This window comes from Mytilus galloprovincialis, chromosome 11 (assembly GCF_965363235.1).
Source record: "Mytilus galloprovincialis chromosome 11, xbMytGall1.hap1.1, whole genome shotgun sequence".
Taxonomy (NCBI): domain Eukaryota; kingdom Metazoa; phylum Mollusca; class Bivalvia; order Mytilida; family Mytilidae; genus Mytilus; species Mytilus galloprovincialis.
Window position 1 is genome coordinate 39,674,181 of NC_134848.1, and position 54,824 is coordinate 39,729,004.

Consider the following 54,824-nt stretch of genomic DNA (forward strand, 5'->3'; position numbering starts at 1 on the left):
ACGATATGTCGTCCGTCGTTTTACATTTGGCGATGGTAGTATTTGTTGATTTATAGTTTCGAAGACGAAATAGAGTTCATAAGAAATGATACACGTGCGCTTCGGGAATAACTTGAACGTTTAGACCGAAGAATTCATTTTTTGAAGTAAGAGATGAGAAATTGCACAATCATAAGCTTTCTGTTGTTTATCAAAATATCAACGCTATTGAAAGTAGACATGGTCAACGTAAATTTGCTTGTTGTCTGTGATAGATAATATCTAGATTACAGGTACATTATATCTAGAATTACTTAACGCATTTAAAACATAGGTCAACACATGTTATCTGTATAGCTTGTGCCTTGAACGGGAAAAGATGGAAGCGTCTTATTTTCTCAGATGTAAGTGGGATTATTAATAATAGAATTCGACGTTGAAAGTTTTATATTCAAAAGTTTAATGATATTTTGTATATCACAAAGTCAACACAACAGCACATCAGACATGCAGAAGTCGGTTTACGACCCTCAATAACACACTAGTGGTTGAAGGCTATCTTAATCTTAATATCTTATTAAGTTTACAGAAGTCCGGTATAAATCTAACAAAGATTCTAATGCAACAACGTTTGTAACGTTCATTTTGATTGGATAACGTCACTTTCTTACATGGTATCAATTGACAATTTATGCTATGGGACGTACGCGCAAGCGCAGACGGCATATGACAGATTTTAAATGCATGTTTTAACGTTATTTTCTGTCAGTTTCATTAGAATGGAGATAACAATATTGTATTTTAAGCTCCGACGGCATCAATTGGGGATTTGATGGTCGCAAATATCCGTTTACTGTCTCCGCTAACGCGTCGCCAGTAAACTTAATTTGCGACCATCAAATCCCCAATTGATGCCGTCGGAGCTTAAAATACATTACAGTTATCTCCTAACTATACAACACATATAATAACTATTTAATTCAATCAAACAGAACTATAAACAACTGTTATACCTGTCCAGTAGAAGATTTAGGGAAATATAAAACCAGGTTCAATCAAGCATAAAATACCTATACCTATACATTTCTTTTCACCCATACCTTTTATTGATAATATTTGATTTTTTTACAGTTTTGTTAACTTTCTTTTTACCTTTGAAGTTCGGCACTTTTCTCCATAACGGACAAAAGAAACACTTAAGGTCGTATGGGTGTCTAAAATCAAAATGATAGAATTTGTCCATACTTTGCCAAAACGTGTTATCCCCGGCTTAGTATATATCTAGGATTTTGATTGGTTAAGGCACGTCGTTACAAAACCCATAGACCCTGGCTGTTTCTAACCCATATCCCCGGACGTTTCTAACCATTATCCCGGGGAACTTCACGCAAGTTTTCCTTAGTTCCATGCTTGTTCCTTGTGAAACATTGACTTCTTTAGATTATCCATGATGTTTGTTATTAAATATTTAATTCATTAACGATTTTGTCCTATCTTGCCGATTATTTACACTCATTTCATTAAATGCATCACTTGACTGCCACATTTTCAAGGAATGGGACTACTGACCTAGCCATGCAAATGATCCACGTTGACGTCACACCATCTATGACGTAACTCTCACAACATTGAGCGCCAAATTTGACTCAATCCAGTTTCTCTGTCTCTGTATTAAAAACGTCTTATATTTGACTACCTACCCCGTAAAAATATGCAAATTTCCAAATTTCAATAAAACCTTTTGAGATAATGAAAAAAACGTTGTTTTCACGTTACACTTTGTACCCGAATTTCCATAAAACTCGCCCGATTCGGACTAAGACCGGGGATAAATTCGTTATCTACGTTCATATCCGTAGATATGGATATTTTAATACACTTAAGTACCCTGTACACCCTTCGGGTACGCCTCATGGTGTACTTTGGTACTTCAGGGAGTTAAAATATCCATATCTACGGATATGAACGTAAATAACATATAGTATAATAAAAATGATAGGTCACCGTGCATTTTCGCAAGCTACAGCTTGTGGCAAAATGATACATTTCGTATGGATTATACAGGAAAAAACACGATTTTGTGATTAGAAACTAAACAAAATGATAGAATTGTACAATAAATTAGGAAAAGATAGCTTTCAGACAATGCTTTGAGAATATCAAAAGAAACGATAGGATCACCGTACGTTTTTTTCCGGCCAAAATATAAAATAGGAAAATTCCATGTAGATTCTGTCAGAAAATGCTCTGATTTAGAGTTACCTCCCCTTAAAATGCCAATTTAAAAAACATGTAAAAACAACCAACAATCAACACTTGTAAAAATATTAATATTTATAAGTTATATTCTTATAAATTGGTTCTTTTAAATGAAAATTTACATTAGATATCTACATTCCTGCATCAAATTTTGCTAACTTGATAGAAAATCTGGACCTTAGGTTCTCTGTATTTTACAATCCAAGATGGTGGAAGACACCATACTACCTTAACTAGAAGACAACGACTGACAATGATACTGTTATTAACAAAGAACTTTACTATACTTTACTGTTTTGACAGACTCAGTGTTTGAAATGTATATAATTACATTAGATGTATGTGTCATTGTAGCACGTTATTCTGATTGGCTAACATTATTCTCGCGTCCATCTGAATTCAACCTTCATTTCAACATGAGATATAAAATTCATGATGATACGAGTTCGTACAATAAAGTGCACTGGTAAATAAACGAAAAACTTGACAGTAAAAGTGTTTTCATGATAGAAGAGAAAAAGTGCATTTTTATAAGTATTGAATGCTTCATTTCGTAATTTCAAAGGGTTGTTAAATCGTTGAAAGTTTGCACATTTTAAGCATGAATTGCTTCTGCGCTTCATACAAAATGTATTTAGGACAACACCTCTAAATCCAATGAATTTACAAAAAGAATCATTCAATTCTTAAATACAACTTATATATTGCTAAGATATGTCAAGATGGTCGAATACATCTACTTGAATAGAAAATCACATACCATCGTGTGTGGTTTAAAAGACTCGTGAATAGTTCAAAGCAGACTTTTCTGGTTCTGCAATTTTTTGTTATTCAAGGTTTTTCATGCTAGACTCTAATACATCGCTATATAGAGGCAATAGTAGTATACTGCTGTTCAAAATTCATAAATCGATAGAGAAAAAACTAATCCGGGTTACAAACTAAAACTGAGGGAAACGTATCAAAAATAAGATAACAACGACACAACAGAGACACAACACCGAAATGTAACACACACAAAAACGAACTATAATGTAACATGTGTAACAATGGCCATTTTCCCGACTTGGTACAGGGCATTTTATGAAAAATGGTGGGTTGAACCTGGTTTTGTGGCATACCAAATTGTCAGCATTCATTCTGTTATAATTTGTTATCTTTTGGCTGTGCAAACAAAATATTTTTTTTCATAAATCCTTCATTGCTCATTACGATTACATTAGTTACCATTTAGTTTAAATAAAAAAAATCCCAAACTGTTTTGTGCATTTCAGGTTTCTGGCTATCAGCAGTATTTATATCGCTCCAATCAGGTACATGCTATACATATTTTACGTTCATTATTTTATAAATAGATAAAGCGATAATTATGTTGTTTGAATTGGTTTAAATTTGTCATTTATGGTCCATTTATATCTGACTATGTGGTATGGGTTTTAGTCATTGTTGAAGGCCGTACGATGACATGTAGTTGTTGATTTATGTGCCATTATGTCTCATTGGCATCAAAGTTTGAGAATGTAAATAGGGAATGTGTCAAAGAGACAACCACCCAACCAAAGAACAGGAATTACAGCGAGAAAATACCGCACACGAAGGCGGGCTTTAACTTGTCCCCAAAGAAAAAGGTGTACTAGTGTTAAAGAAAAGAACATTTTAATCGTTTGGATTCCAGTATTATTCTTTATACAACATGTGGTAGCAATCTTTTTTCGAATGTATTTAACAAAAATGTTTTATTTATTCGATTCAGTTGTAAATGGCGGACAGCTTTGTATGAAGTGTTCACACGTTGTCAACCCTTGGGACTGTGGCGTTGTACTGACATGTGGCCCCCATGAAGTAAGTAATGATTTTTTTTAAGTGGCAAGAAACTGTATAACTATAACTAATATTGGTATGCCTACTTCAGAAAAAGGTGATTTACTTATTCTAACTGGGTTTTCATATTAAACGCCTCCTAGTTATATTTTGAACCGCTTCTGTAATTGGATTGCATTCCAACTTGATTTTGTGAAACAATTCCTTTTTTGGATTGAATTCTAACTTGACTTGGTGAAACAAGCCAAATACAATGAAAGTCCCAACTATGTATTGGCTTCCGCAGCTACACAAAACCCCTTACAAATATAGATTTATTTCGTCTTCAAGCCATTGTTCAACTACTAAATTGTCTATTCTTCTTACCAGCACACTTGGTACAATTAAAAACCTGATAATAAATTGTTCAAATAAGGCCTTCGAAAATAGTGGAATAAATTACTTTTGGAGTGTCAAGAACTCGTTGGAAGAACTTGATAAATTGCATGTTTATATTGGTGATTTTGAATCTGTTCAAAGTTTTGATTTTTCTACCCTGTATACCACATTGCCTCACATTCTCATTAAGAAAAAATTCACACACCTAATTAAATGGGCATTCAAAAAATCAGAATGTGAATATATATGTTCAAACTCTTTTAGGTCATTATTTAGTAGCAATAAACAAAAAAACTATGTTAATTGGACATGCTTTGATACTATATATGCCCTTGAATTTTTACTAGATAACATTTTTGTTCGCTTTGGGGATTCCGTATATCGTCAGACGACTTCAGTATGTATATTAATGAAATTTATCCTGTTGAACTTACTTTAAATAAAGCTGATACTTACAATGACCACTGCCCTTTTCTCGATCTTGATATCTATATCACTAATGGAAAGCTGAATACTAAAATTTATGATAAAAGGGATGATTTTTCATTTCCTATCGTTAATTATCCGTTTTTAGATGGTGACGTTCCCTTGTCACCATCTTACGGTGTTTATATATCTCAACTTGTACGATTCGCTCGTGTATGTAACAATGTTTTAGATATTAACGAGAGAAATTTATGTATTACTGAAAAATTATTACACCAGGGTTTTCGATATCACAAACTAGTCAAAACATTTACTAAATTTTATCATCGGTATAAAGACATCATTCGTAAATATAGCTTAACATGCAGACTTCTAATACGTTCAGGTATTTCACATCCAATTTTTTATGGAAATATTCTTTATAAAGCACAAAGGTGTCAGTATTCACCTCAAAAACTTACAAAACCTTTGAATAGACTTATTAAGAAGGGATATAATTACGATACTGTTGTCAAGTCATTGAAGATTGCATATTTTGGCGTTAATATTGAGTCACTGATAAGGTCTTTGCATCGGAACTAAACACATTTATTCTAAAAACAGTTGTTGGCATGACACGGGTTATGTTCTTCTCATATATGTTATGATGGTATGATACTAAACCCCTAACGGGAAGGATTGTGCCTGATATTCATATGATGAAATCATAATCTTTCAGTCAGTTTAATTGAAGTCTGGAGCTGGCATGTCAGTTAACTGCTAGTAGTCTGTTGTTATTTATGTATTATTGTCATTTTGTTTATTTTCTTTGGTTACATCTTCTGACATCAGACTCGGACTTCTCTTGAACTGAATTTTAATGTGCGTATTGTTATGCGTTTACTTTTCTACATTGGTTAGAGGTATAGGGGGAGGGTTGAGATCTCACAAACATGTTTAACCCCACCGCATTTTTGCGCCTGTCCCAAGTCAGGAGCCTCTGGCCTTTGTTAGTCTTGTATTATTTTATTTTTAGTTTCTTGTGTACAATTTGGAAATTAGTATGGCGTTCATTATCACTGGACTAGTATATATTTGTTTAGGGGCCAGCTGAAGGACGCCTCCGGTTGCGGGAATTTCTCGCTACATTGAAGACCTGTTGGTGACCTTCTGCTGTTGTTTTTTATTTGGTCGGGTTGTTGTCTCTTTGAAACATTCCCCATTTCCATTCTCAATTTTATTTGGTTAGATAGAATTCTTAGATCAATCTATTTATCATGATCTATTATACAAATGATGGTATGAAAATTGTAGTTTGGTATGCTCCCTTATGATTATACATTTTCTGTTATATCAACTAGAAAATGTACTTTTGTATCATAAAATCTATTAAAGGTCTTTGATAAAACATAAGGTATTGTCTATTCTAAGCGTTATAATATTTTATATTCTGGTACATATACTTGAGCTAAAATGAAAAAAAAATACAATCATTGTTCTGCTGTATTAATATAAAGAGTACTGAAAAACTGGAGGAATGTTCATGCACAAACAGGAACTTAATTTGTCTTTTTTTTAAATGAAAGAAAATATTTAAATGCTTACTTGTTGTTTTTTCCTGATTAACACATATGTTGATTAATAATGAGCTTCAAATACAAAACCACGTGAATTAAAAGTCGCAAGCACGTAGCACGAAAGCTATCCTCTGCTACTAGACTGATTGTTACTTCTTGTTTTTTTTTCAAAAATATACATTGTTCATTGATATATCAAAATCATAATACAAACAAGTTTGCCTAATACAGCATTAATATATTCATATGATAATAGTAAAAACTTTTAAAGATGATGATGATGATGATGATGATGATGATGATGATGATGATGATGATGATGATGATGATGATGATGATGATGATGATGATGATGATGATGATGATGATGATGATGATGATGATGACGACGACGACGACGACGACGTCGACGATGACGATGACGATGACGATGACGATGACGAGATGATGATGATGATGATGATGATGATGATGATGATGATGATGATGATGATGATGATGATGATGATGATGATGATGATGATGATGATGATGATGATGATGATGATGATGATGATGATGATGATGATGATGATGATGATGATGGATGATGATGATTTTAATTGTAGGAATGTTATATCAGACGATATATAACAGATGATGGAAAGATGTGGTATGATGCAGGCTGTACAGATCAAGATGTAAGCATTGATATTCTTATCAACCATATAGATTGCTGGTTTCAAAGTTCATAAATGTATTATTTTCATCATGAATATGTAAACCTACAATATAACTGAATATCAGACACAACTTCGGAAACTATGAAGGTTGGCAATGTAAAGACCTACATCAAAACATTCGACAACCATATTTTAAAAAAGCAAAAACATGTATGAGTTATGTGTGCAGTTTCTTTCGAAATTTCAGTTAAGAAAAAGTCCATTAAATCAAAACTTCACCAACACAGATACCAATAGAGTATTACAACAATGTTCGTATCGTCTGAAAACCTGACAAGTTGAACATGAATAACATTACGTTGAAGATTTTGAAATAAAGTTGATAATGGGATTGGGTCAATGAGACAACAACCCGAGCAAAGAGCAGACAGCAGCCGAGGGCCACCAATGGGTTTTCAATGCAGCGAAAGAGATGTTATCAAATTATACATAAGAAAAAAGACTATACCAAGTGTTGAATATGACAGTTGATTTCAATTCGTTTGATGTGTTTGAGCTTTTGAATTTGCCATCTGATCAGGGTTTACGTTTTGGATTTTTCTCAGAGCTCTTATTTTCATTTTTATTTTTTTTATGTCAATATTTATGTTTTCAACATTAGTCAGTAAGTTATTTTTTGAGTGAATTAATCCTACCACATTATATCTACTCACTAACCTAATCGAAATTGTTTGTAAGCAGTATGGAAATTATAAACACCATAAAATATCGTACTTTTTCATAATGAATAGTTCAAACAGTAAAGACACCACTTTATCAAATTTAAAAAAAAATCTTACATTCAAAACTAGATTTCTGATATGTCTCATAATACTGCAATTATTAAAGAATTTAATTCTTTACGCTTTGATTTAAGAGATGTAAAGGAATAGCAAGTATTGGAATAGGAAAGCGACAAACCAGCGGAGAGACCACAATTTGTGAACAATGTTGTAATAATACAGCAATCTGTAATACAAAACCTATGTGTGGTTCCTCCGGTAAGTAATGTACAAATGTATGTAGATGCATTTTTTGATTATGTGAATACATATTTATAAAGAAGGAGGGTAAAAAAATACCAGAGTGACATTCCAATTCATAAATCAAAAATAATACAAAAAAAAAAACGAAACAGAAAAATAAAAGTACCCAAAACGTAACATAGAAATGTAAAGACTAAGCAACACGGACCCAACCGAAAACTTTGGATGATTTCAGATGCTCCAGATGGGTAAGCAGATCCTACTCTCGTTATTGTTTCGAGTTTCTGGGATTTTATGAGTTTCATATTGAAAACGGATTTACGAGTTTTAACAAACTTTTATTGGTTGATGTTTGAGATTTTACCATTTTCTTTTTACATTATAGGAATAAAAAAGAATGGCGGAACTATTTGTTTCAACTGTCCAGATGAAAAATCCCCAGATTCTTGCGATAGAATGACAACATGTTATTCGCATGAGGTAGTTACCACACTGTTACTAAACAAACATAGAAATTAAAACTCACAATTATTTATCACGTATGGTAAAATGTACTGAAAGCAGTATAAATTATGTGTTATTGCCCGCAAACCAGTAATCAATGTTAAAAGCAAAATAGTACATAAAAAGGAAATTCCTTAACCCTTACACAGTGAACATGTTACCAAGAGTATACCATGTTGATCAATCATATAAAGCGCATATAACAGCATTTTTAAGTACATTGTCCAAATATGTTTACATATTAATTGTAGATGGCTGCTTAAAACTGCACTTGCAACATTTAAACATATTAAAGCTAACGAAAAAATCTCTGATTTGACGTACTTTTTAATCTCCGAATGCGATAGCTCAAATCCTACAGCAGGAAACGTCGTAAGTTTTAGGCCTTAAGATATTACTTAGGATTGTATATGATTTTCAAATATGACAAATAAACTATATGTAATCAAATTAAGTATAGAAAAGTAGGGGTTAGTAGGCAAAATCTTTTATGACCCTACCCGGTTAAATAGTTATCAAAGGTACCAGGATTATAATTTAGTACGCCAGACGCGCGTTTCGTCTACATAAGACTCATCAGTAACGCTCATATCAAAATATTTATAAAGCCAAACAATTACAAGAATCTGGGAATTACAAGAGCATTGAGAATCCAAAATTCCAAAATGTTGTGCCAAATACGACTAAGGTAATCTATGCCTGGGATAAGAAAATCCTTAGTTTTTCGAAAAATTCATAGTTATTCATTATTCATTTTTCAGGTTATTTTACAATAATTTTTTATTTTTTCAGTGAGTGCGCCAAAGTGACCCAGACATTTTTTTTTATTCCAATGTCATGAGAACTGTTTTTGCTGTCTAAATTGTCATAATTTTTTCTGGGTCACGCAGGCGCACGGTATTAAATTTTAAGAAGTAATAGCCAAAGATCGTCATTTTTCCTTCTTTTGACGTTTTTGATGCACTTTAAACCCTCTAAACTCACCCATTTTATGAAATTAATGGTTTTGAAGTTCATCCAAACAAACTTCAAACCTAAGGGAATATTTTAACCTGATAAGTAGCTTTCATAAACAAAATTTAGAAAATGAGAAAATAGGGGGGTAAAAAACTGGCCTTATCGTACCTTGTCTTTTAACCATCATATGTTTCTCTCTGAGACACAGCAATTTGACATGTTTCAAAGAGAAAATATTTTGAACTCTTCAGTTACTTGTGAACATACTTTTTATCAGAATAGTGCCAAAAATACTACTATTTACACTACAGCTGGCAGTAATGATGTTTGCGTGGTAAACAAAGATATATTAATCAAGTATCCACAAGGATTTCTCAGTAAAAGAGATCAATCCCAATAGCCTGCAACAGCAATACAAGAGAACAACTGGTCAAAATATCGATTTTGACGGAAATTCTGAATAGATACTTTTTCAGCAATTTTTTGTGTCATTTACAATTATTATATTTTACACCACATATATTTCAAATTCTAAAGTTCTGCCATTTTTGTTTTTAGAAATGCTTACTTCAACACTTGCAAAATTCTGTGTCGCATTCCTACTACTGGACTTCTGCCTGTGTATCCGAACAAAAGGTAACAGTTTATTATTGATTATCCGATTTAAAAAATAACAAAACATGCCCTTTAAAATAAAGCTGTTGATTAAGATAACACTGATAAGATAACATTATAATTTGATTTCAAAATTCTGTGGTAAAGCATACCAAATATTATTCACAGACAAAATTTTAAGAAACAAAAAATCTTGATCGATAACATCTTTCTTACATAAGCAAAATATAAGATTGAAAATAAGGAGTTTGCACGCAATGTCAGAAAATAAAAATTTTATTCTAATATACTAGTCAACAAAAGATCCGATACAATAATTTCAACAACAAAAAAATCTTGATGTTAATTTGAAAACAATAACAAATAGATAAAACATGGTTTTTACTAAGACACAGTAAAAAATCATAATGTTCCAGACAGTTCCTATACCCAACACGGACGGATCAAAGTCATTATCTGGAATTTCATTTTGCGGAATTTAATATCGAGAAATGTCTCTCTCATCTACCACTTCAAACTTACGACAAATAGATTTAATAAAAGTAATTATGTTGGCTACGGAGGTAGTGTTCCACTTCTGAATGAGATCTCAAAGCCAAACTTGTAGCGTTGCAGGGGAATTTTGCTTTCTCGAACACGTCTGCAATGTTGTTCCCATAAATGTTCTATTGGAGCACGGTCCGATGATAATGATGACAACAAAGAACTCTGGTATGTGTCCCAGTTAGTTCATACACATCATTGCAATGTGATATCTACCGTTATAATGTGCAAAAATGGTTAAAACCGCCTTGTCGAATAAAAGTAGAAAATAGGATGAATAATTTCATTGCTATATCTCTAAGCGTTCAAGGTACCAACAACAATGTTTAGCTGGGTGTGTCCGTTGTGATATATTCAGCCTCATACCCTTACATTTTCGCTACTGACACAATACGTTTCTATGATACAAGGTTATGTACAACGATCATATTGCCTAAGATATATTCTAATGCGTCCATCACTTAATGGAGAGCAAATCGGGCCTTATCTGTAAACAGCATAAGCTGCCAGGTGTGCAACCTCAAACGTCGTGCAGCCCTATGATGTTATTAAAAGAGTGGCCCTTGCCGGATCCATACAATGATGAAGACAGTCACAAAGTGTTGATCAAGCTCATATGGATATTATCAATGAGACAGTCAACTAAAGAAATTTGAAAATAATCTTACTGCCACTGTTGATTGATACCAACCAACAGAGACAAGGATATATGTATTATCAATACTCCAATATTTTAATGAAATCTTATTAATAATTTATCTAAATGTTTTCCTAAAGTTAAAAAATTCTGCTTAATTTATTTGACAAGTAAAATAGACTCAATATATAGCTTGAATAATGAATCGTTTCATACCAGGTTTAATCTGCTATTTTCTACATAAGAAAATGCCTGTAGCAAGTCAGGAATATGACAGTTGATATTCATTTGTTTGATCTTTGAGTTTGCTATTTCATTAGGGACTTTCCGTTGTGAGTCCTCCTCGGAGTTCAGTATTTTTTAGGTCTTTCCACCTTTCCGCGGAAAGACCTTTTGATTTTGTTCTGATTGATATTATTATCTTTTTTTCCGCCTAATTTTTTTCTTGCGTAATCTTGTTGTTTCAAAAGATGTCGCTTAGATATTTGGAATATGATATCATATAGTTTATACGCTTTTAAATTGACAACCGCGTAACTAAATACTTTGCGTTGTAAGAGTTATCTCCCCAAGCACTGTTTTTCTTGTGGCCACTGCTTCTTTGCAACCGTAAAAGATTACGACAAATTTATTTTACCAAATTGCTCGTTACATCTTCAGGATTAGGAGTTTAGCTTTGACCGAAGCTCTCCGGAGACTCCACATGAGAGTTATCCCCCCTTATGTATTTGATACAAGTGATTTGCATTTCTAACTGGTAAACCATAGGTGATAGAGACCTAGGTTCTTTTGATTTGAGATCCTTGGTCCAAAAAAATTAATTATGCCAAGGTCAAGGTCATATTCTAAATTTTTATTTTGGCTTATTTTTACTTATTTTCAAAACCTTATAACATCTTATTTTCACTAAATTGTTAGTTGTGACATGCCGTTACTTATAAATTTTGGTTGAAAGGGTGCCTAAACAATAGATACGAGTGTTCGCCCATTTTATATTTAGAATTATGCGTAAAGTGATATCCCTCATTAACCATACATAATAAAGACCTAGGGTCTTTTGATTTGAGATCCTTGGTTTATGACCTTCAAATTAAGGTCAAGGTCATTGGTAATTTGCACTTTCTAGATTTTGACCTTTGCTTTAAATTCATATTTATACATTATAAAGCCATAGGAACTGACATTTTAGATTGATTTTATAATATTTTGATAATAAAATAGATCTTTACTTGTGGAAAGACCTTCATTTGTTTAATTTATTTTTATTTTTTTTCATAAATGTTTTTGTGCATGTTATCTGATTAAGATCTTCTAGGACGTGTTCTCGATTTTCTTTATTAAAATATTTTTTCTGATATGTTTTCAACATAAATGTTTCCATTTAATTACAGTGTCAAGTTCTAAAAATGGCACCAATCTTAGGTACTGTTTGCTGTGATACCGATTTATGTAACAATGGTATGTAGGTTTTCATTACAAAGACAAAACAACACACTTTTAGCGTAGAAACATTGGTTATATATAAATTTGGAATATTTTGTAACATATTAATGTTTAGAAAAATACCAATAATTAATCCTTACATCATGCAAATGATTGAAAGAATTTGATGCTGTAAAATTTAAAACTCAAAATTGGTACATAATATGTTAGACTGGTGAAGATGAACAAAATGTTTGCGTCGGATGATATAATTTCTGATAACAGATGTCATCAGTTCCTCACTCAGCGAACTTACATGCATCTTTTTGAATAAGACTATTCTTAAAGTATTGATCAATGCTTTGATCAACATCTTAATCACCCACCAACAAGTTTTATGGAGGCCACTGAAGAATGCAATTTTCCGACTTTGTCCAACATTTTCCAGAAAATTTAATTAGACGAAATTTAAGGGGAGGGTTTATGACATTTGAATATGTTTTGCCTTTCAACAAGCAATTGTAGAATACAAGTTCTGCCTATACAATTGTCATATGTCACGTTCTAATTGTAGCAATTGAAAAACCAAAATTAGATACAAATCTAAAAGATAATAAAAAAATTGTGTCACCGATAAAGCTAAAACGGTCTATGCGTAGATTCAGGTAAACCTTAATGTTTTAAATTATTTTGGCGTTTTATTATCTAAAAAATTAGTTTCACTAGAGGTTTCCAGATTTGCTTCATATCAGATACGATTGTTACATAGCTTAAATATGTTATGCTTTATATATATATATATATACTAGTATACAAAGAAAAAAAAAAGAATAAAACAAAACATTTTATTTTATTAAAAGAATATATACCTGTGGAAATGAAATAGATTATCGATGTGGTTCATATTTAAGCTTTGTTTTGTCGTTACGATTGAGGAAATACATCTAGACTACGTTAAAATGAAAATAAATATTGCTCAGATAGGAGAGTTAGAAAATATCTTTATAAAATAAATATCTGTAATATAAAGTGTTGATATCTATTTTTCAGCGATAACTGGAATATCTACATCAATCGCCACATCTACAACAATCGCCCCATCTGTTGCATCGCAAACTATACAATCCTGTGTAGATGATCCACGTGTTATATGCGACCAATCTACCTGTAATACTGGTTTAAAGATATTTTGTAAAGCTACATGTCAATTATGTGGTAAGTATCTTGCTCCGAAATACCAATCCTTTACGCTTCAGCTAATATGACAGCTCAAATTTGACACACAGGTCAATTCATTTCTACATTATTTTTTTATGTATAGTTTGCAATGAAGTATAACAACAATACACAACTCTAAGATAAATTAAAATAGGAAATAGAGGTTCATAAAAATTGACAAAATTCACCTTCAAACTTACTTCTTACCTTTTGTTCGTGAACTAATCAGAACAATGATATTTATCCAGGATAATATTATTGATATTATCGATAAACTATCTATCTAAAGTAATTTTTGTTGACAATTGAAATCTATCTAACGTAAATCTTTTGATGAGGCGGGTAGGTTAATGCGGTTTCAAATCAATTTTTGGTGATTGCATCGAAATCTCATCTATTACGTGATTTTCGAAACTATACGAATTTTGATTGGCTAAATCGGACGTTGGGAGAATTTGGTATGGAGTGGTGATTTTTTGACTACACTGCGGTCAAGGATTTATCAACTTGTTGTTTTCGACATGACCACTGTTCCCTTGAACACTAACAGTTTTAAGTAAGAAAATCGCAAAAAACTAAGATTCATCAACGTCAATATTTAGCTTGTCACGGCACACAAATTATCATCAGCTGTTTAGTACCTTGTCACAGACGTCGGCAAATGGAAATCACAATGGAAAGGTGGATTTTGCATACATTTTGAGGTAAATACGTTGTAAATTGTAACTCTTTATCACCGGTACCCATTTCTACTTATTGAATTTCTTGAAGTGAATCAAAACATTCATAATTCGTCATTTATTTCAAAAAACGACGATGAAAACCGTTGATCTTATCATATGAATAAATAAAGTTAGCTAAATGGAAACAATGCTCGGAGAAAGATTGTTATAATATTAGTTAAATTAGACTTGGTTTTTTTCCAAGCTAACTGTTACATAATAACTACCCCCTTTAATTCCCCCTTGGTTTAGTGTATGCAATAAATTAAAACTATTCATTTATGTATGCATAGCTCTATAACTTGTAGTAAGGGGTGCACCCCTATATTAATATATCCACCCAGTCTACCTCTCCTTAGGCTTAGTAATGTTTTATACTTTTTATACTGCAGGATCAACAAAAGGAAATAATTGTTGAAATGAATGAATAACTAACTGCAATGTGTTAGTTCCTGATCAAACAAAGGAAAAATTTATAAGAAAGTGGAATACATATGATATGTGATATTGTGTCCTAATTGTGTCATCACTGAAAAGAGGATGTTTCACAGAACTTTTACTTCATAAATGTGTCACTGTGTACCAATTGTGATTTCATCAGTCTGATAAAGTATATTTAGCTGTGCTTCATGGAATATTAAATCAACATTATTAATATTATTGTTTAATATAAATGTGAAACAAAAGCAAAAGTGTCGGGAATGATGAAATGTTTTCACATACAAATTAGCAAATAGATTTATCAATAGGATCACCCATTCCCTAATTTCAATGATTGTGAAAAAAATGTTATAACAAAAACAAAAATGTCTATGTAATTTGGTTATGATTGTCAGTTGTGACACATATTAAAAATCATACCACATGAAGGAAATAAGTCAGTTTTGCTGTATTTAATACACAATTTCAAATCAATCAATCAGTGAATGTGTATTTTGAGATTGCCCAGTAGTGTTTTCTGTCAGACACTGATCATATATTCCTTTACTGATGTCTGCTAGTTTTATGCTGTTTATCCTTAAAAATAAACACATAAACACTTCGTTGATGGTTAGCATAATAATATATTGATATAAATAAAATATAGATAATCAAAACAGTTGTCCCAGTTCATGATTTTTCTAATTTATAAAGATTTAGGCCACAGATACATAAATGGGGGTCTGAACTGGGGGGAAAGGGAGGGGGGGTCAATTAGTTGTTAAGAGAATTTTTCTCGATTATTTTTATTCAAATAATCTCAGTTTATTTAATTAATCGTTTTATTCAAAGGAGGCGAGTAACACTTTTCTATTACTTTGGTACATAAGCTATCCACAGATAACAATACTTAGAAAAACAAGACTGTTTATTGAAATGGCATCTTTTCTTTACCCTGCAAAATTATTGTTATATATTCTTTAAAAAAACTTTACACCCTATATATACCTATATACCTGTTTCCTGTACCTTAAAAAGAAGACACATATTACAGCTTATTTCCTAATTCATGTAGAGCAAGACTTAATTTTGGTTACATTGCTTGCTTTGTTTTTATATTGTACAAAAGTAATTTAGATAACATCCAATTAAATTTAACTATAATTTTCACAGGTTTAAGTTTGCCTATATTTATTGTTTGAAGATGACAATCTTAAGTGCATTTAAGCTTGGGTAAATGTTTATACAAACAAAACAAGCAAGCAAACCAAAGTTTAACTCTACAAGCCGTAGGAAGTTAGCTGTAAAAGAAAATATTCTGCAGTTTTAGAATCTTATTCCCATAAACTAAATACAAAGTTACAGAGAATGGTACATATACACATAAATAGAATAAACACATATTCTGGAGTTGAAGTGTGCTTGAATGTGACACAGAATGTTCATTGAATGTGAACATTGTGTAAGGGTATGTGTGAAAAAAATATCGCAGGATTTGAAATATAATTAAATTTTCATTTGCTCTTGGACTATCATATTTGGTATAAATTGATTTAATAGTCTTACCATCATAAGGTGTTTTTTTTATGAAATCAGCATCTATTTTTCTTAAAATATGTTTCCTATCAGTATGTGGTAATTAAATTTATTGAGAGAAAAAATTAGCCGGAAATTTGATATATATATTTCAAGTTGTCATTATATATGGTGTGATTGCCACTGTGACCAACGACCGAATGATGTACAGTGTATGGCTCTGTGTGATTTATGAAGAATGAGCAAGATTCAAGATTTTATTGTACACTCTGACAGTTTACACTGTTACAAGAGGCAAAACCCAAACATGAGAGGCACCTCATCTGACAAAATAGAAAAACACTATTCAAAGAATTGTCTTATTGATTGAATGGTGTTTAACAACACTTTCCGCACTGTTGTGCGAATACACGGAGGTCATGTTTTATTGGTAGATAAAGCTACAGTGTCCGTAGAAAAATTCAATACATATTTTTGGCAAAAAAATACCAAACAGAAAAAAAGGCAAGCCGATATGTAATATTAAAATCATTCTTTTATTAAATCAATTGGTTATGGAGAAGATGCAGCAAAAAGTACATTTAGATAAAGATAACATAACAATTTCCACATGACTGAAATTTTTATTTCTGTTTACAGAATTACTTCCCTTTGAAAGTCACTTTTGCGTTTGTAGACAATGTCGGACTCAAAAACTTGTGAAATACGTTAACTTTGACTCAAAAGTGCTAGCGTGTAGAAATGATGAATTTTCGAGTCAAGTTAACGTACAGAAATATGAATATTAATATTTTACGAAAACTGCTACTAGGTTCATGTTGTTTGTACTGTTTGAGTATCAGACGTTATAATATCTGAAGGTCATAGTATTTTTGGCGCAATTCAGTCGAAAATCTCAGTTAATTTAATTAATCGTTTTATTCAAAGGAAGCGAGTAGCACTTTTCTATTACTTTGGTACATAAGCTATCCACAAATAACAATACTTAGAAAAAGAAGTCTGTCTACACGCTAGCACTTTTGAGTTTACTGTTTTCACGTTTATAAATAGATTTTGAGTGTCACGTGATAACCACGTGATAATTTGAGAATGTTATCTTTAAAAACGAAAATTCATATTGTCAACTTACTTGCAAAACTAAAAGATATAACAAATTACACTATAAATAAGTCAAAAAGTCTTTTTATGAAAAGTTGAAATTTAAGTATCATTTTTTCATTTTTTTGAAAATACAGCATTAACCTAAACGCGGATTACTTCTACACTAAGTTTGACGTGAGAGTTTGTTAAAAAAAAAGTAACAATCAACTGGCATATTTAAAAAGAATAATAATGGACCCAAGGGAATTGACAATTACACAACACATGACAGAAACAAAGGGATATTTTATTTATATATGTTTTCGTTGTTTTGTTAAGCTAAACCAAATCCTTGAAACAAAAAAGATAAGAAAAGGACAAATGTAACAATCTGAATTTAAGCTGTATTTCATTTCCCCATTGAAATAATTCAATTTATAATGTACAATAACTATCAGTTTAAAAGAAGAGCGAAGGTACCAGAGAGACATTCAAACTCATAAGTCGAAAATAAACTAACAACGCTATGGCTTAAAAAGAAAAAGACAACCGGACAAACAATAGTTCACAAAGCACACTTTAGAAAATATCACCAGCCAAGCAGTCATCATTTATTTGTTGACATGAACTATCATTAATATGGTGATAATTATGTATCACAATTTTTTTTAATTGCTTAAGACTTTCGACATCAGGTATAAATTATTAAGTGTATATTTGCCGAACCAATCGGGAATTTCGTTTTCAATGCTAGTTTATTCTTTTGTAGACGAAACATGGACACAATTTTAAGCCAAGTAATTTTGAAGAAATTTCTTAATTAAATCTCTACATTGCGTACATTTAACAGAATTAAGATAATGATAATATATCGCCAAATTTCTAGAAAATAAACTATTTTTGTCGTTATTCATCTTGGCAGTATATTCAATGTCTTAGCTGTTGAGATGCTATATATAAAGGCAACAGTTGTATACCGCTGTTTAAAATTCATAAATCGATAGAGAAAAAACAAATCCGGGTTACACACTATACTGAGGGAAACGTATCAAGTGTGTAACTATAAAAATGATAAGGGAAAAATAGGTCCTTTTCGGGGTCAACCATGTGGACATTCCCAGCGCAATTATATTCATGAAATCACATTTCATATCATAACTTTGAATTAATTCCAACATCAACAACGTTATGTAAATTTAAATAATATTTTTAGTGTAAAGTACTGTGGATTCATTTATTTACGGGTCTACCAATTTTCCTGATCGAGGACCTTGCATTTTATTGGATATTTCACTTCGTGGTTTTACTTGTCTCTGCATACAAAGCCTATAGAAAATGTGTAATTCTTTGAAAATTTGAATTCATAGAACCTCTGTACTCTCGAAATCTACTAAAATTGGTGTTCAACGAATAATAATAAGTCCACTGTAATGTTATTAGTGTAAAATTATGATGTATGATTTCAGTTGCTACTACGAATGTACCAACAACAGCTGTACAATCCTGTGTGGATGATTCACATGTTCAGTGTGATCAATCTGCATGTAGAACAGCATTAAAAATGTTTTGCAGACTTACATGTAAATTGTGTTGTAAGTATCCTGCCGATGACCGTTAATTTAATTTGATTTTGATTTTATGTGTTTTCCCGCCATTAATAGCACCGTTTTTGAGCTATTTCGTGGCGGCCAATTTTTATTGATGGAGAAAGCCGGAATGCCCGGAGAAAACCACCAACCTCCGATAGGAAAACTGACAATCCTAGTCAATTAAGATTGGAGTCGAGTGCACCCGCATGAGCGTGGTTCCAACTAACAACCTCTGTTGACAGGCTAGTGATTACAATAGTAACTACTTGGACCACTCGACAACTAAGGCCCTTTGAACATTAATGTTTCATTGCCATTTATTTCTGGGCTCAAATAGCACATTATGTAGTAATCATAGGTAAAATTGTGAATGGAAATGGGGAATATATAAAAAAGACAACAACCCGACCAAAAACAAAAAAATAACCGAAGGCCATCAATTGGTCTTCATCACATCGAGAAAAGCCTGCACCCAAAGGCGTGTCTTTTGCTGCCCCCAAAACAAAAATGTGTATGTGTTACGTAATAATGGAGGTCATACTAAACTCAAACATATAAATAAACTAAAATTAAAAATCATACAAAATAAACAAATGTCAGGTGAAAACATGCAACGGAGTTCAACACATTTCGTCAGATCTCGACCCTCCACTATACATCTAGCCAATGTAGACAAAACACACAACAATACGTACAGTAAAACAACAGTCATGATATGTATTCGTTTACTCTAATGTTTAACATTAGAAGTAAAGTCAGAAACATATTTATACATTAAAACATGTTAAATCACAACTACTTCATACGGTCGCTGATGGATAATGGCCTGATAACGTCAGGAAAACGAGGTTTATTCCATGTTATACATTTTTGTCAACATGCTTACCTTCTGAAATAAAACTTCTAGACAAATGCAAACAACCGAAAAGGCAATTACTATGCGTGCATATTGAAAAAATGAATTAAACGAAGTAAAGTAAATAAAGGTAACAGTCGTATACCGCTGTTCAAAAGTCATAAATCTATTGAGAGAAAAAAAAAACGGAATACAAACTAAAACCGAAGAAAACATATCAACTATAAGAGGAAAATAACGGAACAATAGAAACACTGTAGTGCAACGACATCAATTGCCAACATATATACAAAGAAACGAGCTATTTGATAACAGCTGCCATATACTGACTCGGTACAGGATATTTATGAAAAATTGGTGGGTTTAACATGGTTTAATGGCTAGCCAGACTTCCCGATTGTATGGCAATGTTAAGAATTATCGCTAAAATGGCACCATGCGCTATGTGACAGAAATACAACACAAACAATAAAAGAACACTCAGCACAGAGAAACGCACAAATAAGTATCAGAATAGCCGTTACAACAATTAAATAATTACGAACATTAATTAACGTCTGTTTAACTGGTATTCCTCTACGTGTTATCTAAATGAAATTCATTTTGTTTTAATATAACAACAATTTGATTCAATAAGTTAACAACGAAAAATTAGCATGATTAATGGTATCTGATATTTTCTGGTAAGTAAATTCACCAATAACCGTTCACAGATGCAATACAAAAGTACAAAGTGTGGTCATAATAAGAAATTGATCATATACATATCAATTCATAGATTGTAAAGTGAGACATTAATATTCTTTGTTTACAACTATTCCTTTGCCCCTAGCCGATGTTAAGTCCATTTGCAGTTCATATAAACTTATCACTGTGTTATCTCATGTTATAATTTAAGGTCAAAAGAAAATTCATATGACGTTTCCAATTTTGATTTCATATTTTGCATTTCCCTTCCAAATTTTTGAAAACCACTTGAACCAAACTATTCGTATGCTATCATTTAATTTTGATTTATTGCACAAATATGCGTACAAAACTGCATGTTGATTCAGTTGTTTTTATCATAATTATAACTCGTTTCTAAAGAATATGTCAAAATAAGAACAAACAATATAAAAAATATTTGCAAATAAAATATCGCCGTTCCTGGAGCTTTCAATCATGTAATCGACATCTCTTCAGTCTTATTGCTCTTAATCGAAAAAAATTAAAACAGAACGTCATATATTTCTTCCTTTCAATTTGCATAAGAATATAATGAAATCAGTTTCAATATTTAGATTTTTTCATAGCAACAAAAAATGTTACATAGACCTTTGTTTTCTCTTTCAGTAACTGACATAGAGTTTATATTAATATCCTTGAAATATTCGTCGTGAATGGTAATACAGAAATAAAGATAACTTTCTACCATTGTTCAAATTAATTTTTTTTTATGTTTTCAGAATCAATCTTCAATAACTTTTTAATGTAATAATCTTTCAGTAAATTCAAAACCTAAAGAATGTTCTGATCTCAACATCAGAGCAAGTGGAGTGCATACAATTTATCCTTATACAACCTCAAATCCTGTCGATGTTTACTGTCAAGTTGATTCTGGACACATATGGACTGTAAGTTGAATATTAGTTCTTTGATTTAAAAAAGTTGAGATAATATGTTAGTATGACAACTCTTTGCAAGAGACCACATGACACCTAAATTAACAGCTATATATCACCGTACGGCCCACAACAAAACTTCCGGCATAATTACTGTACACAAAATGAACAAAACCAAGGTATGTACCACAGCAACAAACACCAACTACTAAATTACAGGCTTCTGTCTTGGGACAGGCACATACATTTTAACGCTGGTTTTAACACGTTAGCGGAATCCAACCATAACCTGGGACTTATGTGTAACAGTGTCTAATGTGTATGTTTGTTTTGCTTATACATTGTTGTTAATACAATCGTTAACTATAAGATCAAGTTTAATACACTATTACCTTAATACCTATACCAAGTAAGGAATATGACTTATTCCATTTGTTTGATGTGTTTGAGCTTTTCATTTTGTAATTTGATAATTAACTTTCCGTTTTGAAATTTCCACGGGCTCGTTATATTAGTTATTGTACATTTTAACCATGTATATTTGAGTTTTATGCATTACAATGTTATGGGTTTCCTGTGATAGAATGTGCTTAAAAAAAGAATGATAAGTTTTGCATAGTTTAAAGATAAAAAAATATAATTTATAATACCTTGAATGAATGTATCCTTTTGTTTTGATAACCTTCTAATAACAGGGTATAAAACTGCCTGTTGAGAATAACTTATAACCCAGGGCAATATAATGTAAATCAATCATTAAAACTAATTTGAAATTAAATCAAAGCCACGATGAACATTTAATAAGTAAAACAAGAAGGTTTTTTGATAATTTTGTATTATCTATTCCGAATCATAAACTATATTTATATTTCTTCTTCCATCACATTTTGTTTTTACGGTGTTTGATGGTTTCGCAAGATTTCTCTATGATTTTTTTGGCATATGATATTGATTTAGTATTGCGCTTTTGAAACTGACCCTGTTTAAACGAACACTTAGTACGAGCTATCTCCACAAACACTGTTTTTCTTGTGATTTTGTATCTCCTTTGCAACCGTTAAAAATTACAACTAAATTAATTCACCAATTTGTTTTTTCTATCCTCAGGATCTACAGAATAATTTTGACCTAGATGACCATATGACAGTTTTTCCCCTTCTGTATTTCAAATAGGAAAAATGTAATTGTTACTGGTAAACCGTAAGTGATGGAGACCTAGGGTCTTTTGAATTGAGGTCATTGGTCCACAAATAAGAAATTGAGATTCAGGTCAAAGGTCAATGGCAGATTCTAATTTGTTATTTTGGCTAAATGTATTTTTTCTTTTCATCAACCATATAAAATTTCAACCGAATAATTTTACTAAACTGATATTTGCGACGTGTCGTAACATATTTATTTTGGTTAAAAGGGTGCGTTGACATTTTACTCGAAATAAGCCGTATAAGGATAAAACTCATTTCCCTTACATAGTAGAGAATAAAGGTCATTTGATTTCAGATCCCGGTAATCAACGTTCAGGTCAACGGTAAAAATGAAGTCCTAGATTTTGACCTTTGCTGTAGATTTATATCTATGCATGATAAAGCCTTGGGATCTTTTGCATTATATGTTAGTAGACATATGACCTTGCACATGTCAACCAGAAGTAATCTTTTAAAACCAGAAGTAGAGATTTATCTCCCTAATTCAAAGCAAGAAAGTATAGAAACTATATAATTTTAGAAACAGAGTAAATTAAAATATTATATAACACCGGAAGTAACTTAGATTTAACCAGAAGTAGCTTATTATCTTCCTTGATTGATGAAAAAAGACCCGAAACATAATATCATTCTATAAATCAGTCTGTGATAAACTATCATTTAAGCCTGGACATTTTGTTTTCATAAACTTGTCTTATCCTTTTCTGATTAATTGGTTGTGGAGATCATCAACGATAATCTATAATTATTTCATTCTAAAGAATAACACGACGGAACGTATCATTTGTTATCACCTTGAAAATTTGAATACCGATATAAGTTTGGTAGTTAATTGCAAAATGTGATTTATTAATTTCTAATAAATAACAGGTTATGCAGAAGAGATTTGATGGCTCTGTGGACTTTTACAGGAATTGGAATGCTTACAAGCATGGATTTGGTAGTCCAAGCTCCGAGTATTGGCTAGGTAATTAAACAAACTCTACAGATGGAAAAGAATTTTTAAATGAATTCAATATGTATTTACATGCATTTCTTAACGGCTGTTTCTTTCATGTTTTCTCTTTGAAGCAAAAGAATTTTGCACACATTGAGTTTGATGAATTGACAAACGAACAATTTCATGATAACACATTTAGTATTAAATACCGAACATTACATTAATTTTATTTTTTCCAAAAAGTGATAAAAATCGTTTTACTACTGATAGCTTTTGAGATATCAATATGAGAATTAAAACAACAAAACTGGTCAATTAAAGTCATATGAAACGAGTGAGTGATGAAAAAAATGTTTATCCAATTCTTGAACCAATGCATGTATATATCTTAAACTTAGTCCTCTGTGCACGAATTTGTCATTTTTTACGCAAATATATCGTTTAATCGTCATTTTTTTTTCTCTTTGTCTGTTTATGATTTTACAAATATGGCTGCTCATTAAATGCCGTGTTTTGAAGCTGAAGTTTCCCGATTGTCACCTTATAATAAACAATTAACAAAAACATAGCTATTGAGCACGTGTTTAACATATACAATCAGATAATTGTTTATTTTAATGACAAATCAATACGTATTGCGATCACCGGATTTTTACGAGGAGGGTTACGCTCAGGTCACTATGCATACGGAAATTATGTCAGTGAATTGCTTCCAGGAAAGGAAGCAATTACAAATAAGAAAACTTCTTCTAAATGTGGACAAATTAAAGAATTTTCCTCAGAAAAAAATATATGTACATAAGTTAAATAAAGTTGTATAATGAAAACTATCTTTTTAGTTATAAAAAAACATATGCATATTTTTTTTTAATTTGAGGTTTCTTATGGCTTTAAGTTAAGATGGCCGAATAATAATAAAAATACTACGATATACGATACACCGCATCGCTATTTGTCTGCAATAACTGCACGGGTGTCATTCGGTTTAACGAGAGAAATGATCGTGAAAGAATATCTAACGGCGGTCAAGTCGTGAAAGTTCTGATAACGGATTGTGAAAGACATTTAATCGAGAAGACATATGAAAGGTCAATACATATTCTAATTTAATTAATTACACAGACAAATTTACGACAAAATAAAACTGTCTGTCAAAATGGTTCAACATTATGATCAGTATGTGAGAAAATCCAGTTTTAAAAGTACATAGTTATTACAAAACAATAAAAGGCCGATTGCTTCTCGACATTTCAATGACATAAAAAATGTAAACAAACATGATTTTTTTTCACAAATTCGACTAGAAAAACTACTTTAATACAAATAAGGGCATTCTATTTGAATTAATAAAATGGTTCTCATAGTTATTTTATTTAAACATAATCTGAAACTTGTTAAATAAAGAACTATTTACACAAAAATTGATTTTTCGGATCGTGAAAGATCACTTACGGCATTTTTGAAGATCGTGAAAAGGATCGTGAAAGATCTGATGCTACGAAGACGTCCAAATTATTCTTCAATTATATCATAATTAATATTTGTTATTGATATTGAGAAAATCTATTTAGGTCAACATCTTCAACAGCTTTAAGCTTTTCACAAAGTATTAATATTTTCAGAAAATGCAATGTAAAATAGCTGGATGATTGTAGAATGAAGCTTTGTATTGTCATGTGAAGTAATCACGAGTTATAGGATACCCACATTTTGTTTATTGGATCCTATAAACAACATGTCCGTCAGACAGGATTCACCTGACCCCGAACTTGCCTTATTTCATGGATGAAGATTCATTTTTGTGGTCAAGTCCGTATCGCGGATTCGTTAAGCTTTAGGATAACTGTCTGTTGTTATGATTGTGAGGTGTACATTTTCGACTACTGCAAGGTTTCAAATAATATCGAACTCATTATCATGCATCAGTCGGCAATGCTCGTTTTATGTTGTCTAGCCTTTTGTATATATACCTGTATGCTATAGCGCCGTGGTATCTCGTGTATGATGTACATGTCTGTCTGCATGTTTCATATATGACCATGATGACGTCAATTGTATTTGATATATTGAATGATAATAAGATGTCTATGTCTGGCTGTTGGTCAGGGTTCATATACTAATAACCTTATGTTTCGAATTAATTGGCCAAGCATAACTTTTACATTTCTCAGTTTCTAAGGCACTGTAAGGATCGGAACACATTTATTTGGTCTACGGGATATTTGTAGACAACTGTATGTCATGGTTCATCTGACCTTGCACTCTTCTTATGAACCATTGACAATCATAACTTTAAAAAAGAAGATGTGGTATGATTGCCAAAGAGACAACTATCCACAAGAGACCAAAATGACACAGACATTAACAACTATAGGTCACCGTACGGCCTTCAGCAATGAGTAAATCCAATACCGCATAGTCAGCTATAAATGGCCCCGATATGACAATGTAAAACAATTCAAACGAGAAAACTAACGGCCTTATTTGTATAAAAAAAATGAACGAAAAACAAATATGTAACACATAAACAAACGACAACCACTGAATTACAGGCTCCTGACTTTGGACAGGCACATACATAAATAATGTGGCGGGGTTAGCGAGACCCCCCCCCCCCTCCCCCCAACCTGAGACAGTGGTATTATAGTACAACATAAGAACGAACTATAAAAATAAATTGAAAAGGCTTAACTCATCAGATGTGCAAAAACACATTAAGCGCATTAAGCGCATTTGACACTTCTAGTAAAACCCTTGATATTATAGACGTTCAAAAAATTAACTATCATAAGTAAAACAGACTAGACATTATAGCATTTGCGCTCTGGTATTCTATAGTCTGTAGTATATAGTTAAATCAATCCACATCTGCGTTGTATATACAGAACTTAAAAAAAGTACTGTTGCACAAAATGTTGGTTCTCGTTCAATCTCAAATTACTCATGAAAGATGCTGTTTTGCTGTAATTTTTTGTTTGATGGATATCATTTTGGTTTAAACGTTGCATATCCATATTATTGGCTAAATAGTGTCGGTCTGCCTGAATTGCACTTGACGATTCTCACAGCTGAACCTTTCAAACTTATTTAGAGACGTTTTTAGTTGTTGTTTTTTTAACTTTCGAGGTAAAGTGTTGAATAAAAAAAATAGCTTTAATGTTCATCCTTATCAAATTAGTTACAGGCTTCAACCAGTTGCAGGTTTATCAAATGGTAAAAAAAATACTGATTTCTAATTACTAGTAGTAAGTCTGGTCACGCATTATCTTTCACGATCAAAATAATGCGTTGCCTGATCTTTCACGATCAAGTTTGATGGATATTCAACAAATTCAAGGTTTTCATATACAAATTAATACTTTTAAGAGAAGAAAATACCTTCATTTTACTGTACTATCAGATACACCAAAGTTTAAATTTCAAATATATCACGATAAACTGAAATATGACTATTATAGGTACAAAAAGCGTGTTATTTGTAATTTATTTCATAGACATGCATTACGCCTTTTGTGTTTTTTCATAAAGTACTGCATATTTTCTCTATCTTATTTCACAGTTATGTTGAGAAAACTAAACCATTTTGACAGACATATTTTTTTGTTCGGATTTGTTCCGCGATTTGAAAATTAAGCGATTTTTTCAAAGATTCTGACCTAGAATTTTCCTTAAATGTCTTTCACGATACGTTACCAGAGCTTTCACGATCGTCTCTCAATATTTGACCGCCGTTAGATATTCTTTCACGACCATTTCTCTCGTTAAACCGAATGACACCCGTGAACTGGGCATCGCAAAGGTTCCCTTAAAAAATTTTGACACAAAATATATGACGCCACATGGAAACGTAATGGTTGTATTACATCAGAATTAAAGCGGGGCAAATGCTCAGTTAAACAAGTGCAGAGTTTCAAATACCTAAAAGGTGTACACAAAAAAAGACGTGGTTTGATAACTAATGAGACACCTCTCCACAAGAGACCAAGTGACAGAGAAATTAACAGATAAAGGTCATCGTATGACCTTTAACAATGAGCAAAGCACTAAGAATGACTTTTTTCATTGGTGTATGTAAACCTCCTCTTACAAACCTGCTCGTGCATTTTTCATTGTTATTCAACGCAAAATAATTATCTAAGATACCTGGGACGATCTCATTTCACAAAGGATTTCTTTTGTCTACTTATTGTACCTCGAACTTATTTACCCGGTGTAGGTCTTTAAGTTGAGGTTCAATTTACTTAAAGTTAATCGGGCCTGTCTAATTAGATACGCCCTCTTAAAATCAGGGGGGCCGAAATAGGATCGGAAAAAACACCTGGCAAACTACCATAATTTACATTTTTTTTTTAATTTAAAGTGCTTTTTGTTGCTTAAATATCTCAGACCAATAATCAAACGGTATTTTGTGGAAATAATAACCTGTCCCGAACTGGGAAATATTGGCTGCAATAGTAATCTATTTATAAAAAAAAAGTCCATATCTCATTTACTTATAGTGGCCGTTATTGATTTTAAATTCATGACAATTTGTTTATGGCATTCGTGTATCGTGGAGAAAAAAGAGGGAAGGGTGGCTTAACTTACTTTCGAATTTCGATCATCATGGCTCCTCTAATTTATTATATTACGGCATACGTTTTACCTCTAGCGAACGCTCTGCCTTATTGTAAAAAGTGCCACTCTAAAACTGTAAGTATCTTCTTCAGATTGATCCACTTTGCATCTAGTCGTGAATATGCATGACATATTTGCCACTGGACACAAAGGAGTGATAAATTAATCAGCTTCATTTATTGATTTATAATCATTTGTCTTCAGTTGATATTTGTCTCAACCAGTTTTCCAATTTTTATATATTTCATTTTTATTTACATTTAAATTTTTAAGCGTAAATCTTAGCATTTCTTCTATCATTTTTTTCTTTGCATTTGATCTTTTTTTATCATTAAAAAACGTTGTTGTAGTAATAGGGGGGGGGGGGGGGGGGATTAGAGCAGAAAAACAACTTTTATTGAGTGGCAATAACTCATATATTGCAGCGTACAATGACGGCTGTCTCGTCTAGGTGACAACAATTGCTGTTTCAAGTTTATTTATATCTCGGAATGGTATAATAGTTGTCATAACAGCAAAAAAAAAATGATAAAACAATGTTGACAACAATTTATAAAAGGATTCAACTTATTTTGGGCGTTTAATTTTTTATAGTGTCTTGGTGATCGGTTTTGTTCTAGCAAAAGTCACAAAAAATGTGAAAATCAGCCATGCGGCTTATTTGAAAAGATTTAGGTGACCTTTCTTGTTGTTTACACATTTCAATCATTCAACTTGTGCGTAGATCGTCTTTCCCTCTAATGTTTTTTTTTAAGTTATAGATAGCGTGAAATTCTCACTACACCAGGCATCGGATATATATTCCTATTTAATACCTATTATATTTCGATCGGGAAAAGTTCGTATTTATATATCGAATAAGCCAAACGACTTACCAATTTATCAAGGGTATACTGAGGGACGGGAGTGGCCAAGATATTTCGATGTTTCTATACCCAAGTGAATCATTTGGTTTTGAATAAAATAAGATAAAGGTATACATTAATTCGACAGCAACCCAAAGACACAGATAAATAAAATTTTTTAGAGACAAATTTCATTTTTTTTATATATGAATAAGGCCGTTAGTTTTCTCGTTTGAATTGTTTTACATTGTCATTTCGGAGCCATTTATAGCTGACTATAAGGTATGGGCTTTGCTCATTGTTGAAGGCCGTACGGTGACCTATAGTTGTTAATTTCAATGGAATTTTGGTCTCTGGTGGAGCGTTGTCTCATTGGCAGTCGTACCTCATCTTCTTTTTTTGTATAAGTCTTTTTTTATATAGAAAAATGCGTATAAATACAGAATAGTTAGCTCAAAACCGATCCATGACTAAATAATAGTTATACGGAGTTAATTCAATAATATTTACCGTCAAATATTATACATCCGAAAAGGCACATTTCATTTAATATTATTTACCGTCAAAGATTTCCCAACTGTTTGGTTGAAAAATTTCACCCCACCCCCCTATTTTAATTTTAGATCGGTGAAAATTTAAGAAGCTGTAATATAAACCAGTAAAAGAAAAACACTTCACTGTATAATATAACGGTAAAATAAATAATGATAATGGATGACGACCAGCGGCAAATAAAATCAATATTCAGGACGATAACATGTAAATATAAGTTTTTTACTACACTAACCTCCGAGTCGGTTTTTTTTATCGTGTAAGTTCACAAGATATTTAATTTAGTTCGTAGGAAGAAAAGTCACCCGACCCGGATACATTTCCGACTCTGAGCCGGTCAGTCTGTGCTCTTACTCTATGGTGCCACGTGTTTATCGTTCAAATAGAATACCAATTTAATTAACGTATTTGTTTGACCCGTTAGGAATTCTAACAAATGACCTCCCCCTCTCGAGGCGAACACCCCACACGAGACCAACCAGGAGAGCGTTAGTGATCGGTAGTACAGAATATTATACCACAAAACTGAAGTACAATACACAATACAGATTCACAGAATTCTCAAAGTTACTAAAGCGAGCTAAAAGTATCTAACTTTAATTGGATGCGTGAAATGATATTGTAAACTACACGTAAACATCGATGATCAACTTCAGGGTAGATTTTATGGATTAACGCTCTCGGCAAATTAAAAAAGTCTTGCACCTATTATTTGAGTGGTCCGAATGTAGCCAGCTGTTCTAAGTCTAAATTTCTGTCCTTATTCAATATATCCTCATTTTCCAGTGGTGTTTTAAAGCTTCACGTCCAACCTCACTGTCGATCTCCTATTGCACGACCTACCTATTTTAATTAAAATTTATGTGTTTTAGTCTTTTTGAAACATGCATGAAATATTTGCTACTGGACTTAAAGCAAACAACAATCAATCAACTGAATTAATTTCCCTGTACTAGCACACTAAGACAAGATCTTGTAAAATGCTATAATGTACAATTTCTATTTAAATATTTATGGGTTTTGGGTTTTTTTTTTCTCTCTTCAATATATTACATAACTGACTGATTACTAAAAAGTTTTATATATTTTTTTCTATGGTTTCTATCTTCTGTTTTAATACGATTCTTAACATATGATTTTTTTGTCAGGCAAGGATAAAACTAAGAAAGATAAAAGTTTTTTTTCAGATGTGTTTGCTTCATTTAGACATGAAAAGGGAATAAATTAAATTAAAGAGTTTGTTTTCATATAATACATTGAACTTGCGAATATATCTCACCTAACACGTTTTGATCGGGCAAGTGAAACCTAGTTTAATACAGTTTTATTCATTGAAGTTTGCATGCATAGTTTTTATTTTAAAGTAAACAAATAAGGAAAGATCTATTAATTAATTGGACTTAATAGACAAAACTAATTATTTTGCATTCGCATGTAAAGTAATGTAAGAAAATTATCGAATCAGAAACTTAATGAACATTTACCGGATGAATACTGTGAAAGACCTTATGCATTTATGTCTGTTCGATCAGAAGTTCTAAAACAAGCTTTTTAAAAAGCTAATTATTCATGTTCTTTGAAGAGTTTACTTACTGTTTTCTAAGGTCTGATCTTTACGAATCTATTTCAAGATTACACTGACAGATAAAAAAAAAAACATCAAGTATATATAGCATGAAGTTGTTGGGCAGAATATTCATTGGTCAGTTATAAATGAGGTCTGTATGGAATTTTGAATGCCTCATTGATTAAATAAGAAATCGATATTTTGAAAAGTTGGCTAAAAAATATAAATGTAGCCCCTAATTTTGTAAAACTATCATTTGGTGATATTTTAATGATACAACAAATTATGATAAATACATAATTATATGAAGTAATGCCATTAAATCGGTCCGTTTTCATTGCAATTTGGTAACTGTTAATTGTGTATATCAGTCTGAGTACTGTTTAACTATCATTTAAGTTGAACATATTTATACTCGTCTAATTCAGGGGAAATAGGTTTCTGCAAGGCCTTTTTATGTACTTTTCTTATATTTTTTACGGTTTGTAAGTCAGTAAATGTTCAATGATTAAGTTAATATTGACATTAAAAGACCTCCTCACAGATAATAAATGATGCTAAACGAAAAATTTACGTCGAAAGAAATGATAAATACAAATGTACAAGTTCTATTTTTAAAAGTTATCATGGTTTTTTTAATCAATTAATTTTACTTTTTTTTTAATATGTGAAAAATTCGGAGAATTTTAAGCAGTTTTGACATTGTACTATGTTTTACATTTTGTATTTGTTAAATAGATATATATTTGTATATTATATAGTGTCTCATAAGCCTTTCTAGGCTGGGCTTTTGTCTTATTTTAATATTGTGCAATGTATAATATACAATCTGTATAAAAATCTGTAGACAAATATGTGACATTTTTATAAAATGAATTATTATTATTAAAATATACAAATTACAGGTAATGACAACATTCATAGAATTTCAACCAATGGTCCTCATGAACTAAAGATCTTGTTAACAGATTGGCAAGGTGTTACCAAGTACATTGTGCGCCATGGATTTTACATGGACAATGAACAGAAACAATATCGTATATATTCGTCTCATTATTCGGGAAATGCAGGTAAACTTATTCACTGCTGCTAGTGAAATGTAAAACGTGATGGGCATTATCCTGTTGCTATGGTTTTTCTGATAATTTATTTTATGTTTCTTAGGTGAAAATAATATCAATACGAATACACTGATACATGTGATGTAACTGTTGCTGAAGAGTCGGCATACGAATGTTAATTTGGACGGCCTATCCGTTTTTTTTTTAAAAGAATAACAAATACAGTGATGTCTGTAGAGGTAGATTATACAAGTACATTTATATTGTTCAATAATTACATTAGATGTATGTTTCATTATAATACGTTATTCTGATTGGCTACACTGCAATCTCGCGTTATTCCTTAACCAATTTCATTACACAATAAAATTTATCATTCATGATGGCACGAGGTCCCACGATAAAGTGCACATAAAAATTAAATAACAACTTGATAAAAATCGTGTTTTCATGATCCTAGTTGAAAAGTATTGACTGCTTCTTTATGTAACTTCATAAGGTTGTAAAAACATTGACGTGCGCACATTTATAGAATGAAGCGCTTTCGCACGTCATACAAAATGTACTTCGGTCAACGCTTTTATACCTCAATGAAGTTTCAAAAAGAAGAATTCAGTTCTTAAATACAGGATACAAAACAAGCACATATTATGTGTTCTAAAATGAAAACCGAAAGTTAAGATAATCCTTTATGTACGTTTCAAAGTAATAATACAAAAGAAATATCTTTCAATTTTGTAATTTAGAGTATATAAATTATTTAAAAAAGAAGATGTGGTATGATTGCCAATGAGACAACTGTCCACAAGAGACCATAATAACACAGAAATTAACAACTACAGGTCACCGTATGGCCTTCAACAATGAGCAAAACAAAGTATGCATGTTATGTAAAATTAATTTGTTGCTTATTTTATCAATGAGATAATTGAAACGTAATGATATGCAGTTGATTGGTGTTTATGATGCAGTAAGCTGAAAGATATATTCAAAGGCAAATAAAGGCAACAGTAGTATACCGCTGTTCGAAATTCATAAATCGTTTAGAAAAAACAAATCCGGGTTACAAACTAAAACTGAAGGAAACACATCAAATATAAGAGGTGTAATACCACCAAATCATGGTACGTCACTTCCGGTTGTATACGAAAGTAGGTCGAAAACAATATTCCCTTGAATTTGACAGTTGTAGGTTATTAATCCTACATTTTATTGCAGTAAAACATTTGTTTTTTGTTTTTTTGTTTTTTGAAAAGTGCAAATTTAACAAAGACTAATAGGGGAAAATCATTGGTGGTATTACACCTAAGAGGAGTCAATCGTTGTATGTGTTATATATAATTTTGAACCTGTAGAAAGAATTCTATGGCACTACCATAATTGTGTCTTTTTTAGTCCCTTTCTATTAATCCACATACACTTTTAACGTTTTTAGAATTGGCAGCAATATCTTCGAAATATCTATAGTTCATTTGCTTTCATTAGAATTGAACCTTCTTCTTAAGTCTCTTTTGTACACATCAACGAATCCTATCGCCTCTCAATTGATTTGAAAGTCCATAATCAAATAATAATATGGATATTTCTGTTAAGGTGGCTCGGGTGTCTTCCTCCATCTTGGATTTCGAAGTTTAAGATAACGTTGGTCTAGATTTTTTATTAAATGTGCAAATTTTGAGAGTAGTATGTAATTTATGTGTAAGACTTTTGATGTAAATACAGAAAATTTAGTGTTTTCTCATAAGTATGTAATTTCTTAAAAACATCTCATTTGTGTATGATTATTTTTTTTATTCAACTTTGCCAAATAATGGGAAAGAACTCAGATAAAGTAATCCTTATAATAAAAAGTGTTGTGAATTTACCTGTTTTAATCTGTAGCAAGGAAACAAATTCGGTGACCCCATTTTTTTCTTTTTTCTTATCTGGAAGCATGTTATAAGAGCTTTGTTCCCACATTATATCTTACAATTCGATCAGAAAGTTTTCTTTTAATAAAAAAAAATGGATTTTCCATGCATAATCTATACAAAATCTGAGAATTTTGCAAAACCTGTAGCGTGATAAAAAGTCCGATGACCCATACTTTTTATTATATTTTTGAAAAAAAGCGTCTGATAATATTGCTCACACATTGTTGTAATATAATTGATTTGACACGACTTTCAAACAAGTGATAGGTTTAGCTAGCTATAAAGCCAGATTTCATCCATTTTTTTACAAAAGAACAAGCCTGTACCAAGTCATGAAAATAACAGTTGATATCCATTCGTTCGAAGTATTTGGGCTTTTGATTTTGTAATTTACTTAAACACTTTCTATACAGAATTATCCTCGAAATTCGATATTTCTGTTAATTTACTTTTTCCACATCTGGGACAAATAACCAATAGGCTAGACATAAAAAACGTTTTATTGATCAAAACGCCGTTGAATATAGCATAAATATAAAACAAATATTTTTATTTCGTTTTGATTTTAATCGTAAACTCTTTATTATTAAATGACATGGGTGTTGCTCATCGATTAAGGAAGTATGATGACATATCGATGTTGTCTCTATTGCGTAAGCACGTAAGGATGCATTTTTTATTTGCCTACAGTATACTGTACGAATATTGTTCACAGAGACTTCAAAGAGTCAACAAAGGTTTATCTTACTTAGAAAAGCAAGTAATCCTACCCGTACAATGTACAATTAAGGTACTTCCAATATATCATGCTCTTTTTTCTCTAACGTATCAGTATCAAATTATATTGATATTGAGTGATCTTGTTGTAACTTTCAAACCATATTATCAAAAATGTAAATTCATATATGTAAGTTCCATAATACCAACGCTGTTTCAGGATACCATAATGTGCCTTTTTTCCAGGAGTAACGATACCCTTTAATATTCCCTTTTCAACCTTTGATGTCAACAACAGTACTTGCGCTGACCATTTGAACTGTGCCGTAAGCCATCATGGCGCATGGTGGTACACTTGCTGTTATTATTCAAACTTAAACGGGAAATATTATCATGGAAATCATAGTTCGTATGCAGATGGTGTTGCTTGGTTACCTTTTCATGGCAATAGTTACTCTTTTAAGAAAACAACGATGATGATTCGAAAAGTATAAACTATAAATATGTTGGACAAACATTCTTCATACCACTTGCTTTTTAAAATGAAATTTGTATGATATGCCAAATAAAATTTCTATATATCACCTATTAGTTCATCTCTATGATTTGAATATTTTTTATGTAACTTGATAACGCATAACATATTGTTTCTTTATAAAAAGGTTCATTTTTTAATTGAGATACCATTCGAAAATGAAGTGTGCTAAGCAAATTCAGTACGATTCAGCAATCTCATTGTTCATATACGAAAATGAAAATAAATTTACGTCACAAGTAAAATTCAGATTGTTCAGTACGTTTTAAACTAATCACATCGTGTTGGTATACAATATTAAGAATATTATTCGAATGCATTACATTGCTGATGAATATGTCCAATGTAAGGAAGAACTAAACAAAACGTATATGCGCAGAAAATACATTATGGAACACCGTGAATTAATTTTTTTCTTTTTTTCTTTTAAATATTTAGTAAAGTATAACATGTATAATAGAAAACATTTTGCTTTGTTTTACATTTCATGTATACATTATCAGTAGAAGTAGTGTACTCGTTTGTAGATGAAACGCGCGTCTAGCGTACTAAATTTCAATCCTTACGTCTATGGTGAGTTAATTAAAAATAATATCTACTCTCGATATTTTTTTTTCTTTTCTGCATTTTGAAAAATGTACATTTTGCAAAACTGGTGCATGCACAAGGTCAGTTTAACGATATTTTCTTTCTTATAGAGGAGGGGAGAAAGATACCAGTGGGGCATTTAAATTCATAAATATGAGGGATATAAAATACTTCCAAAAATATAATGTCTGTTTAATAGAATTTGATCAAGAGAGGCGAAAAAATAACAATAGTACACAAAACATGCCATAGAAAATTAAAGACTAAGCAAAACGAATCCCACCAAAAACTGATAATGATCTCAGGTGCTCCGGAAGGGTAGGCAGATCCTGCTTTTGTAGATAATAGGTATAAGGAGATGTGGTATCAGTGCCAACTAGTCAATTCTCTATCAAAATCATAATTCTAAAAAGAAATTCATTAAAGGTCACTACATTGTGTTAAAGAATGCAGATTAACCCCATTCGTTTTCAATATTTTCCTGTTGGTCCATGTATGAGTTTCTAATGATAATCATTTCATTTTTAAAAAGGTTGACTCAAGAATAATTCTAGCAGTAAACTATGTATGAAAAAAAAATCTATTGGACACAGATTAAACACGTAAAATATTCTAACTTTTACAAAAGTGTGTATTGTTCGTAGCGACGTGAGATGATTTTAAAGGCTTGTATTGTATTTTTTCTGCATCCTGATCTTAACAAAAACAAAAATGGTGCTTATCAATATTATACATGTATAAAAAATGTAAAATCACAAAAATAATGAACTCCGGGGAAAATTCAAAACGGAATGTCTCTAATCAAATAGCAAAATCAAATGATTAAACATTTCAAACGAAGTGACAACAAATGTCATATTCCTGACTTGGTACAGGCATTTTCAAATGTAGAAAATGGTTTGTAAACAAAAAATGTCTTCATTTTGACACACAACAATTCGATTGATCAGATGCTACCAATACTAGTAGTTATTAAAGGTACCAGGCTAATAATTTGATACGCCAGACGCGCGTTTCAGTAATCAACATGAATCCTGAAAGCTAAAACATTGATAAAGTCTTTCATATTAAAAATTTACTTCTGCTGATGTATACAAACATAATTCAACAAATAGATATGTGATATCAAAAATATTCTACGAACACTGTATTTAAAATAAACCACACCCACTTACCTTGTTCTTAAAAAAAACACGCCGATTAGCAATGTCTTAAATATACACAGTTTCCACGTGTTTGCTTTTAACCAATGATGTTTCTAAAAATTAAAATGAGATAAGATAATTGTGGTTTAAGGAAGGGCTTAGCGCCAGAAAACAAGTTCAATCAACCAAATTTTATATGTGCATGCCTTTCTCAAGGTTGCATTTCTGTAAATACTGTTAATGCATTTTCCCATAGGAACTGCCACCAAGGCTAAAACTGTACCACTTTTACTATGAAGTTTTGAAAAAAAAACATACAGAATATAAAGTTCATATGCACTACTATTTTTTTCAAAGGTCAAAATATAGGGCTGTGCGGCATATTTTCAACATTTATATGCCCCGAACTTCTAAGAGTTTAAACTAATACTAAATTTCTTAACTATCCCTACCTCGACTGTAGGGTTACCAGAGATTTCTATATAAACAATATTCACATGTATATTTTCTGGTAACTTTCCCAAGTTATGTCTCTATGAGATGCAACCTACAGATTAGAACTGTGAACCAGTATGTGGTTTGAGAAACAGCTGTATTTACAAAGTGCAACCTATACAAACATTTATTCAGATAGAAAACTATCTAAAAACACCTTTTCTCATATAAATACTCACTTATCAGAATTATAGCCTTAAGAAAATCACTGAATATACTCTGAGTTTACTCCCCTCTCATCTGAAACATTTTAAAAACTAATAGGGATTTGGAAAGATAGGGCAGACCTTTTTCCCTTGAGTTTCTTTCATTTGATTAGCTAGGTAAATCATGTTTTAAATAGCCCGATAGATATTAATTATAGTACATGAAAATACGTCACATCATCTATTTTCATATCTTGAACAATAATGAAGGCCAAGACCATTGAGTGTTTTTTGTTTATCAAACCAATATTTTTTTGGTTGTGAACCCCTTGAGAAGCATTAAAATATGAGGTATCAAGTAATAAGAAACAGGACAGATGGACGAACGAACAGGCAGACGAACAAAGGAACGGACGGATCGACGGACAAACGAACGAAGGAACTGACGCACTGAAAAACTTAATACCCATAAGTGGCGCATAAAAAGGGGTTACATATAAATACAAGACACATTCAATAATCTAATTATCTGATATAAATCAGCTAATCTGAGTGAAAATAGATCTCTGTTTTTATGCCAAGAAGCCATAAATATCCGACGGATTTAACTGGGATGTTGTTTACCTCAATTTGGATGTCTCTATATCTATACATTGTTGCGGCTTTTAAGGTTTACCGTCTATATCAACCGGACAACATTTTACACCAGTTAGTACTGAACGGCTTGTGTAACAAACATATTAATCTGTTTTTTTTCTGCATGGCATAGTACTAAATGGACACCTTGTTGTGATATAGATTCAACACTTTCTTGATGTTTAACCTACAGTCAAAATTGGTAGTGTAATTGATTGTTCTGTTGTGTTGTTTTATTTTCTGATGACTGAGGTACCGGTGTAAGGACGGTGGTACAATGTAACAATGTCAGTTCTAGTATCTACACAGTTGGTGGGTTGGCGATACAATTACTGTCTGCACATACCATATATATTACATATCAAACCATTTTCTAAAACGTTCTTGATCAAGATTACAAAAAAGAAGAATTTTGTTATTTTGAAATTTTTCCTCTATGGCCTTTTTTCGTTATGTGTATAACACATTTTTGGCTTCATTGCTATACAATCAATTCCCGTGTTAAACTTTGTGGTTATGTAAAGGCACCTACTTCAGTGTGACTCTTTAAATTGAACAAACATCCGAAAAAATGTGATAGAAACATAACAATTTAATATTTCAACATAAAATATTAGAATATTAACGTGAGATTCGAATCCCATCTTAAAAGCAATCCATAAATTTCAGTTTGAAGCGCTACCGATTATTCACGGCGACTTGAATACTCATATTAAGCAGCTATTTACTACATTGTAGGTAAAATTAAGTTAAGTTCTATTCTTTATTAAAAAAGTTGTTTTTATATATTAAGGACACACTAAACCAATTTCATTTTTTAGGAAAAAAGTTGTATAAATTACAACGACAGCAAAAAGCATAACTTTGTTTTGATTTGAAGTGTGACAATTTTTCTCATGGATTCCTTGTTTTTCAAACCTCAAAACACGGTAAATTTCACATATTTAACTTTTATTTTTATTTTTTGAGTTTAATTTACTATTTTCCAGACATATCATTATATATAAAAATCAAGATATTGACCTTAAAATATTTGTATTTCTTGTTTTTATCATAAATTCTATTTTTTCAGCACTTTGAAGAAATTGGCACCCCTGTGAAAAAAAATATCCGGGGTAATTTGTTCTACCTCAAATTTAGTCCTATTTTTGATTCTTGATTAAGAATGTACAAGACAGGTAAAAGGGTATATAAAAAAGCTGCCTTTTCTCTAAAAATCTTTTTTTTCATATTAAAAACTGCCTCATACTGTTATCCTTAAAAATGACACATACACATATTTCCTCTGAATAAAAGGTTTATCAGCTTTGTGTCACCTGTACTGGCCATACTCGCAATAAAATCCCGCAAACTGAAATTCCAGATAATGACTTCGATTTATTCGTATTTGGTCCAGTAACTGTTCGAAACGTGTCATCAAGAATGATACAAAAATACATAGTATAGTTAATTGTTTTGTTTTCTACTAATTTTTTTTATACAAGTGATGTGCATATCGTTCTTTTGTTGTCTATAAGAATAAGAAGATGTGGTAGGGATGCCAATGAGACAACTCTCCACAAGAGACCAACATGACACAAAAATCAATAACTATAGGTCACCGTATGGCCTTCAACAAAAAACCCATACCCCACAGTCAGCTTACGTATTTTTTTTACCCCATGCATTTCATTTTTTTTTTAATGTAAGAGTTAAATAATCGCCTTTATCCTGCAATCAGCTAGTTACTGTATACAAATAACAGGTACACAACTATTTTTTTGCAGTTTTTGTACATTTAAAAATATAGTCTCCGGTTACCCGCTTCCATGTAGAGCAATAAGTAATATGGATATTTCTTTCTAGGTAACAGTTCATTGTGTGGTCCTCTTCGTGGTCCGAGTTTCTGTAAAGCATACTTGAAGAGAAGTCAAAATTAATATTTAGATCAATACATTTTATTTGTCGTACAAAATGTTTGCCCCATTCTTCCGAACACTGGTTAACTCATCTACAAACCATGTTCATCTTTTTGTCGCTTTGACATAGCTTTAAATATTTTTGTAATATCCGCCAGCACTGCTCAAACCTGTTCGTGACTTGAATTCTTCGTTAATTTTTTCATTTCTTTTGTTTGCATGAAATTTTTAACTACAAAAACTTATTATCCTGCCTGCAAATCTATGTTGTATTTGATGTAAGGTTATACATGTTATATATAAAAACTTCACAATATCCAAACGTCATGCAAAACCATCGCACTTCAGCGAATGGACCATCGTACTTCGGCGTGGACCATCGCACTTCATCGTGACCATCGCACTACATCGTCCCCATCGCACCTCCGAGTCCTACATATATAAATATTATAAGTTATCTATGTTCATATCCGTAGATATGGATATTTTAACACCTATCCGTAGATATGGATATTTTAACACCCTGAAGTACCCCAGTACATCGTGAGGCGTAGCCGAAGGGTGTACAGGGTACTGAAGGGTGTTAAAATATCCATATCTACGGATATGAACGTAGATAACGAATTTATCCCCGGTCTTAGTCCGAATAGGGAGAGTTTTATGGAAATTCAGGTACAAAGTGTAACGTGAAAACAACGTTTTTTCATTATCTAAAATTTTTTTACTGAAATTTTGAAATTTTACATATTTTTTACGGGGTGTAGGGTACTACCTTTAGTAGAACCCTACAGGTAGTCAAATATAAGATGTTTTTAATACGGAGACAGAGAAACTGGATTGAGTCAAATTTGGCGCTCAATGTTGTGAGAGTTACGTCATAGAAGATGATGTGACTTCAACACTAGGACAGTAGTCCCATTCATTGTAAATGTGGCAGTCAAGTGATGCATTTAATGAAATGAGTGTAAATGATCGGTATAATAGGACAATATCGTTAAGGAATTAAATATTTAATTACAAACATCATGGATAATCTACAGAATTCAATATTTCACAAGGAGCAATCATGGAACTAAGAAAAACTTGCGTGAAGTTCACCGGGATGTTGGTTAGCCACGTCCGGGGAGATGAGCTAGCAACACCCAGGGGCTATAGGTTTTGTAACGACGTGCGTTAACCAACGGGGGGCGTTGGAGGGGTCCCGATCCCGAAATTTCGGACTTGAAAACGTGAAATCCCGAGGTCTCGAATTTAATGAAATTTAAATCCCAACATTCCTAAAATTCGAAAAAAGAATTCCCGAGTCCCGAAAGGATCAATCCCAAAATCTCGAGCTTAAAAACATCCGTTCCCGACGTCCCGAAAAAGGCCCTGCCTACTCTCTTTAGTTGCCTTTCCCCAATGGTTTGTTTTCCGACTTAGTTTGACATCTTTTTGTAACCCCAACTTCTAATGCTCAAAACTGATCAGGATTTGAATCGTTCGTTTCATTCTGTTTCCTTTCCTTTGAAACGTATGAAACCTTCATCCACAAAATCTTATTTTCCTGCCTATGAAGATATAAGATGTGGTATGAGTACCAATGAGGCAACTCTCCATCCAAGTCACAATTTGAAAAAGTAAACCATTATAGGTCAAAATAAGGTTTTTAACACGGAACAATTTAATTTAATAACGTTGTATTTGAAATCGTCACATTGCAAAATCATCGCACTTCACCGAAAGGACCATCGAACTTCGGCGTAGACCATCGCACATCAGCGTGACCATCGCACATCAGCGTCCCCATCGCATCTCCGAGTCCTACATATATATATAGATTGATTGATTGTTTGTGTTTCAACGCCACTTTTAAGCACCGCATTTAGGCTATTTCGTGGCGGCCAGTTTTTATTGGTGAAACAAAACGGAGTGCCCGGAGTGTCCGGTGACCCATACTTTTTACTATACTTTTGAAAAAAAAGCGTCTGATAATATTGCTCACACATTGTTGGTAATATCATTGATTTTACACGACTTCCAAACAAGTAATAGGTTTAACTAGCTAAAAAACCAATAGGCTAGACATAAAAACGTTCTATTGATCAAAACGGCGTTGAAAATAACAAATATAAAACAAATAGTTTTATTTCGTTTTGATTTCAATCGTAAACTCTTTGTCATTAAACGACATTGGTGTTGCTCATCGATTAAGGACGTATGATGACATATCGATGTTGTCTCTATTGCGTAAGCACGTAGGGATGCATTTTTTAATTGCCTACCGTATACTATACGAATATTGTTCACAGAGACTTCAACGAGTCAACAAAGGTTTATCTTTCTTAGAAAAGCAAGTAACCCTACCCGTACAATGTACAATTAAGGTACTTCCAATATGTCATGCTCTTTTTTCTCTAACGTATCAGTATCAAATTATATTGATATATTGAGTGATCATGTTATAACTTTCAAACAATTCAAAAATTCATTTATGTAAGTTCCATAATAACGACGTTGTTTCAGGATACAATAATGTGCCCTTTTTTCCAGGAGAATCGATACACTTTAATACTCCTTTTTCAACATTTGATGTCAACAACAGTACTTGCGCTGACCGTTTGAACTGTGCCGTAAGCTACCATGGCGCATGGTGGTACACTTGCTGTTATTCTTCAAACTTAAACGGGAAATATTATCATGGAAATCACAGTTCGTATGCAGATGGTGTTGCTTGGTTATCTTTTCATCGCTCTAACTACTCTCTTAAGAAAACAACGATGATGATTCGAAAGGTATAAACTATAAGCATGTTGGACAAACATTTTTCATACATGTACCACTTGCTTTTTAAAATAAAATTTGTAAGATATGCCAAATAAAATTTCTATAACACCTATTAGTTCATCGCTATGATTTGAATATTTTTTTATGTAACTTGATAACGTATAACATATTGTTTGTTTATGAAAAGGTTTTATTTAATTTTTTTTATTGAGTTATCATTCGAAAATGAAGTGTGCTTAGCAACAATGAGTATGCTCAATTGCAGATTTTATTCAAATTTTGGATACAGTTTAAACATTGCGAAATTTATAGCAAATTGAAAAAGATATTTCTAAAATATGTTTAATTTTCTGAAATGTAGACTACAGAAATTTGGAGGAAAGGGTTTATCATTTGTGAGAAATGCACGAAACATCTTCGAAAACATTTTAGCAATTTTACCTTGAAAATTTAATTCCCTAAAATTCATTCATATATTTTTAATGTTATAAAATGGTAGTCACAGATAATCGTTTATCCTTTTTTTCATTTTGATTCATCTTTCTTGCACAGAATATGTTCTTTTGTGCAGGAATTCTCATACACGTGAATGCTTAATCATAAATTATGTGATATATGAATACAGATTGATGTCTGAACTAAGGTTTAGACCCAAATAGGCAAAGTTGACATTTAAGACATCTTCTCAACAAACTTCGTGTTTTGTAAACATGGTTAGAATTAGTTTTGACACTTAGGCCATCTTAACAACAAACTTCGTGTTTTGTAAACATGGTTAGAATTAGTTTTGACACTTAGGCCATCTTAACAACAAACTTCGTGTTTTGTAAACATGGTTAGAATTAGTTTTGACACTTAGGCCATCTTAACAACAAACTTCGTGTTTTGTAAACATGGTTAGAATTAGTTTTGACACTTAGGCCGTCTTAACAACAAACTTCGTGTTTTGTAAACATGGCTAGAATTAGTTTTGACACTTAGGACATCTTCACAACAAACTTTGTGTTTTGTAAACATGGTTAGAATAAGTTTTTTTTGCAATGAAAATTGGTTTCACTTCTATTTTTTCTCATCTGTACATCGATTTTGATTATATGTTCATACCATAAAAATGTACATATAAGAACATACATATAATTGAATTGAAAATTTCTCTGTGAACGTTTGTATCAGTTAGTCACAAATCATTTCATAATAAAAATTGACATACATGATATAATAAATAACGGTGGGGTGATGTTATGCCCCAGTCACACTAGACCACGATCGCACCATGCTCTACGCGATTTAAAATTATTTCAGATCGTGGGGAGGTCGCGAAATAAGCGGTATGAACATGTTTATTATCCTCGTTTTCACGATGCTTATACGTCCTCATTACGCTTCTACAACGATCCCGCTACGATAATACCACGTTCTCATCACGCTGAGAGTGCGTCTTCAATATGATTATCAAGATCCTTCTACGTTCATCACGTTCTATCTACGATCATACCACGTTTTATCCGATTGCAACATGATCTTACCACGCTTCTTCTGCGATTGTAGAACGCACGATAATCCTACGATCTTACCACGTGCATGCTGAGAACTAACTACGCTTTCAGCAATAACACATCGTCATGTTCATATAAATACTGTTAAATTCCTTCTAATTATCATTAATACGTGAAACTGTCGAAAACAACACAGACATGCCACCAAAATCGACCAGAACTCGTGAGCGTGGTTGTAGGGGAAGACGTAGAGTTTGTGGCCTTTGGTACAAATCCTGATCCAGTAGAGATGATAATGGTTGAGCTGTTTAAAGTTAGGGTTACGAAGTCCAAATTATTTACAGACAAACAAAACCTGAGAGCTTTAATATATTATATAATTACAATTAGCATTGCTAGAACTCAAAATGGTCGTACTATTAACGATGGCAGGTCGTAAGATGAGCGTGATGAGGACGGGATGAGCGTGCTAGAATCGTACTATGTTCTTGAACAACGTCGTATAAACGTATTATAGTCGTAGTAGAAGCGTTGTTGATCACAGGGAGATGGTATTAGTCGTAGTGAAGTCGTGGTAACGCCACTGTGAGATCGACTGCGACTGCGACTAGAATCGCGCTTTCGCTACGCTCTTGCTACGATGGTACAGCGACCTTTGCGATCTTATCACGATCTAACTAAGCGCTCGAAAGGCTTCTACTACGACCTGATTTTGCTACGACCGCACCACGTTTGTGTTGAACATGCTCAAAGTTGGTCACTCTCATCACGATCATAAAAGGCCTCATCAAGACCGTACCACAACCTTACTGCAATTTACACAATCTCACTAAGATTGTCAAAACTTGTATTTTTTTTAGAGATCGTATTGCGATCATGGCCAAGTGTGACTGTGGTATAACAGAACAAATATGAAAAATAACAAATAGTTCGTTTCTATGTACAAAAATGTATCTTTGCTTTTGTTTTTGTTGAAATTCATTGTTTCTGTTCTTCCGTTATTTCCTCTTATAGTTGATGTGTTTCTCTCGGTTTAAGTTTGTAATCAAGCTTTGTTTTCTCTCGATCGATTTTTGAACAGCAGTATATTACTGTTGCTATTACTTTTTTAACTTCTATATCAGAAGTTTTGTGAAATTCGCCAGATTTTATATTTTTGTATAACAATTCAAAAAACAGATAACATGATATACGGAGTCCACCTCTTTAGAATCTTAAGAACTGTTGACATTATCATTGTCCATACACGAACATGAAAATAAAGTTTCGTCAGAAGTAAAATTCAGATTGTTCAGTACGTTTTAAACTAATCACATCGTGTTGGTGTACAATATTTAGAATATTACTCGAATGCATTATATTGCTGATGAATATGTCCAATGAAAGGAAGAACTAAGTCAGATTTTATATTTTTGTATAACAATTAAAAACAAAACAGATAACATGATATACGGATTCTACCTCTTTAGAATCTAAAGGACTGTGGACAATCGCATTGTTCATATACGAAAATGAAAATAAAGTTACGTCACCAGTCAAATTCAGATTGTTCAGTCCGTTCTAAACCAATCATATCGTCTAGGTGTATGCCTCGAATGCATTATATTGCTGATTTCTAATGTAAGGTAGAACTAAACAAAACGTCCCTGTGTAGAAAATGATACTATGGAATGCCGTGAAATAAAATTTTCTTTCTTTTGTTGTAAATATTTAGTATAGTATAATAGAACAACATTTAGCTTTATTTTACATTTAAAATACCAATTATCAGCAGAAGTAACTTAGTCTTTTGTAGATGAAACGCGCGTCAAGCATACTAAATATCAATCCTTACGTCTATGATGAGTTAATTTACACGAATAAAAACAAATACATTGAAACTACCGCATCTATTAGAGGCGTATGCACAATTAAATCTTAACATTCATATATGCTGTTCGATGTGAGCCAAGGCTCCGTGTTGAAGACCATATATACTTTGACCTATGATTGTTTACTTTTTACACATCGTGACTTGTTTGGAGAATTGTTTCATCGGCATTCATACCTTATATTTTTATTTCTATATAGCACATATATTTATGAAACTAATTGTTTAAAATATCAATTTTCGACAAAAAAATGTAACTTTTGCAACATAGATGCATGTACAAAAGAGGGGCGAAAGATACCAGGAGGGACAGTCAAAAATCGAAAATAAACTGACCACGCCATGGCTAAAAAAAAAGACAAACAGACACACAATAGTACACATGACACAACATAGAAAATTAAAGGATAAGCAACACGAACCCCACCAAAAACTGGGGGTGATCTCAGGTGCTACGGAAGGATAAGCAGATCCTGCTCCACATGTGGCACATGTTTCACGATATATTAATTCTAAAGAAGAGGGGCGAAAGATAGCAGAGGGGTATTTAAACTCATCAATATGACGGATATAAAATACTTCAAAAAATATAATGTCTGTTTAATAGAATTTGATCAAGAGAGGCGAAAGATACCAAAGGGACATTCAATCTCATAGATGTAAAAAAAAAAAAACTGACAACGCCATGGCTAAAAAAAGAAAAAAGACAAACAATAGTACAAAAAACACAACATAGAAAAATAAAGACTTAGCAACACGAACCCCACACAAAAATTATATTAATCTCAGATGCTCCGGAAGGGTAGGCATATGCTCCTTTTATAGATAATAGCTATAAGGAGATGTGGTATGAGTGCCAATGAGACCACTCTCCATCTAAGAGACAATTTGTAACAGAAATTCATTATAGGGCAAACGCACTACATCGTGTAAAAGGATGCAGATTAACCCCATTTGTATTCCATATTTTCCATTTTGGTCCATGTATAAATTTCTAATGAAAATCATTTCAATTTGTAAAAGAAATAAAATTTAGTTCGTCGTACGTTCATGAATATTCATGACATGTGACCATTTGTCCGCACTTAAAACTCGTGCGGTCACCTTTCTGACCATTGATGTATTATATAGAATTAAAGGTTATAGCGAGTAGCACACCTACATTATGTCGTTTGTTCTTTGTTAAGGCCATAGAATATAATTACTTTATATTCGGACGAACGTAGTGAGGGAGAATATAAATCCATTTTAATTCAAACCCGCTACATCAAGTTGAACAATGCAAATTAACCCCATTCGTATTCAATATTTTCCTTTTGGTCTATATATGAGTTAATAATGAGAATCATTTCATTTTTAAAAAGTGCAACACAAGAAGAATTCTAGCAGTAACCTTTGTATGAAAAAGAATCCAATGATCCCAGACTAAAAACGTGAAATATTCTAACTTTAACAAAAGTGTGTAATTTTTCTTAGCAACGTAAGATAATTTGAACGATGTGTGGATAAAGAAAACATTAGTGAAACAGAAGTGTACTTTTTCTGCATCTTCATCTTGACAAAAACAAAAATAGTGCTTAATCAATATGGTACATGTATATTGTAAACAAAAAATATCCTAAAATGCCATTATTTGCATTTAGACAAAAAAAAAGTCAATTGAACAGGAAAAAATGCTATTAATATTTATTAAAGGTATCAGGCTTATAATTTTATACGCCAGACGCGCGTTTCGTCTTCACGAGACTCATCAGTGACGCTAAGATCAAAAGAGTTAGAAAGACAAACACGTATGTTAACTTTACATTGGTTACACATTGTGATAGTGATATACTACGATATATGTATGGTCAGTATATAACATATCAGGTGTTAGCTAGCAAAACTCAAGTCTCATATGAAATTTAATGAACCAGTCTATATGTAGCGAATACTATCTTACCGACTATCCAAACACGAGAAATTTGGACATACATGTAAAAGTAAAAACAGTAACAACTACTGTGCCATTGCTGTTTCAATAATCAACATGAATCATTAAAGCTAAAACATTGATCAAGTCTTCCATATTAAGAATCTACTTCCACTGGTGTATACAAACACAATCCATCAAATAGATTTATTATACTTCACGTTAAAATGACATATTTGGATTGGCTAATACGAGGGTGCTAATTTACTCTATCACATGGCTGAGCGGGTGACATTTGCAGAGACATTTACTTTTACATGTTCAAAAGAGATGGCTAGAATCAATTACCATATAAACAAACTACTACATTACTGTTTGAAACCGATTTAAATTGATAAATCAATAGCTATATTGTTTGTCATCAAGCTAATAATTTCATTATTATACTTCACGTTAAAACAATTTTTTGGAATGTTACCCTCTGTTCCAGGCCAATCAAAAATCGATAATTTAAAGGACAATGACCTGAATTTACATCAAGTAATTAAATACAATGCTTAAGTTCTACGTTTTGGCGCACATCTTATTATTTGACTGTCAAAATAAAAAATAACAAAACGTCTTACTTAACTTTTTTCTTTCTTTCTAATATCCGTAACGTTGTTATGTATGTGACGTCGTAGAAAATACATTTATATAATAAAATTAATCTGTAAAAGACAATAATGATAGGACATTCAGTAAAAATAAATTAAACACTAGTAACACATAGCTGAGATGATAATAGAGCAGACTGGTACCCCTCGAAAAAGCATTGTCAACCTTGGCTTCACTGTGGTTGACAATGTTTTCTCGGGGTAACAATCTGCTCTATCACCCTCTCAGTCATGTGTTATTTATAAAGTGGTATATTAAAACACTTCTACTAACAGTGTATTTAAAATAAACCACACCCACTTACCTTGTTCTTAAAAAAACACGCCCATAAGCGATGTCTTAAATATACAGAGTTTCCATGTGTTTCTTTTTAACCAATGATGTTCCTAAAAATTAAAATGAGATCAGATAATAGGGCATAGAAGGGACGAGCATTGAACTTTTCACAGGATATATTTTTATTACATTGAGAAGGAAATTTTTAGTTTTTGACGATTTGTTTAAAAACATTTTCGATTCACTAAATTTGTATTTGTTTCTTGGAGAATGTACTAATCAGGGATTCTCTGTTCCAAGATTATCTATGTTTTGTTCTTCAAAATCAAAATTAAGTCCTTTCCTTTCGCAAAGGATGTCTATTTAATGTATCTTACTTGATTATCGGAATCAACGAATTGAGAAATCCAAAAACAACACAAACATTGAAAATAGAATATAACCAAATCAGAATTATGAATAACGAAATCCCATAATATAGCAATAGAATCATTTGAATAACTAATATTATCGATTTTTATAGTAACTTGTGAAGAAAGATACACGTTCCTATAAAAATTTAAGAAAATAATATACAGCAAAAAGTATATTCAATCCTTATCAAGCCCAACGTTCACGTTGAAGATCTAATCTAACTGTATACCTTTCCTACACTATCGAAAATATAGTTGATCTATAATTGTTTATTTTGAAAAAAAAAAAATAACAGGGAAAAATGCTAACTACATCCAAGTTAAATCAATGATAGACTATTTCCACATCGTCTTTGTTGTAATTGATTATATGTTAAGTATTCCCTAATGAAAAAGCTGTAAAAAAGAAGAAAACATTATTGTATTTTATTCAGATGACAAACCATAAAATGAAAAGTTCAATAAATTGGTTTTAATTTTTCATGAAATATATAAATATAAATTACTCTTTTTCAAGAATATATGCAAGTCGATAGTCAAGATAAATTAAACAAGAATATATGTTAGTCGATTATCAAGGTCAATTAACTAAAGCTTACGATAAATTAATGGTGTACTTTTATAGATATTTTAAAATTATACGGCTTTGCGTGAGGACAACGTTTGGCAAAAATGCATTACGTAATAAACAGTTTCGCAGCAAATCGTGTATGCATTTGTGAAACTTTTCTAATACTATTTCTTATTCAAATTTCAATCTTGACTTTCAATTGCAATATATTATTATCGAATTTGTTTAGATAAACGACATTGTCTGAAAAGAACCATTATCCAATTGTTTTCGTTTAAAAATCATTAAAAGTTGAAAATCTGATTATACGATTATAAAGTTCATAGGTAAATATTGTTCTCACATTGTTCCCATTGTAATTTTGAACGTACTTCTTCTACTTTTTTTTGTATAAATTAGGTTTCCCGTTGGAATAGTTTTACACAAGTATTTTTTGGGGCCCTTTATAGCTTGCTGTTCGGTGTGAGCCAAGGTTTTGAATTGAAGACCGCACCTTGACCTGCAATGGTTTACTTTTATAAATTGTGACTTTGACGGAGAGTTGTTTCATTCGAACTAAAGGACTGATATCCTGTGTTCGTCCATTATTAAGATTAAATTTACCAAGAAGATATATAAGTCTATTATCGTGTTCAAAATTAATAACAACATATGTAACGTAATTCGAGTATTAAGATACATTCACCAAGAACATGTTGAAGTCAACTATCCCATGAGGACGCTGTGCATATTATAAAACATATTATATGTAACACAACAGACAACAACCACTGAAGCACAGGCTCCTGACTTGGAACAAAGACATACAGAATGTAGCGGGGGTAAATTCCGAAATATAGATCAGATAGTACACGATTATAAAAGACTGAAAGCAGAAACACAGAGAGAAATGAGAACAGCACAGCGTGAATTTATAAAAACAACTGTTACAATAAACGATAATGTATTTGTCAAAAGCAACCCAAAACGCTTTTGTCCTATGTAAAGATCTCAGCGAATATCTAACTTGGAAAAAGCACGCAGAGATAACTACAGTCAAATCATTAAGAACTCTAGGATTATTGCGTCACAACTTCAGAGTCTGTAACAGAACTGTCCGAGAAACAACACACAGATCCATGGTCCGACCATCATTGGAGGACTCGTCTGCTGTATGGGACCCATACAAAGTGGAAGACATAAAACGCATCGACAAAGTGCAAAAAAGGGGAGCCCATTATGTCTGTAATAACTATAGAGATAAAACCCCTGGATGTGTCACCAACATCATTCAGCTTCTCAAATGGGCATCATTAAAAGACCATCGCCTGTTGATCATGTACAAGGCCATCAATGACATGATTTCCATACCAGACACCAACACTATCATCAACAAAAGTGACAACAGAACCAGAGGGGCAAACAGATTGAGGCAGATCTACACCAAAACAAAAGTGTACAGACAATCCTTTTTTTCCACGCACTTTCCAGAATTGGAACCAGCTGTCAACAATGGTGACCAACTTATCAATTGCAACTCTGGAATTCGAAGACTTTAAGGCCAGCCTCCATGCAGCTGCGGCCCTGAGGACAACCACATAAACCACCTTTGATGTAGATAGTTTTAACTGTAAATACCAGTATATTGTACATACTAAACCTGTGTGGAGAGTGGCTCCCTCAGACCTACGCCTGGTCAATATTTATTAGAAGATGATGAAGATGATGGTGATAATAAACATGTTAGCCTGACCTTGGACAGTTGTGTTACAGTACAGCATAAGAACAAACTATAAAAATCAGTTGAAAAGGGCTCAACTCATCAGATGAAATCTAATAAAAAGTACATCTAACAAAAGCACAGAGTGGCCAGGTACTTGTACATCCCAAAAACAAAAATAAACTCAGTACAGATATGGAAGTTATCGTAGTTACTGAAAACTAGTTTAAAGCCAGTAACTTCGAATAAAAAAATCATTCATCTAAGACTTAATCTTGATTAAGGGAAAATTACGCATATTACAAGTCGACAGCTTAAGCTGCGGTAGCCTATAATTGCTTATATCTTATTCATTCGAAATCTAGTTTAGAGCTGTCGCATTGACATCATTGCCATGTCTTCTTATTTTCATAAAGTCTTACTAGTATAACATAACCTGGAAATTGATGATATTTTTTTTCGTAAATATCTTTTTGTTAATATGATTTCCAAACTAACTTATAGAAATGAACTTATCCATTTTGTCTTGTTGATAACTTTCGTTATTTAAACTGTTTCTTTTTCTATTAATAAGATAAAGCAGAAGGCAAAAACAAACAGTTTTTCTCTATCACTGACTTTCAAATAATAAACAACATTCTATTTTACTCCTTTGCTTTATTTTTAGCCTTGACAATCAAAACTTCTTTTGGATTGCATACATAAAATATGACTGTGACTAAATAAGGCTTAATTTTATCCAATGGTTTCGGAGTAAATAATTTGTGAAAAGACGGACGACGGCGAATGATGAATGCAAACAGAAAAGAGGCCACGCCTTATTATATCCAAAAACCCTTAAATCAACTCTGTTTCGAGTGAGGGGTTGAATTTATCATTGATAGATTGTTGGTTACATGCAACACGTCCAGTGACAAGTATTTCATTTATGTTCCGGAAGAGAACACATTATCAATAAATAATTAAGTCCTGCAATAGAAGAAGAAGAAGAAGGTCGAGGAAATTTAAGGTGGTAACCAACACTTTAACTAAAATTAATTTGGCTCGTTTAATTTTCATAAAATTTTGACAAAGTATTTACTTTTACCCTTTGACAAAAATATAAAAAAAAAATTAAAATATTTGAACCAATCGTTTTTTCAGAAAATTTACACTGGTTATATAGCAGATTGACAAACACTTATTTTGATCATTGGGATGCTTAATATTCCCTTAACAACACAACGTAATTAAAACGTTTAGCTGATTTTACAGAGTTATCTCCCTGTAGTGTTAGGTCCCACCTTAAATCGCCACTGGAAAATTAGGGTATATTGGATAGGGAAAGAAAGTTTGCCCTGTAACATGTCACCTACAGAGTCTGACTACTTAAAGAGTTGTTAAAAGGGAAGAGGGTATTGCAATCTTCCTTCATTGAATGTAACGTCCCTTTTCTGACCGGACGGATTTGTCCATTGGTTTTCAGTCGAATTTCAAATAGTTATATTTCTCTATTAATGTTAATCCATGATTACAAGATTATCCAATTACCTATTTAACTTTGACCTTTAATAAATCCAAGAATCGGATTTTTTTCGCAATAGAGTATTTCTAAATAATCCTAAAGAGAGACAAATGATACCTTAGGGTCATCCAAACTCATAAGTAAGAAAATAAACTTACAACGCCATGGTAAAAAAAAAGGAAACGACCAAAGAAAACACAGTAATGGTTCACAAAACACTACATTGAAAAGTTTGCATACCTTAATAATATCTTTCGCCTCTCTTATTAAGACACAGACTTAATTTGCAATTTACTTCGAAAATCAAAAGCGCGAGATTGTGTGCAATATAAAACCCGACTTTAATACGAAAATGCCTGCTGTTTGTAGTCTTGACATGCGACAGTCAAACTCCAATTGGTCGCGGTCAGTTTAATATCCAACTGTTTTTAAGTCAAATTTTATGAATATAAACTTATAAACTTGCAAAAACATTTTATATAGGAATTTATTAATTGTTTCACTCCGAAATCACGCTAACAGCAACAACTGAATTATCAAAACTCCCATCGATTTAATCATAACAAAAAAAAACACATAGATACCCAAATTGACAACTTACAATGTTTCGCAAGAGGTGCCTCATTATAATAATGCAATAATATACAGTTATACCAAATATGGTATCAATAAGCTACAATGAATAAAGTGTCAATAGGAATCACCTGAACCCTTAGAGTTGTCTCCAATTGTACGTTATTTTGAAGCAGGTTCAATACTTTCCATAGTTATCACCGAAACTGAAAAAATAATATAATCAAGACAGTGGTGGATCAAGAAATTTTCACAAGAGGAGCCCTCCGACTGGCTAAGAAGGGACCGCTTCATTCATACTTCATTGTTCCCTATATAACCAGCCAATTTTTCCCACAAAAAAGGGATGGGTCCCTGGGTTCCCTTTTTAATCCGCCTCTGCGAGGATTTCAGCTATCTACCGTAAAAGCCTTATAGT

The 54,824-nt window shown here is 32.2% G+C and overlaps 1 protein-coding gene across 3 annotated transcripts; it reads left to right on the forward strand.

Moving 5' to 3' along the window:
* Positions 1-297: 297 nt before the first annotated feature.
* LOC143052163 (uncharacterized) lies at positions 298-43,543 on the forward strand. 3 transcript variants are annotated; one of them, XM_076225114.1, is made up of 14 exons: positions 298-383; positions 3,513-3,551; positions 3,992-4,080; positions 7,028-7,099; positions 7,998-8,121; positions 8,492-8,586; positions 10,126-10,203; positions 12,754-12,820; positions 13,835-13,999; positions 19,227-19,352; positions 21,694-21,821; positions 23,885-23,981; positions 32,441-32,605; positions 43,202-43,543. In XM_076225114.1, the coding sequence occupies exons 1-14, from the start codon at positions 359-361 to the stop codon at positions 43,447-43,449; spliced, it is 1,518 nt and encodes a 505-aa protein (XP_076081229.1). In that variant the 5' UTR covers positions 298-358; the 3' UTR covers positions 43,450-43,543. The 3 variants fall into 3 exon arrangements, with proteins under 3 accessions (XP_076081229.1, XP_076081230.1, XP_076081231.1); XM_076225115.1 differs by lacking the exon at positions 43,202-43,543 and adding an exon at positions 35,473-35,810; XM_076225116.1 differs by lacking the exon at positions 32,441-32,605.
* The last annotated feature ends 11,281 nt before the right edge of the window (positions 43,544-54,824 follow it).

What these genes read in the sequence shown, in the direction of transcription:
- LOC143052163 (XM_076225114.1), top strand. Translation starts at nt 359, where the DNA reads ATGGAAGCGTCTTATTTTCTCAGAT. An exon ending in AGCGTCTTATTTTCTCAGAT is followed by an intron (nt 384 to 3,512) that starts GTAAGTGGGATT and finishes TGTGCATTTCAG; the next exon opens with GTTTCTGGCTATCAGCAGTA. An exon ending in AAGCTCCGAGTATTGGCTAG is followed by an intron (nt 23,982 to 32,440) that starts GTAATTAAACAA and finishes TACAAATTACAG; the next exon opens with GTAATGACAACATTCATAGA.